The 56,754-nt window shown below is 35.6% G+C and overlaps 3 protein-coding genes and 6 pseudogenes across 3 annotated transcripts; 7 read left to right on the forward strand and 2 right to left on the reverse strand.

Moving 5' to 3' along the window:
- The first annotated feature begins 10,001 nt into the window (after positions 1-10,001).
- Positions 10,002-11,722, forward strand: LOC114713749 (PR5-like receptor kinase; annotated as a pseudogene).
- Positions 11,723-14,984: 3,262 nt separating this feature from the next.
- On the forward strand, positions 14,985-17,355 carry LOC114713750 (rust resistance kinase Lr10-like; annotated as a pseudogene).
- Positions 17,356-19,307: 1,952 nt separating this feature from the next.
- Positions 19,308-21,467, reverse strand: LOC114713751 (rust resistance kinase Lr10-like; annotated as a pseudogene).
- A 398-nt stretch (positions 21,468-21,865) lies between these two features.
- Positions 21,866-25,215, forward strand: LOC114713748 (PR5-like receptor kinase; annotated as a pseudogene).
- A 1,511-nt stretch (positions 25,216-26,726) lies between these two features.
- On the forward strand, positions 26,727-30,154 carry LOC114713746 (PR5-like receptor kinase). Its single transcript, XM_028898431.1, has 3 exons — positions 26,727-27,571; positions 27,692-27,718; positions 29,129-30,154. The coding sequence occupies exons 1-3, from the start codon at positions 26,755-26,757 to the stop codon at positions 30,148-30,150; spliced, it is 1,866 nt and encodes a 621-aa protein (XP_028754264.1). The 5' UTR covers positions 26,727-26,754; the 3' UTR covers positions 30,151-30,154.
- Positions 30,155-32,074: 1,920 nt separating this feature from the next.
- LOC114713752 (rust resistance kinase Lr10-like) lies at positions 32,075-34,463 on the reverse strand (annotated as a pseudogene).
- A 2,078-nt stretch (positions 34,464-36,541) lies between these two features.
- On the forward strand, positions 36,542-39,666 carry LOC114713753 (rust resistance kinase Lr10-like; annotated as a pseudogene).
- Positions 39,667-40,909: 1,243 nt separating this feature from the next.
- On the forward strand, positions 40,910-44,284 carry LOC114713754 (rust resistance kinase Lr10-like). Its single transcript, XM_028898433.1, has 3 exons — positions 40,910-40,944; positions 41,029-41,055; positions 43,119-44,284. The coding sequence occupies exons 1-3, from the start codon at positions 40,910-40,912 to the stop codon at positions 44,134-44,136; spliced, it is 1,080 nt and encodes a 359-aa protein (XP_028754266.1). The 3' UTR covers positions 44,137-44,284.
- A 9,766-nt stretch (positions 44,285-54,050) lies between these two features.
- On the forward strand, positions 54,051-54,913 carry LOC114713755 (plant-specific TFIIB-related protein PTF2-like). The gene is made up of 3 exons (XM_028898434.1): positions 54,051-54,231; positions 54,357-54,473; positions 54,540-54,913. The coding sequence occupies exons 1-3, from the start codon at positions 54,051-54,053 to the stop codon at positions 54,911-54,913; spliced, it is 672 nt and encodes a 223-aa protein (XP_028754267.1).
- The last annotated feature ends 1,841 nt before the right edge of the window (positions 54,914-56,754 follow it).

The raw sequence follows: 56,754 nt of genomic DNA on the forward strand, positions 1-56,754 counted from the left end.
TCTTCAGCTTTGTTATGATTGTTCAGCAAAGTAGATCGTAAAACTTGACGATCCACTTTCCACCCCAATAATGCTTCAAACGTTGGCCATTTGCATGAAATCTTTCACCTTTTTCATTTTCCAGCTCCACCGCACCATGGTTAGCAGCTTGTACCACAGTGAATGGCCCTGACCAACGTGATTTGAGTTTGCCCGGAAATAATCTCAATTTGGAATTATGAAGTAACACCTTTTGCCCCGCTTCAAAGACCTTAGGATAATTTTCTGATCATGATACTTCTTGGTCCGTTCCTTATAGAGCCTTGCACTTTCATAGGCATTAAGGCGAAATTCCTCTAACTCATTCAGTTGTAGGAGCCTTTTTGCACCAGCAGCTTGAAAGTCAAAGTTGAGCTTTTTTATGGCCCAATAAGCTCCATGTTCCAATTCTACAGGCAATGACATGCTTTTCCAAACACCAACCGATAGGGAGACATCCCAATCGGAGTTTTATATGCTGTCCTGTAGGCCCAAAGAGCATCATCCAGTTTTAATGACCAATCTTTTCTTGTTGCACCTACTACCTTCTCAAGAATGCTTTTGATCTCTCGGTTGGATATTTCTGCTTGGCCATTTGACTGAGGATGATAAGCCAAAGTTACCCTGTGCTTTACACCATATTTCTTCATCAGAGCTTGAAATTGATGATTGCAAAAGTGAGAACCGCCATCACTAATAATAGCCCGAGGTGCTCCAAATCTCGTGAAGATGTTTTTCTTTAAGAATTTGATCACCGTTTTAGCATCACTGGATACACATGCAGTAGCTTCAACCCATTTCGAGACATAATCCACAGCAACCAGAATGTACTCTTGATTGAGAGACTTTGGAAACGGGCCCATGAAGTCAATTCCCCATACATCAAAGAGTTCAACTTCCAGAATATTATTCAGAGGCATTTCATTCCTTCTTGATATGTTTCCCACTCGTTGACATCAATCACATCGAATCACAAAGGCATATGCATCTTTAAATAGTGAAGGCCAATAAAAACCACTTTGAAGGACTTTGGCAGCCGTTTTCTCTCCTCTAAAGTGCCCACCATAAGCTGAAGAGTGGCAACACTCTAGAATATCTTGCTGCTCAACTTCTGGAACACATCTTCTTATCATCTGATCGGCACATCTTTTGAACAAGTAAGGTTCTTCCCAAAAGTACATCTTTGCATCGTGAAGAAATTTCCTCTTTTGATGGGAGTTAAGGTCTAGTGGCAGAGTTCCACAAACCAGATAATTAACCAGATCTGCATACCATGGAGTAGTTGAGTTATCCACAAAGAACAAGCATTCATCGGGAAAAGCTGCATTGATCTCTTGACAATGATCATGTTGAGCTTCACTACTTAATCGAGATAGATGATCGGCCACTTGGTTCTCAGTGCCTTTCCTATCAACAATTTCCAAATCAAATTCTTGAAGCAAAAGGACCCATCGAATTAGGCGTGCCTTGGAATCTTTCTTGGTAAACAGATACTTTAGGGCAGAGTGGTCCGTATAGATAGTCACTTTGGTGCCCACAATATAAGACCGGAATTTCTCACAAGCAAACACCACTGCAAGCAATTCTTTCTTAGTAGTAGTGTAGTTAAGTTGGGCATCATCCAAAGTTTTACTAGCATAGTAGATGGGATGGAAGACCTTATGTACTTTTTGTCCTAGAACTGCTCCAACGGCAAAATCACTAGCATCTGCCATAATGATGAAGGGTAGCTCCCAATTAGGTGCCACTAAAATGGGTGCTGAGGTGAGCTTCTTCTTTAATTCTTCAAAAGAGTTCATACAAGTGTCATCAAACTTAAACTCCCTATCTTTCTCCAACAAATTGCACAAAGGCTTAGTGATTTTAGAGAAATCTTTAATGAAACGACGGTAGAATCCCGCATGACCCAAGAAACTTCTAATACCCTTAACACTTGTTGGTGGAGGCAATTGCTCAATAACAGATATCTTTGCCTTGTCAACTTCTAGGCCTTGTTTGGATACTCGATGACCAAGGACAATGCCCTCTTGCACCATGAAGTGACATTTTTCCCAATTCAGAACCAAATTAGTTTCTTCACATCTTTGCAAAACAGCCGCCAAATTATCTAAACAACAATCAAAAGAATCTCCAAAAACAGAGAAGTCATCCATGAACACTTCAATTGTTTTCTCAATCATGTCAGCAAAGATGGCCATCATGCATCTTTGAAATGTTGCTGGAGCATTGCAAAGACCAAATGGCATTCTTTTGAAAGCAAACGTGCCATATGGACAAGTAAAGGTTGTTTTCTCTTGATCTTCTGGGGCTATTACAATTTGGTTGTATCCTGAATACCCATCCAAGAAACAAAAGAATTCTTGCCCAGCAAGTTTATCCAACATCTGATCAATAAATGGCAGCGGGAAATGGTCTTTTCTGGTTGCTGTATTTAACTTTCGATAATCCATGCAAATTCTCCACCCAGTCACAGTACGAGTTGGAACTAGCTCATTTTGGTGTTAGCCACTACAGTTATACCGCCTTTTTTAGGGACGCATTGAACTGGGCTCACCCATGAACTATCAGAAATAGGGTAGACTATTCCAGCAGAAAGCCATTTAAGGATCTCTTTCTTGACTACCTCTTTCATAACCGGGTTTAATCTCCTTTGATGCTCAATAGAAGGTTTGTGACCATCCTCTAATAAAATCTTGTGCATACAAATAGAAGGGCTGATCCCTTTGATGTCAGCTATAGACCACCCAATAGCTTTCTTGTGGTGTCTCAAGACCCTTAACAGTTTCTCTTCTTGCAACGTGGACAACTGAGAAGAAACAATCACAGGTAATGTAGTAGAATTACCCAAGTAGGCATACTTGAGATGTGATGGTAAAGTCTTCAACTCCAACACTGGCGGTTCATCAACAGAAGGCTTTAGAGGAGAGCTCAAAGCACTAGTCACATCCAGAGGCTTAAAAGTCTTAGCTTTTCGATGCGGAAACGCTTCAATACTCATCATTTCTGCATAAGCTTCAACCTTGCCATCAATACTACTTGTTTCTCCAATCAACAATGCTTCTAATGAGTCTTTGGTCAAAGAGTTAATCAACTCCTCTTGCACTGTGGAATCAATCACATCGATACAATTACAGTGCACAGAATCATTTGGAAACTTCAAGGCTTGATTCATGTTGAATATCACCTTCTCATCATTTACTCACATGGTGATCTCACCCTTTTCTACGTCAATGAGGGTTCTTGCAGTAGCTAAAAATGGCCGTCCCAAAATAATGGGGATATTCTAATCTACCTCACAGTCTAACACAATAAAATCAGCTGGGAATATGAATTTGTCTACCTTCACCAAGACATCTTCTACAATCCCTTTTGGATATGAGATACTTCTGTCAGCAAAGAGCAGTGTAACTGTTGTTGGCCTTGCTTCACCCAAATTTAATCGATTAAACAGCTAGAGGCATCAAGTTAACACTTGCTCCCAAATCACATAGGGCTTTTCCATTGAAGTGTTTTCCTATGTTACAAGGAATATAAAAGCTGCCTGGATCTCTCAATTTGGGTGGGGGTTTTCGCTGCAAGATGGCACTACAATCTTCAGTCAAAGCCACCGTTTCAAATTCACCAAATCTCTTCTTTTTGGAGAGAACATCCTTAAGAAACTTAGCATATTTAGGCATCTGCTCTAATGCTTCAGCAAACGGGATGTTGATGTGTAATTGCTTAAACATGTCCACAAATTTCTTGAACTGGACATCTTCATCTTTCTTCTTGAACCTTTGAGGAAATGGAAGCGGCGGTATCTGTGTAGCAAGAGGGGGAGTTGTCTTCCTCTTTTTGTCATCAACCATTTCACCCTCTACATTCTTTCTTCGAACCACATCATTGAGATTTTCTTCTGTTTGTTTCCTTTTCTTGGTTTCTTCCTCTTCTACCACACAACCTTCTTCTGAAAGCTCATTTGTATCAAGGTCAGTCGCCATACTGTTAGTGATGTCCTTGCCGGTCTGACTAGGCTGAATGTCAAGTAATTTCTTTCCACTTCTCAAACTGATCGCTTTGCACTCTTCATTACCATCCCTTTTTGGATTGGGAATGGTATCACTTGGTAAGCTGCTTCTTGTGAGTACATTCATTTGGGAAGCCAGTTGACCCATCTGCACCTCGAGATTCTTGATGGCAGTTTCATGGAGAGAAAATGTTGCCTTATTCTCAGCCCTTGCAGATTCTTGATTTGCTAATAGTTGAGCAAACATCTTCTCAATTTTGGAATCTTCCTTTTGAGGATGCTGCTGTTGCAATTGATGTTGCTGTGGTTGACCATGAAAACCAGGAGGCCCCATTTGTTTAGCACCAGATGGTAATATTTGTGGGGAATTCAAACTTGGCCCATTTCGCCAAGAGAAATTTGGATGATTTCTCAAATTTGGATTGTAAGTTTGAGAATAAGGGTTTCCTTGTGGTCTTCTTTGCGTATTATTCATATAATTGACTGTCTCCAAGGTGTATGGGCATTGATCAGAATGATGTTCCTCATTACAATGGTCACAAGTGTATCCCGGAGCTTGAAGTGCATGAACTCCTGCAGCATTTCCTTTCTTAATATGCAATTCTAGATTGTCAAATCTCTTAGATATTGCTTCAAGTTGCGATGCAATATCCCTTGATGATGAAGAACTAGACTCCTTATATCTCCCAGAACTTTTCCTTCTTTTGTTATACTGTTGCATAGTGCTAGATGCCACCTCTTCATACAGTTCATATAGCTCATTTACCTTCATCTTTCCGATTCCTCCGTTTGAAGCAGTATTCAGCATTGTCACTGTCTGATCATTCAACCCATTCCAGAAGGCTTCCATTAGAACATATTTCTTTTGCTCATGATTTGGACAATTTCTCCACATATCCTTGAATCTTTCCCAAGCCTCGTAGAATAACTCATCCGGATGCTACTCGAAAGAAAGCAATTCACCCCTTAATGTAGCACGTTTGCCCCTTGGAATAAATCTGGCCTTGAACTTAGATACAAGCTCATCCCAAGTCTTAATGGAGTGTTCTGGTAAAGAATTCAACCACGTTTTCGCCTTGTGAGATAATGACATGGGGAACAATCTCAATCGCAATGCATCTTTAGTAACCCCAGTTTGTTTGAAGTTCTCACAAAGCTCTATGAACTTGGTCAAATGCTCATTCGGATCATCCTTAAAATTTCCTTCAAAAGTACCCATCATCCCCAGTAGTTGAATCATAACAGGCTTGATTTCAAAATTCCTGGCTTGAATGTCTGGTAACCGGATACTTGAGTGAAAAGTCTGCCCTTCTTTATCCAAATAGTCATCCAGGGTGTACACATCGTTTCATCTTCCTCCGCCATGTTTTCTTCTGATTCTGATTCTGGTGGTAGTGTGGTGGTGGTGGTAGTGGTGGAAGTAACTGAGGTTGTTGTTGAATCTCCGGTGTGTTTTCAGTTTCTCCCGACCTGGATATTTCTTCAGTAACTTCTTCCACAATAACTTCCAGTCTTCCTTGCATGCGTCATGGGTTACCTGCACATTCAAATCAAAAACAAAGTATCAAACTTATCAAGAGAAATGAACAAAATAACTACTACTACTACTACCTATATCCACTATAAATGCTAATTGAGACTTAAGCGTAAGCAATTACACAATAAGGACAATCAACCTCAAACACTCTGGCCGTTAGTCCCCGGCAACAGCGCCAAAAACTTGTTCACCAAATAACTTGACCGCAAGTGGACGGGTCGCAAGTAATATAAAAAGTATCGTTCCCTCAGAGACTAAGGCTAGATGAGTTGAAAAATCATAATTGTGTATTTGATTAGGTTAAGTGAAATAATTGTTCTAAAAGAGTTTGTGAAATGAAAGTTAAGAAAACAATGGTTTAAAGCAGTATAAAATCAAATCAACCTTGAAACAATTAATAGACTAGGGTTATTCTTCACTAAAGTACTTCATGAAACTGGATTAATTACTTCTCAAGTAGTGCTTTACAATAATTTCAGTTAGCTTGGGTTTATAGAATTGATTAAGCTTTCTTAAGTCAAAACCAAATGTTGCAAACACAATTAAAACACAGCAATCTCTTGCATTTGTTTGAAAAGGTTGCTCTTTAAAAACCAAAACCCATTTAGTCTATGCTAGGTCAACAGATACATCTCTGATCAATCGACAAACCATCTATTCACTCAAATAAATTTCTGGACTAGCATGTTTTTACCTAAGTTCACGAATTAGATTAACTTTCTCAAGTTAAACTAATCAATCAATCAATCCAAATGATGGCCAGACAAAAGGAAGCATTAAGCTCAAAGTAAAAACAACTGAATATTATCATTACACTAAAGAGATAGTAAAACCCAAGTCTCAATCCATACAATAGATCAAAATAACCCTAGAAAAACGGATTTAGCTATACATATCAAGTAAAGAACTACAACTATAAGAGTATCTAGTAGTCATAGCAGAAACAAGAAGGGAAGAAGAAGGAAACCCAGAAAATTCAAGATACAAGCTTTGAATCTCTTCTAGCTTCAAGCCCAAAAGTTCCAAGCCTCCATAACTCCAAACCCTAGCAGAGCTAGCCTCCAAAATTGCTCCAGAAGTCGAACTCTCTCTAGAAAACCTAGTGTCCACCTCTATATGCCCTAATTTTTTAAGTTAGGAAGTAAAACGCACAGCTGCGAGGGGCCAGGCGCCGTGGCGGATTCCTTCAGGCGCCACGGCGCCTATTACAGAATGGCATTGTGACTCAGGCGCCGCGGCGCACGTGGTAATCGGCCGCGGCGGATTTCACCGAACAGGTTTCTTCCGAGATAGCTTGGGCGCCGTAGCAAATTCAGTAAGGCGCCGCAGCGGATTCAGCAAGGCGCCGCGGTAGATTTCACAGAGGCGCAGTCCTCCCTTTTTGTGTGATCCGCCGCGGCATTTTCTTCCATAGGCCGCGGCGGATGGCTTCTTTTCAACTCTTCTCCATTCTTTACTCTCCTCAGACTTTGTTTCCTGCAAAATTGACTTATAAACCCAATAAAAGAATGTTAAATCAGCTTAATTCAGTAGGAATTTTGAGAGGTTATCACAGACACTTTACTTAAGTCTGTCAGCAAGGAGGAGTTGAAGGAACATATGGCTTTATGTGTCCTCAACAGGTGCATAAAATAGTCAACACTGTGGAAGCGAGGTCGATCTACATGATGACCACAATGACTCAGACGAGAAAACAAATCTATTTTGCACCTTACACGGAAGGGTAAGTATATTATTGTATTTGAGATACACAAATTGCATGTATAAGATTATAATAACATGGTTCGTATTTTGCAGTTATCATTGGCCCCTAATTGTTTGTGCCCCTTTTAATAACAAAGTCTACTGGTTCGATTCCCTCTATAGAAGTCCATCTGAAGAAACCAGAGATGTCATCGACATGTTAGTTTATATTTATATATTTATTACGTGTGAAGTTTATAAAAACATGCTCTAATATCATTAAATTTTATTGTTGATAGGGCTTTTCATAGTTTCAATATTGTGGTAAAGAAGCAAAATAGACAACCATCAACATAGATTCTTCCAAAAGTATGTTGTTTTGAGCTAAATATATATATTTTTTTAAGTCTTTTTCAATAATTAAAGTTAATGTTTATAATCAAAGTCTAATATTTAATTTTATGTTTTATTTTGTTAGTACCGTTGTCAACAAGGGAGTGTTGGATGTGGATATTATGTTATCCGCTACATGAATGACATCATTGGGACAGGGGTGACTGAGAAATTAGACGAGTTAAAAATAAGTTACATTGCATGTAATTCTTCAATTCTTTTCAACTTTTTGATTAAGTTGACTGCGTTATTTTTTATTTACAGGTATTTCAAAATGCTACGCTATGTCAAATAGATGAAATCAACTTAATGAGGGACACTTTATCAACAACATTGCTACAAAGTTTTGAAATTTGAAACAGTTAGGTCATTCCTCAAAAAATTCATTGTTAGATTTTTTTTCTCTTATTAGTTTTCCCCTATACATGTTCCTTAGTTCTATTGTGCAGACAGAATTCACTTAGCTTGTTACTATTCTTTGAATTATGCCTTTACTTGTTGTTAGGAGAAGTAGCTTTAGGAATATTGGTTTCTATCCTGCTTAGACATTTCAATGCTTGCTGCACTGTATGTATATATATTGACTAGCTAGTTGATTATTTCTTCATAATTTATTTTGAACTATAAACTACAGGGAGGTAAAAAGAAATTCACTTAGTAGTATTAAAAAAAATTAAATTTTTAATGGCGGTTATTTAAATAATCACCGTTAAAAAAAATTACCACGGTGGTTATGTTAATTGCCGTCGTGGAAATTTGATTTTCCATGACAGTTTTTAACATAACAGCTGTGAAAAGTCTATTTTCCATGGCCCTTTTTAACTGCCATGTTTTATTCACCTTTTAACGTCGACTATATCCACTGTGCCTCCAAAACCGCCGTGAAAAACCCTTAATAATTGCCATTAAACGTTTTTTTTTCTAGTAGTGTATCTTTAAACAAATTTCAAATTCTTTTGGTGATAAATATTTCGGATAGGTACTTCTCACTAATATTTCCTAGAAACCATTGCAAATGTAGTTTTCTTATAATTAATAATTATTAGATTATATAAATTCAATTTTTTGTTTCTATTAATGTATATTCGTTTTAACTATATATGTGTGTGCGCTGCAATGAAGCAAAATTCCTCTTGTCATCTTCATGTTCTTCATCTTCGTTGAAAATTCTTGTGGCATTTATTAACGGGTGTTGGTGGTGAAGGATTTGCTCAAGGCATTGACTCCAAATCAACTGTTATTAATAATATCTTTAATCATCAACGACTGACTGGCAGAACACAAAATCTGTCCTGGTCAAGCCTTACATAAATGATACAGAATTGAGGATCAGGATAAGGCATTGACTCCAAGTCAACCATCATTGATTTTTGTAATTATCAATGGCACTATTCACCAAACTTATGAGTCAGGGTCAACCCACTTGGGTATTGTATTGAGTTGAGCGAACTTTCAAAACCCGGATTCACTCTGCCTTTTTTTTTTCCAAAAAAAAAATCATATAAATGTCTTATAAAATTCAGGGAGACTTAGAAAAATAAAACAAATTCTCAGAACTTGGACTAAAGCTCTTATTTTGTAATTATTTTTTATTATACAATTCTTGCGAACTTCTTATCTACATTTTTACTTGAACTTCACGCAAGGGAAATCGATATCATTAGTGCTTTTTTTTTTTTTTTAGCCATGATATCATTGGCAGTTATCGTCATAGGCATCCATCACTTGTTTTGTTTTAAAGATAGGGGATGTATGGATCAAGCTAGCTAGCACCTCCGCTTGTAAAGTAGCTTGCTTAGCTTCTTCCTTCTCTGACATTACTTCACAATGATAAATGAAGCAGCCTTCACAATTATCTTCCTTGCAGTCCTTGCTCTATTTACATATTTGTTTTTGGGAGTTTCCGATACCGGACATTCATTTAGTGAATCCTGCGGACAAGTGTTCAACGTCCCAAATACATATTTTGATACGCGCAATTGCAGCGATCCAAGTTACGAACTAGTGTGTGAGAATAACCGAAGTGTGTTGTCGGTAAACTACGGGAGGCATTTAGTAGAGGCCATTTATGCCTCTAACTCCACCACAACTCTCCAATCCATTACCGCTGGACTTCACATCAACAATTGCCCAGCGATCTCTCGTCATTCCCTCACATAGAATAACTTCAGCCAAGCTTTCACAGCCAAAGAGACAGAACTAGACTCCAAGAATTACCGCTTCAATTATCATGTGGGAAGATTAGTGTTTGTCAGCTGCCAAAATCCGTTCTCTCCTGATCTCTATCCGGATATAGTGGCGCTTTGTATTAACGAAGCGCCCGAAACGCTTCATCCTTTTGTGCTGAAGCGGTATTCCTCAAGGATGTCTGATGTGCCGGAGTCATGCAGAATAGATTTGATGGTGAAGGTTTTGCCATGGGGACCAATGACGTGTAATGAGAGTTGTTCATATCCGAAAGTTCAGAGGCAAGAGGTAAATGGGATTGAGATCAGATGGCGCCCAAATTTTTGTGGAGTGTGGGACGGAAGGCTGCGACCTGACTGTAGGTTTGAAAATGCCACTAATATGGTTCTTTGTCCTGATGAATCTAGTTCTCCTTTGTTCATTATTGCCGGTGAGCTTCATGGATATAGTTCTCATGGAATATAGTTAATCTATGAAAGAAAATAAAATGACGAGGATATTTCCTCTCAGGTGATTTGATAGAAACTAATTATGTTTGGAATTTTTGATAATGCAGGCTTCTTCTTTAGGATGATAGTTATAGGTAAGCGAACCAGAGTTTCTCACTGCGTATAGGAAAATGCTTCAACACTTCATTTCATTATCCGTGATGATTATTGTTGAAATCTTAATGGGAAGTCCATGTGTGTTCGGAATACCAACAAGGAATTCAATGTTTATAATGTAAGTCTGCATTATGTAGGAAGAACTGATTCAATACTGATTATTATTGTTGAAATCTTGCGTACAGCAATTCTCTGGTCTGCAGCTAAATTTGTACTGGGTGGCCCTTGTGCTTTAATATTCTTGATTATCCGATGGAGAAGAAGGCATCAATCTTATTATGACAATGTTGAGGACTTCCTCCGAAATAATAGTAACCTGATGCCCATCAAGTACTCTTACTCAGAGATCAAGAAAATGACCAATGGCTTCAAGCACAAGTTGGGTGAAGGAGGCTATGGTTATGTGTATAAAGGTAAGCTTCGAAGCAATCGCGATGTAGCCATCAAGTTACTGACAAAGTCCAAAGCCAATAATGCACAAGATTTCATTAGTGAAGTTGCCACTATTGGCAGGATTCATCATGTCAATGTGGTGCACTGATTGGATTCTGCACTGAAAGAAATAAGCGAGCTCTTGTTTATGAATTTATGCCTAATGGATCACTTGACAAGTACATATTCTTGGAGAGACAAAGCAACACGCCCATCAATTACAAGAAAATATTTCACATTTCTCTTGGGATTGCTCAAGGAATTGAGTATTTACATCGAGGATGTGATATGCAAATTCTACACTTTGATATCAAACCTCACAATATCCTTCTTGATGAAAATTTTAATCCAAAGCTTTCGGATTTCGGATTGGCTAAGTTGTATCCATTAGATGATAGTATTGTGTCTCTGACAAATGCAAGAGGAACATTTGGATCCATGGCTCCTGAATTCTTGTACAAGAACATTGGAGGAATATAACATAAAGCTGATGTTTATAGTTTTGGGATGCTACTGATGGAAATGGCTGGCAGAAGGAAGAACTCGAATGTCATTGAGCATTCCTGGCAGACCTATTTTGCTAAATGGGTTTATGATCAATTTGAGGAATCAATAGAGGGGAGCAATATCTCAGATGAGGAAAGAGGAATTGCAAAGAAGATGATTATAATAGCTTCACATTGCATACAGATGTATCCTAATGATCGACCCTCAATGAAGAATGTGTTAGAGATGCTTGAGGGAGAAATGGAGCTTCAAGATGCTCTTCCTCCCTAAATTTATGCAACTTGGTGAGAGATTTTAGAAGAAAATGTTGCTGTTACTGACAATTCGTGTTTCTATTAAGCTACTTGCAAATAAGTAAAACTAGCATTATGGTTAGTATCTTCAATGTTTTCTAAAGTACTCTGATTTACTGGACTATATGTAGGTTATTGTTGGAAGAAGGTTGTTATCCTAGCAAATAATGAAATTTTTATGTTGCCACGTTTTTACATGCTCTCTTATGACGTAGCTATTTCTTCAGTATATGGAAATTTAAATTAATGAGTTTTCTCTACAGTTATGCATTTTTAAAAAGAATTTGCTGCTTAGCGGAACTCTAATTCATAGTTTGTACAACTTGCATGATGATGTAAGGAATCCAGTAGATTTGAATTGAAAAAAAAAACGAGTTAGGAAGGATAAAACTAAGTTTCAAATTTAATACTCCCTCCGTTCCTTATTATAAGAGACAAATAACCGAAGTACGTTGATCAAAAAAACAGTTAAAGTTAGTTAAGAACAATTAATGTATAAAAAGTATAATTTTTTTCCAAAAATGCCCTCATTAATAAGGAGAGAGAGCATGAGAGAGAACAATTAAATTATTAAAAGAAAGAGAAGTGGGAGGGAGAGAGAGTGTGAGTTGGAGATAATAAATATGGGTAAAATAGTAAATCAACACAAAAAAGTAGAGACAACTTGTAAGTGTCTCTTATATATAGGAACATGGCATAAGCATCAAGTGTCTCTTATAATAAGGAACGGAGGGAGTATTATTTTCTATCCGGGTTCCCATTCGGTGCTCATCAGGTGATGAGCACCCAATGCTCATCACCTGATGAGCAATCTGGACCGTCCAGATCTAATCTGGACGGTCCAGATTTAATATTATTAAATAATTATTTTAAAATAGAAAAAGTTATATTTTTAAAGAATGATAGTTAAGAGATTATCTTTATTTTTTATCCTATACCTATTAAAATAACTATTTTTAAAAAATAGAAGTAAAAATAAAAATAAATCTGGACCGTCCAGATCAGACCTGGAGGGTCCAGATTTGATGAGCATTGGGTGCTCATCAAAACTGATGAGCACCCAATGCAAATCCGGGTTCCCCATATATAATCACCGTCACTCTTTCCTAGAAGCTGCTCGGTCCATCTTTCTTATCACTTTGTTTTCAGTTTGTCGCCAATAATGAATCCAGTGGTAGTAAAGCACATCAATTGTGGTTGACCTGGAGTCAATATAATTTGGCTTTTTTAAAAAAATAATTTCCATCTCCTTATGGTTCCATCCAATCAATCGTTACCGAAACATCAATTCTTGCCAATAATATGTACCACTCTGTTTCTTATTATAGGCCACTTGTACCCTAAAAGTTTGTTTCAAAATATAAGTCACTTGTAGTATAATTAATAATATTTTTCCAATTTTACCCCTATTAATTTAATAAAAAAATTAATTAATCTCTCTCTCCATCTCTCTCTCAACTTTTCATTTCCTATGCAATCCATCCCCTTCCCCCCCTTCTCTCTCAACTTTTAATAAGGGTAAATATAGAAATAAAAACTGGTTAATTTAATGTATTTCTTGGTTTGCGGGTTTGGGATACAAGTGACTTATAATAAGGAACAGAGTGGTAAAATAGTATAATCTGAATAAAAAAATTCAGAAGTATAAAATATATATATTTTCCTTTTAATAAATATGAGAAATTAAATAGAAGCAAGCAAAATTTGCTGAAAAGTTACTTATTTGAGAAGATTTTGATTAAAATGGCTTGAATTCAGTAGGCGCAACTCATCTTCAACATATGAGTGTAATTTTTCTTCAGCTATATGCAATACGTATTTCTTTTAGTACTTATTAAAAGAGTTGTAATGAGTTGCACCTATATCTTTAAATAAATTTCAAATACTTTTGGTGATAAATATTTTACTGCTCACCAATTTTTCCTAGAAACCATTGCAAATGTAGTTTTCTTGTAATTAATATTGATTGGATTATATAAATTCAATTTTTTGTTTCTATGTAATTCATATTCCCTTAATTATATAGAGTTCTAGAATGAAGCAAAATTCCTCATATCATCATCATGTTCTTCATCTTCGTTGAAAATTCTCGCGGCATTTATTAATGGGTGATGGTTGTGGATTATATAAAAATGATAAGATCAATTCAAAAATTTGGAAATACAGGAGGGAGTAGTATTTAATAATTTTTTACTTCAATTAATTCAATTTAGGTATTTGTTTCGATTTAATCTATGCATTTTATGGAGCTGGAATGAATTAAAAATCGTCATATCATAAAGGGGTGGTGCTGGTGGTGGTGGACTGGAGAACTGTGTTAAGGCATTGACTCCGAGTCAACCGCTATCGATTTCTTTAATTATCAACGGCGCAGAATGGCTCACAAGTTACCTAGAAGTCGGGTCAAGCCACTTGGATACTGTATTAAATTGGACAAATTTTCAAAACTCAGATTCAACCTACTAAATCAGTTCTCTAGTCCTGTTTATAAGATATTTCTAGTATGTTTTATATAAACTAAAAAAAATACCTTAAATTATATTAATTTTCATTTAAAATATATTTCTCTGGTCTTATTTATAAAGCAGTGAGATAAAATTTTTATATAGATATACAATTTTATTCTTTATTTATTATTATGTTGACTTTATTTACATGAGGTATAATATATATTAAATAGGAATAAACTTTAAAAATTGTTGAATTTTAATTAAAAGTTAATGAAACTTAAGGTTTTCCGTAATCCATGTAAAACATGTTAGAAGTTATTGATAAATAGGATCAGAGGACTAACAATTTTTTAATTTTACTCATATTTAATATATAGAATTTTTGAAAAAATAACTATCCACATTATTCCTTCTATTCCTTATTATAAGGGACAATTATAAAGTATATCATATTCTTTTTTATGTACGTACATGTTGTTTCAAATTTTGTTTGTTGATTTTCATCTTACCTCAATTTAATTACTCATATTACTCATATCATTGCATTTAATTCCCGCATATTATACCGCTTCTACATAAATGAGTGTATTTTTGGCAAAAAATTACATTTTTTTACTCACTTATTTTCGTCAACTCATTTTAATTAACATTTTGAGCAACATAATTTGGTTAATTGTATCTTATAAAAAGGAATGGAGGGAGTACAATAAATGTAGACCATAAAAAATTTTATATATATTCATGTTAAAAATTAAATAAGCTGGCTTATAAATAATATTAAAAAAAAAATCTTCTCTATCTGGTCTGAGCTTGTGTGGATCCATTACGTCCGCTTGGAAAGTAGCTTGTTTCTTCCTTCTCTGATCATTCATAATGTTAAAAGAAACCTTCATAATCATCTTCCTTGCCGCCCTTGCTGCATATTCATTCAATCCTTATTCTGGTGTAAAATCATCATTTAGTGAATCCTGCGGACATGTCTTCAACATCCCCACAAATACAAATAAATACGGCGACTGCTACGATCCCAGCTACACAGTAAGCTGCGAGAACAACAGAAGTGTGTTGTCTGTAAACTATGGAAGGCGCTTGGTGCAGGCCGTTTATGCCACTAACTCCACAAATCTCCAATCCATTACCTCTGGACTTGACATCAACAATTGCTACGCGATCTCTCGTCATTCTCTCACATACAGCAACTTCTCCAACCACAATTATTTCAAAGCCAAAGAGAGGAAACCAAGCAACAAAAAATACCATTATCATGTGGGCCGATTAGTGTTTGTCAGCTGCCAAAATCCAGTTCACTCTTCTTCGTATGCTGAAATTGTGGCTCCTTGTTCTAGTGAAGCACCAAAAACTCGTTATTCTTATGTGCTGACGGGGGATCTAAGTGTATCTGATGTGGAAGAGTCGTGCAAAATAGATTTGTTGGTGAAGGTTTTGCCATGGGGGCCAATGAGATGTAATAAGAATTGTTCATATCCAAAAGTTCAGAGGGAAGAGGTAAAGGAGATTCACATCAAATGGATTGCTGATCGTTGTGGAGTGTGGGATGGAGGGCAACCAAACTGCTGGTTTGAAAATGCCACTAATATGGTTCTTTGTCATCGTCCACTTGATCTTGCACTGGCTTCAGGTGAACTTTTGCAGTTAGTTATATATCATGGTATTCTTGAGAACAAAAGAATATTGGAACCAATTATTTTCATGATGATCTAATCGAAACTTCTGTTTTGAATTTTTACAACGCAGCTTTTACTATTGCGAGAGCGATCGTTATAGGTGAGTGAAGCAAGTTTGTTTTTTTTTTTTTTTTTTCCTTTTTCATGTTTCTACAATTTCATTTCTCACACTTCATTAAATTTATTAATTAGACGTGTTATTTTCATCCCAAAACCAACAACAGTTGCATAAATAAAAGCATCCGTTAGATATTTTGGCTATTCTCTACTCACTGGAACTGTCTTCATTGAGGAATTCATGTAAGATTAGAGCATAGCTTCAAGTACCAAACTATCATGATACATGTAAGAACTGAAAATATACAGGCCATACTATGAAAAACTGCTTTTCACACAAACATTCAGCCTGGTTATATTCCATGTGTTAAACATATACATATGACCATATATATGTAAGTCTATATTTCATAGGAAGAATTGATTTAATGCTGATTACTTTTGAAATCTTGTGCACAGTGACTTACTGGTCTGCAGCTAAATTTGTATTGGGTACACCTTTTGTTTTAATATTCTTGATTCTTCGATGGAGAAGAAGGCATCAATCTTATTATGACAATGTCGAGGACTTCCTCCGAAATAATAGTAACCTGATGCCCATCAACTACTCTTACTCAGAGATCAAGAAAATGACCAACGGCTTCAAACACAAGTTAGGTGAAGGAGGCTACGGCTATGTGTATAAAGGTAAGCTTCGAAGCAATCGCGATGTAGCCATCAAGTTACTGGCGAAGTCCAAAGCCAATAATGCACAAGATTTCATAAGCGAAGTTGCCACTATTGGCAGGATTCATCATGTCAATGTGGTGCAGCTGATTGGATTCTGCACTGAAAGAAATAAGCGAGCTCTTGTTTATGAATTTATGCCTAATGGATCTCTCGACAAGTACATATTCTTGGAGAGACAAGGGAATGTGCCCATCAATCATGACAAAATATTTAACATTTCTCTTGGAGTTGCCCGAGGAATTGAATATTTACATCGAGGATGTGACGTGCAAATTTTACACTTTGATATCAAACCTCACAATATCCTTCTTGATGAAAATTTTAATCCAAAGATTTCGGATTTCGGATTGGCTAAGTTGTACCCATTAGATAATAGTATCGTGTCTCTGACAAATGCAAGAGGAACATTTGGATACATGGCTCCTGAATTCTTGTACAAGAACATTGGAGGAATATCACACAAAGCTGATGTTTATAGTTTTGGGATGCTACTAATGGAAATTGCTGGCAGAAGGAAGAACTCGAATGTCATTGAGCATTCCTGGCAGACCTATTTTGCTAAATGGGTTTATGATCAATTTGAGGAATCAATAGAGGGGAGCAATATCTCAGATGAGGAAAGAGGAATTGCAAAGAAGATGATTATAATAGCTTCACATTGCATACAGATGTATCCTAATGATCGACCCTCCATGAAGAATGTGTTAGAGATGCTTGAAGGAGAAATGGAGCTTCAAGAGGCTCTTCCTCCCTAAATTTTTGTAACTTGGTGAGAGATTTCAGAAGAAAATGTTGCTGCTACTGACAATTTGTATTTCGACTAAACTACTGTCAAATAAGTAAAAGTAGCATTATGGTTAGTATCTTTAATGTTTTCTGAAGTACTCTGATTTACTAGACTATATGTAGGTTATTGTTGGAAGAAGGTTGTTATCCTAGTAGATAATGAAATTTTTATGTTGCCACATTTTTACACGCTCTCTTATGACGTAGCTATTTCTTCAGTATATGGAAATTTAAATTAACAAGTTTTCTCTACAGTTATGCATTTTTAAAAAAGAATTTGCTGCTTGCCGGAACTCTAATTCATAGTTTATACAACTTGCATGATGATATGAGGAATCCAGTAGATTTGCAGGAAAAAAAATGAGTTAGGAAAGATAAAACTAAGTTTCAAATTTAATATTACTTCCCATCCTAATTAAAAAATCTAGTTTGTATTACAATGCTACAAATTAGATTTTATAGTCATGGCAGAGTATTATACCTTTTTTTGTGGTGGTAATATGGTGGCGTTTCCCATATATAATCACTGTCACTCTTTCCTAGAAACTGCTTGGTCCATCTTTCTTATCACTTTGAAGGTTTGTCGCCAATAATGAATTCAAGCACATCAATTGTGGTTGACCTGGAGTCAATATAATTTGGCTTTTTAAAAAAAAATAATTTCCATCTTCTTATGGTTCCATCCAATCAATCGCTACCGAAACATCAATTCTTGCCGACAATATGTAGAATAGTATAATCTGACTAAACAAATTTCAGAAGTATAATATATATATATATATATTTCATTTTAATAAAAATGAGAAATTAAATAGAAGCAAGCAAAATTTGCTGAAAAGTTACTTATTTGAGAAGATTTTGATTAAAATGGCTTGAATTCAGTAGGCATAACTCATCTTCAACATATGACTGTAATTTTTCTTCAGCTATATGCAATACCTATTTCTTTTAGTACTTATTAAAAGAGTTGTAATGAGTTGCACCTATATCTTTAAATAAATTTCAAATACTTTTGGTGATAAATATTTTACTTCTCACCAATTTTTCCTAGAAACCATTGCAAATGTAGTTTTCTTGTAATTATTTTATTGGATTATATAAATTCAATTTTTTGTTTCTATTTAATTTATATTCCTTTAATTATATATATAGTTCTAGAATGAAGCAAAACATGTTCTTCATCTTCGTTGAAAATTCTCGCGGCATTTATTAATGCGTGATGGGAGTGGAATTGCACAAGGCATTGACTCCAAGTCAACTGTTATTAATAATATCTTTAATCATCAATGACTGACTTGCAGCCACTCAAAATCTGTCCTAGTCAAGCTTTATATAAATTATATAGAATTGAATTAGGCAAATTTTCAAAAGTTGGAAAGCGACTATATTCTTTCTTAAAAGTTTTTTACAATAAAACTCTCATAAAGTCCATGAAGACTTCAAAAAATCGATTTTTTATTGGCCACTGCACACACAAAGTTCCATTGACTCTATTTTTTAAAAATTCTTTACTGTAAAATTCTAATACAAATTCATAAAAAAGTAAAAGTGAATCTCATTTCTATTTTTATTGTGTTATTCTTACCATTGTCTCCCACATCTCAACAACCCTTTCTGTAGAGATTTAAAATATTAAGCTTTCTTTGTGGTTATACACTTCGAGAAGAATTTCGGTTATATTTGACATAATTTGAGTTCCTCAACATAGATAGTCCAAGCTTCAAAAAATGAGTTCGTGAAGAGTGAGCCAAGCTTCAGAATAGGGAAGCCATTCGCATATATGTAGGCCTTTGCAGTAGTTTCTCTTCTAACCATTTCATTCAAAAGGATATAATTCTTTAAAGAACTTAGATTATGATATATAGCTTCAGTGAACCATGTGTTAGGAAATACTGACAACAATTTTTTCAAGTTGGTTATAGCCACTGGCAAAAACGTAGAACTTACATATTTATAATTGTTTAGAAATTTTTCATGGATAACTATCTGTGATCCTATTTTGAACTTTATACCACAAGAAGGAAAGACTACCAACCTAAACACAAATTTATATCTAACACAGCTCATTATAACCATCTCAACTTCACTCTATTTCTGAAATGGTAGATAACTCTGGTTGCAATCGCCTTACTCCATTAGCAGCTCTTGTTCTAATTGCATGTGAAGAACCAAAAGGATTAGGAGGCATGATTAGCTTTTCATCGTCCCCTTCCAGCATTTGAACCACATTTTTCATGGTTGGACGGTTTGCTGGATGCCACTGAATGCACCAAAGTCCAATAATGGATAGCTTCCTTGCAATTTTAGTGTCCTCCTCTCCTTCCACATGGATTTGTATGTCTTCATTGTTCTCTAGAAGATTATAAATCCATTGTGGGTAGTAAACTTGCTCGCCATTTTCTTCTGTGACATCTGTGATTTTCCTTCCTCCAACCATTTCAAGCAGTAACATTCCATAGCTATAAACATCTGATTTATAAGACACATTGCCAAAGTTCCGAGAAAATATTTCCGGTGCAATATAGCCCAAAGTGCCCCTAGCTGTTGTCATTGACACAATGCTTTGATCCTTAGAACAGAGTTTGGCCAAACCGAAATCAGATATTTTTGGAGTGAATTTGTCATCTAACAGAATGTTGTGAGGTTTGATATCAAAGTGGAGGATCCGTTTGTCACAATCTTCATGAAGGTACTCATTCCTTTGGCTATGCCAAGAGCAATATCATGAAGCTTTCCCCAACCCAGGAAAAGGTCCTTCCTATCAGCTGAAGTTATGAATTTCTGCAATGAACTATTGGGTAAAAATTCATAAACCAAAGCTCGTTTGAAACCATCCGCACAGTAGCCAACCAAGCGAGCCACATTGACATGGTGAATTTGACACATGGTCTCCATTTCATTGATGAACTCTTGTCCATTCCCAGTTGAAGTGTTGAGAAGCTTCACAGCCACCTGAATCTCATTAGATAGCTTCCCTTTAAAGACAGTTCCGTAAGCTCCTTGTCCAAGTTCATCCTTGAACTGATTAGTGATCCTCTTTAAATCTGCATACGAGTATCTAGCAGGCCTAAGTGCTTTGTAATCCTCCAAAAACAGTTTAATTTTTTTGTAACCCTGCCTCTCTAGGCTAGCTGCACAGACCCAATAAGCAACAAACCCAACAAATATGAGCAGAAAACGGGCCTAGGATTTCACCTGCAAATACAGCGGCATATAAATATGTATTAAATTGATTTGGGAACTTTTGTGTTAATTTATATGTGAAATGATGAACCGTTGGCTGAAGAATCCTTACCAGTGAGTACTATCTTTTTTGATGGACCTGCTAAAATAAACTTTATATTAGCTTCACATACATAGATTTTATACTCTGTTTATGAAGGTATTATAATCGGAGAAAAAATTATACCTGTATGAGGGTTTTGGAAACATTCAGGTTCACTTTCAACTTTGTTTTCTGTCAATTTACACTGCCCTCCATCTTCTCACACTTTCTGCAATCTGGTTCGAGCCAAGATAGATATACAAGCTCATCGTAATTGTAAAATGAATTGGGCACTGATGCATAACCAGGAATTCTTGTGCATGATAGAAGAGGATAGTCCATGATATTCTCTATATATGGTATAGCTAAAACTTCATAGCCAGCGACATCGAGGCAGGAAAAGTTTCCCCATTGTTGAAATTGATTTGAATCTCTACGAGACGTCCCTGAGCAATTGAATAAAGCATTTCGGCTTGATTCATAATAATCACTTGAACGAAAAGGAGATGCAGATAAATTTAGACGAGCAAGGCATCCATCAGGGTCAGACGCAGTAAAGAATTGTTTTCTATAGCGTATGTCTCGGACGATAACCTTTACAGAGAAAGGCAGCTCGAGCACTGTCTGGTTTGTCTCAGTACAGTAAAGATCAAAGCCAGAACTATATGCACACCATTCTGGCTGTTTTCCTTTCAGCCTAAAGGGGAACCGGACGTCTGGTCCATCAACACTGCACCTTGTTACTTTGCATGGATCATGGATGTTTGGTTCGGCAAAAATAGTTAAGACGCAGAAGAATAAGAACAGAATTGCGAATCGGCTGGGCTGTTTCATTGTTCACGATGCTAATACTGGAAAGCTAAGATGCAGTTCTGTGTGAGTTTGAACAATAAAAATGGGAAGCAAACAGCCCTCTTGGTATTTTGGAGGAACCATCGTTCCGATTTACTGGAAATTTCCACGAAAAATGGGAATGAAGCCAAATTTCAAACTTTTCATCGTCTTTACTTCCTCAGTATAGGCCCACACATGCGTTCCATTTATTTCTCTGAAGGCACCCATAAGTTTTGTCGTTATGTCAAGCTGTCTCGTGTTTGAATGGGTTAAGGCGTCCTAAATTATTTTGTGCTTCATCTAAATGTTATTTTCTTTTTATTCAAGCATTGACTCACCCCTCCGACTCAATGTTATTTTCTTTAAGTCAAGCCGCCTGAATGTTTCAAAACTTGGAATAAATATGTGTTTCTCTCGATCCATCACCTCTGCTCGTATACTAGCTTGTTCCTTCCTTCTCTGATCCTTCACAATGATAAACCAAATCTTCATAATCTTCTTTGCCTTCGTTTTGGTAGGTACATACCTTACTAGTTTACCATTCTTTGTCGGGACAGTTAGTGAATCCTGCGGATATGTGTTCAGCGTCTCCACAAATACATATATTTATGACAGCAATTGCAGCGATCCGAGTTACGAACTAGTCTGCGAGAACAACAGAACAGTGTTATATTTGAACTACGGGAGGCATTTAGTAGAGGCCACTTATGCCACTAACTCCACCACCACTCTCCGATCCATCACCGCTGGAATCGACAACAACAAATGCCCAGCGATCTCTCGTCATTCTTCTCTCACATACAGCAACTTCAGCCATGCTTTCACAGCCAAAAAGGCAGAACTAAGCGCCCAAAAATACGATTACGATGAGGGTGGATTAGTGTTTGTCAGCTGCCAAAATCCACTCTCACCTGATCTGTACTGGGATATTATAGCGTCTTGTATTCGTACAAATGAAGCTCCGAAAACGCTTCATTCTTATGTGCTGACACAGGATTCAAATGATGTGCCAGAGTCTTGCAAAGTAGATTTGATGGTGAAGATGGTGCCATGGGGACCAATGACATGCAATGAGAACTGTTCATATCCACAAGTTCAGAGCCAAGAGGTAGAGGGGATTCACATCAAATGGCGTCCAAATCGTTGTGGGCAGTGGGAAGGAGAGAAAGGTGTGTGTTGGTTTGAAAATGCCACTAATATGGTCCTTTGCCATAGCCAGGCCGCCGATACAAAAGTTTCTCCTTCAGACTTGTTTTATGGTGAGCTTCATAGATATAGTTGTCATGAAATTGATCTAAGAAAGAAAAGGAAATAAAGAGGATATTTATTCTCATGCTGATCTGATAGGAACTAATTATGTTTGGAATTTTTGACAACGCAGGCTTCTTTCGGTGCGGGTTGATCGGTAAGCCGACAAAAGTTTTCTTCTTGCGCATAGGAAAATGCTTAGTCCTTCGTTTTCATTATTCATGCTTTGATTTCTCATACTTGCAAGGTTCATGCCAAACACATCCATCGATTTTTCCTATTCTCCATTTCGTGAAAGTAGTAGTAAATCTTTTGAGGACTTAGGATAGGTATGGAACAAATTTTCAACTTTACCTTTTCAGTGTACAATTCTATCAAAATTTGCAGACCTTTTCTGTTCCTTATGATAGGATAGACAAGCTCTAATTATAAGTTAGGTCGTCTCATACTAACTGTTGCTTGAATATGGTGCGTCTTTGTAATTCTGACATGAGAGAGAGAGGCAAAGAGAGGGAAGAAGAGAGAGTTGAGATAAAAACATAAAGATATCTGGAGGGCAAGATAATAGGAAACAGAGCAATTTTGAAGTGTCATTTATTAGATAGATGTTTACAAATCATAATCTAAATACTACCTCCGGTCCTTAATATAAGACTCTATTTGACTTTTATTTTGATCCTAAATATAAGACATCAATCCACTTTGTCTCTCATATTTATATATTTTTTTTCCAAAGTAGCCCTTCTAATAATGATAGTTCTAGTCAATACACTTGATTAGTAAGGATATTTTAAAAAAGACAACACCTATTTAGGATAAATAACTAACTCAACTTACTTCCTTAATCTCCTCAAATTAGTCAACTGGCTCTTATAATTAGTACAGGAGGTAGTATAAGGTAAGTCTAGATTATAGTTATAGGCTCAACACCTCTCAACTAACTCTAACAGTCATTTTCCTAACTAACTATATCTGGCTCCTATTCCCATCGCGCCGCCTAATTACAATTGCGTAACAAACTATCCCTTTTGAGAACCCCAACTATTCATAGCCTATATACGAGAATCAGTAGGAATTGCCCAATTTAGGATTCCCAATAAGTAATCTATAGTTAATTTAAATCCAATTTACTGATATCATATGTCAAATATGCAATTATTAATAGAACCCAGCCACAACATAAAAAATTTAATGTTAAATCCTTATTTTGGGAATCCCAACAAATAATTCAATATTTATAATGTAAATCTATATTATATTTGGGAGAATTGACTTAATGCTGATTATTCTTGAAATCTTGTGTACAGTAATTCTCTGGTTTGGAGCTAAATTTGTACTGGGTGCCCCTTGTGCTTTAATATTCTTGATTCTTCGATGGAGAAGAAGCCATCAATCTTATTATGACAATGTCGAGGACTTCCTCCGGAATAATAGTAACTTGATGCCCATCAACTACTCTTACTCAGAGATCAAGAAAATGACTAATGGCTTCAAACACAAGTTGGGTGAAGGAGGCTATGGTTATGTGTATAAAGGTAAGCTTCGAAGCAACCGTGATGTAGCCATTAAGTTACTGGCAAAGTCCAAAGCCAATAATGCACAAGATTTCATAAGCGAAGTTGCACGATTGGTAGGATTCATCATGTCAATGTGGTCCAGCTGATTGGATTCTGCGCTGAAAGAAATAAGCGAGCTTTTGTTTATGAATTTCTGCCTAATGGATCACTTGACAAGTACATATTCTTGGAGAGACAAAGCAACACGCCCATCAATTACGAGAAAATATTTAACATTTCTCTGGGATTGCTCGAGGAATTGAGTATTTACATTGAGGATGTGATATGCAAATTCTACACTTTGATATCAAACCTCACAATATCCTTCTTGATGAAAATTTTAATCCAAAGATTTCGGATTTCGGATTGGCTAAGTTGTATCCATTAGATAATAGTATTGTGTCTCTGACAAATGCAAGAGGAACATTTGGATACATGGCTCCTGAATTCTTGTACAAGAACATTGGAGGATTATCACACAAAGCTGATGTTTATAGTTTTGGGATGCTACTAATGGAAATGGCTGGCAGAAGGAAGAACTCGAATGTCATTGAGCATTCCTGGCAGACCTATTTTGCTAAATGGGTTTATGATCAATTTGAGGAATCAATAGAGGGGAGCAATATCTCAGATGAGGAAAGAGGAATTGCAAAGAAGATGATTATAATAGCTTCACATTGCATACAGATGTATCCTAATGATTGACCTTCCATGAAGAATGTGTTAGAGATGCTTGAGGGAGAAATGGAGCTTCAAGAGGCTCTTCCTCCCTAAATTTATGTAACTTGGTGACAGATTTCAGAAGAAAATGTTGCTGTTATTGACAATTCGTATTTCTATTAAGCTACTTGCAATATAGTAAAACTAGCATTATAGTCAGTATCTTTAATGTTTTCTGAAATACTCTGATTTACTGGATTACATGTAGGTTAGTGTTGGAAGAAGGTTGTTGTCCTGATAAATAATGAAATTTTTATGTTGCCACGTTTTTACATGCTCTTTTATGACATAGCTATTTCTTCCGTATATGGAAATTTAAATTAACAAGTTTTCTCTACACTTATTCATTTTTAAAAAGAATTTGCTGCTTGGTTGAATTCTAATTCGTAGTTTATACAACTTGCATGATGATATAAGGAATCCAGTGGATTTGAACGGAAAAAACGAGTTAGGAAAGATAAAACTAAGTTTCAAATTTAATATTACATATATAATCACTGTCACTCTTTCCTAGGAACTGCTTGGTCCATCTTTCGTATCACTTTGTTGAAAGTTTGTCGCCAAGAATGAATTCAGTGGCAGTAAAGCACATCAATTGTGGTTGACTTGGAGTCAATATAATTTGGCTTTTTTAAAAAATTAATTTCCATCGTCTTATGGTTCCATCCAGTCAATTGTTACTGAAACATCAATTCTTGCCGACAATATGTAGAATAGTATAATCTGACTAAAAAATTTCAGATTTAATAAAAATGAGAAATTAAATAGAAGCAAGCAAAATTTGCTGAAAAGTTACTTATTTGAGAAGATTTTGATTAAAATGGCTTGAATTCAGTAGGCGTAACTCATCTTCAACACGAGTGTGATTTTTCTTTAGCTATATGCAATACGTATTTCTTTTGGGACTTATTAAAAGAGTTGTACCTATATCTTTAAATAAATTTCAAATAATTTTGGTGATAAATATTTTACTTCTCACCGATTTTTCCTAGAAACCATTGCAAATGTGGTTTTCTTGTAATTAATATTTATTGGATTATGTAAATTCAATTTTTTGTTTCTATTTAATTTATAGTCCTTTAATTATATATATAGTTCTAGGGTGAAGCAAAATTCCTCATATCATCATGATGTTCTTCATCTTCGTTGAAAATTCTCGCGGCATTTATTAATGGGTGATGGTAGTGGAATTGCACAGGCATTGACTTCAAGTCAACCGTATTAATAATATCTTTAACCACCAATGACTAACTGGCAGCGGCCCAAAATCTGTCCTAGTCAAGCTTTATATAATTATACAGATTTGAATTAGGCAAATTTTCAAAAGTTGGAAAGCAACCATATATTTTAAAAAAAGTTTTTTACAATAAAACTCTCATATAATTTTCATGAGCCTCACTGCTCAACCAAGCAACAAAACACCTCAGATAAAATCTCCTGTCCCTTTGTAACAAAATGGGGTGGTAGCGAAAAGTTAGTCTCTACAAGATAAGTGTGCCTTAAAAAAAAAAAAAAAAAAGCGTCCTGTCGCTTTCCTTGAAAATTCTTGTCGCCTTCATAACGAGTGGTGCTTGGGGATTGGTACGCAGCATTGACTCTTCAACTGACTGTTAATTTTTTATTTCAGTGAAGCCACGTGAACGTTGAATTGAGTTAGGCGAATATTCAAACAGTACATTTATGTGGATGCATGGATCTATCCATCGCCTGGCAGCTTGTAAAGTAGCTAGTTTCTTTCTTTCTTTCTCGTCTGATCCCTCAAAATGATGAACGAAACCCTCGTAATCGTCTTCGTTGCCGTCTTTGCTCTCCTTATATACTACGGTCCATACGACATTCCATCTCAACTTCCACCCTCCCATATCGTCCAAACATTTACTGAATCCTGCGGACATGTGTTCAACGTCCCAACAAATGGATTCGTTTATTCCTCCAATTGCAGCGATCCCACATACCAACTAGTCTGTGAGAATAGCAGAAGTGTGTTGCATTTAAACTATGGGAGGCACTTAGTAGAAGCCATTTATGCCACTAACTCTACAACTACTCTCCAATCCGTTACCGCTGGACTTGACTTCAACAACTGCTCTGCAATCACTCGTCATTCCCTCTCATACAACAACTTCAGCCAAGCTTTCACAGCCAAAACGACAGAACTAGACTCCAAAAATTACCACTTCAGTTATTATGTGGGAGGATTAGTGTTTGTCAGCTGCCAAAATCCACTCTCTCTTGATCTGAATCCGGATATTGTGGCGCTTTGTGCTAATGAAGCGCTAGAAACAGTTCATTCTTATGTGCTGAAGGGGTATAAATCAAGTGATGTGCCAGAGTCATGCAAAATAGATTTGATGGTGAAGATAGTGCCATGGGGACCAATGACATGTAAGGAGAACTGTTCATATCCACAAGTGCAGAGCCAAGAGGTAAAGGGGATTCACATCAAATGGCACCCAAAACGTTGTGGGGTGTGGGAAGCATCAGGGCAACCTAGCTGCTGGTTTGAAAATGCCACTAATATGGTTCTTTGCCATCACCAGGTTGAGGACATAGCATCTTTTTACTGGGGCTGGTTTGCCGGTGAGCTTCATAGATAGTTGTCATGAAATTAATCTAAGAAAGAAAACAAAATAACGAGGGTATTCATTCTCGTGTTCATCTAATAGAAACTAATTATTTTTGGAATTTTTGACCTTGCAGCCTTCGTTTGGAGCGGGATAATTATAGGTAAGCAAAGTAAAGTTTACTTCTTTATTTTAAGGCTTCTTTAGGTCATTATCGTTGCTTTGATTTCTCATACTCCCCAAGGTTAATGCTAAAAACATTAATCAGTTTTTCCTATTCTCCCTTTAGTGAAAGTCGAAGTAACTCCTCTTAGAACTTAATTAGGATAAGGTGGAAAATATTTGGATGGTCAAATTTTAACATTGCCTTCTCAGTCTACAATTCTAAACAATTTGCAGACCTTCTCTCTGTTCATTATGATGGAATATACAAGCTCTAATAATATGAGTTTAACTTCCGGAAGCTTTGACACTGTGGTCTCGTTTGGCATGAAACATTGAAAATGAAAGGTACGGATTGAGAGTGCGATTAAGAAAATGTATTAAAAAGTGTTTAGCATGAAAGATTACTTGTTATATGGGATTTGATAAACCTATATAAGTGGGATTGGGGAATACTATGGGAAAAGATAGTACTTTCCAATCTCACTTTTATAAGTTTATCTAAACTTTATATAATAAGTAATTACTCTTGCTAAAAACTTTTTTTAATAATTTTTCTCAATCGCAATCTTAATCCCTATCTTTTATTTTTAATATTTTGCACCAAATGGCACCTATTGGTTTCTACTCGAAGCTACCTTTAATTTTCGAAGTTGAGGAAATGTAAGATATGTGATTACTACCTAATTAGGTCTCAAAACTTCTGTTCATAATTTTACCCAATTGTTAATCAAATCCTTACAGTTTTGCCCCTTTTTATTATATTCTCGCAGTTTTCTCAATGATTGCCATAGATAATTTTTTTACTAGTTCCTTATAGCCATTGATTCTTATGATCATGCATATTCTATTAATTTAGTGTAACAGCGCTAGTGGCTGCTGAAGTCGATGACTGATTATGATTAGGCTCTAACTCAGAAATACATGCATTAAAATTGCTACATAGTCTTAAACCTTGACCAAGCTATCTCTTATAATGACCAGAATTACACATGCTTGCAAAATTTTTATCAATGTGAGAACCCTCCTATTCCTGTGTTTTTCTTCTAGCCATTTATGTCTTCCAAATTGTTTGATATCTGGCAATTCAAGATTTTATAAAATTAGACGCTCCTTAAAGAATGCAATTCATAACTTGCATATTTAAGGTTCCAAAGCAAAATTATGATTTTATTAAAGCCCAACTCAAGGTACTTCAATAAAAGACGATATCAACGGGGAATTGTGATGTGTACAGTAATTACTAACGGAAATTATCCTTTTGGCATCCCCAGAAATTACGAAAGAATTTTAATGGGAAGTCCATGTTTTAGGAATCACAACAAGGAATTCAATGTTTATAATGCAAGTCTGTATTATAAAGGAAGAATTGATTGAATGCTGATTATTATTGTTGAAATCATGGGTATAGTAACTCTCTGGTCTGGAGCTAAATTTGTACTGGGTGCCCCCTGTGCTTTAATATTCTTGATTCTTCGATGGAAAAGAAGGCATCATTTTTATGACAACGTTGAGGACTTCCTCCGAAATAATAGCAACTTGATGCCCATCAAGTACTCCTACTCAGAGATCAAGAAAATGACCAATGGCTTCAAACACAAGTTGGGTGAAGGAGGCTATGGTTATGTGTACAAAGGTAAGCTTCGAAGCAATCGCGATGTAGCCGTCAAGTTACTGGCAAAGTCCAAAGCCAATAATGCGCAAGATTTCATTAGCGAAGTTGCCACTATTGGCAGGATTCATCATGTCAATGTGGTGCAGCTGATTGGATTCTGTGCTGAAAGAAATAAGCGAGCTCTTGTTTATGAATTTCTGCCTAATGGATCACTTGACAAGTACATATTCTTGGAGAGACAAAGCAACACGCCCATCAATTACGAGAAAATATTTAACATTTCTCTGGGGATTGCTCGAGGAATTGAATATTTACATCGAGGATGTGATATGCAAATTCTACACTTTGATATCAAACCTCACAATATCCTTCTTGATGAAAATTTTAATCCAAAGATTTCGGATTTCGGATTGGCTAAGTTGTACCCATTAGATAATAGTATTGTGTCTCTGACAAATGCAAGAGGAACATTTGGATACATGGCTCCTGAATTCTTGTACAAGAACATTGGAGGAATATCGCACAAAGCTGATGTTTATAGTTTTGGGATGCTACTAATGGAAATGGCTGGCAGAAGGAAGAACTCGAATGTCATTGAGCATTCCTGGCAGACCTATTTTGCTAAATGGGTTTATGATCAATTTGAGGAATCAATAGAGAGGAGCAATATCTCAGATGAGGAAAGAGGAATTGCAAAGAAGATGATTATAATAGCTTCACATTGCATACAGATGTATCCTAATGATCGACCTTCCATGAAGAATGTGTTAGAGATGCTTGAGGGAGAAATGGAGCTTCAAGAGGCTCTTCCTCCCTAAATTTATGTAACTTGGTGACAGATTTCAGAAGAAAATGTTGCTGCTACTGACAATTCATGTTTCGACTAAACTACTTTCAAATAAGTAAAAGTAGCATTATGGTTAGTATCTTCAATGTTTTTTGAAGTACTCTGATTTACTGGACTATATATATGTAGGTCATTGTTGGAAGAAGGTTGTTATCCTAGTAAATAATGAAATTTTTATGTTGCCACGTTTTTACATGCTCTTTTATGACATAGCTATTTCTTCGGTATATGGAAATTTAAATTAACAAGTTTTCTCTACAGTTATGCATTTTAAAAAAGAATTTGCTGCTTGGCAGAACTCTAATTCATAGTTTATACAACTTGCATGATGATATGAGGAATCCAGGTAGATTTGAATGAAAAAAACGAGTTAGGAAAGATAAACTAAGTTTCAAACTTAATATTACTTCCTATCCTAATTATAAAATCTAGTTTGTATTACAATGCTACAAATTAGATTTTATAGCCATGGCAGAGTATTACACTTTTTTTTTTTTGGTAATATGGTGGGGTTCCCATATATAATCACTGTCACTCTTTCCTAGAAACTGCTTGGTCCATCTTTCTTATCACTTTGTTGAAGGTTTGTCGCCAATAATGAATTAAAGCACATCAATTGTGGTTGACCTGGAGTCAATATAATTTGGCTTTTTTAAAAAAAATTAATTTCCATCTTCTTATGGTTCCATCCAATCAATCGTTACCGAAACATCAATTCTTGCCGACAATATGTAGAATAGTATAATCTGACTAAACAAATTTCAGAAGTACAAAATATATATTTTTTATTTTAATAAAAATGAGAAATTAAATAGAAGCAAGCAAAATTTGCTGAAAAGTTACTTATTTGAGAAGATTTTGATTAAAATGGCTTGAATTCAGTAGGCATAACTCATCTTCAACATATGAGTGCAATTTTTCTTCAGCCATATGCAATACCTATTTCTATAGTACTTATTAAAAGAGTTGTAATGAGTTGCACCTATATCTTTAAATAAATTTCTAATACTTTTGGTGATAAATATTTTACTCCTCACCAATTTTTCCTAGAAACCATTGCAAATGTAGTTTTCTTGTAATTAATATTTATTGGATTATATAAATTCAATTTTTTGTTTCTATTTAATTTATATTCCTTTAGTTATATATATAGTTCTAGAATGAAGCAAAACATGTTCTTCATCTTCGTTGAAAATTCTTGCGGCATTTATTAATGGGTGATGGTTGTGGAATTGCACAAGGCATTGACTCCAAGTCAACTATTATTAATAATATCTTTAATCATCGATGACTGACTGGCAGCCACCCAAAATCTGTCCTAGTCAAGCTTTATATAAATTATATAGAATTGAATTAGGCAAATTTTCAAAAGCTGGAAAGCGACTATATTCTTTTCTAAAAGTTTTTTACAATAAAACTCTCATAAAGTCCATGAAGACTTCGAAAAAACGATTTTTATTGGCCACTGCACACACAAAGTTCCATTGACTCTAGTTTTTAAAAAATTCTTTACTGTAAAATTGTAATACAAATTCATAAAAAAGTAAAAGTGAATCTCATTTCTATTTTTATTGTGTTACTCTTACCATTCTCTCCCACATCTCAACAACCCTTTCTGTAGAGATTTAAAATATTAAGCTTTCTTTGTGGTTATACACTTCGAGAAGAATTTCGGTTATATTTGACATAATTTGAGTTCCTCAACATAGATAGTCCAAGCTTCCAAAAATGAGTTCGTGAAGAGTGAGCCAAGCTTCAGAGTAGGGAAGCCGTTCGCTTATATGTAGGCCTTTGCAGTAGTTTCTCTTCTATCCATTTTATTCAAAAGGATATAATTGTTTAAAGAACTTAGATCATGATATATAGCTTCAGTGAACCATGTAGTTAAGAAATACTGGACAACAATTTTTTCAAGTTGGTTATAGCCACAGGCAAAAACGTAGAACTTACATATTTATAATTGTTTAGAAATTCTTTCATGGATAACTATCTGTGATCCTATTTTGAACTTTATACACAAGAAGGAAAGACTACCAACCAAAACACAAATTTATATCTAACACAGCTCATTATAACCATCTCAACTTCACTCTATTTCTGAAATGGTAGATAACTCTGGTTGCAATCGCCTTACTCCATTAGCAGCTCTTGTTCTAATTGCATGTGAAGAACCAAAAGGATTAGGAGGCATGATTAGCTTTTCATCGTCCCCTTCCAGCATTTGAACCACATTTTTCATGGTTGGACGGTTTGCTGGATGCCACTGAATGCACCAAAGTCCAATAATGGATAGCTTCCTTGCAATTTTAGTGTCCTCCTCTCCTTCTATATGGATTTGTATGTCTTCATTGTTCTCTAGAAGATTATAAATCCATTGTGGGTAGTAAACCTGCTCGTCATTTTCTTCTGTGACATCTGTGATTTTCCTACCTCCAACCATCTCAAGCAGTAACATTCCATAGCTATAAACATCTGATTTATAAGACACATTGCCAAAGTTCCGAGAAAATATTTCCGGTGCAATATAGCCCAAGGTGCCCCTAGCTGTTGTCATTGACACAATGCTTTGATCCTTAGAACAGAGTTTGGCCAAACCGAAATCAGATATTTTTGGAGTGAATTTGTCATCTAACAGAATGTTGTGAGGTTTGATATCAAAGTGGAGGATCCGTTTGTCACAATCTTCATGAAGATACTCAATTCCTTTGGCTATGCCCAAAGCAATATCTTGAAGCTTTTCCCAACCCAGGAAATATCCTTTCTATCAGCTGAAGTTATGAATTTCTGCAATGAACATTGGGTAAAAATTCATAAACCAAAGCTCGTTTGAATCCATCCGCACAGTAGCCAACCAAGCGAGCCACATTGACATGGTGAATTTGACACATGGTCTCCATTTCATTGATGAACTCTTGTCCATTCCCAGTTGAAGTGTTGAGAAGCTTCACAGCCACCTGAATCTCATTAGATAGCTTCCCTTTAAAGACAGTTCCGTAAGCTCCTTGTCCAAGTTCATCCTTGAACTGATTAGTGATCCTCTTTATATCTGCATACGAGTATCTAGCAGGCCTAAGTGCTTTGTAATCCTCCAAAAACAGTTTAATTTTTTTGTAACCCTGCCTCTCTAGGCTAGCTGCAGTAACCCAATAAACAACAAACCCAACAAACATGAGCAGGAACGGGCCTAGGATTTCACCTGCAAATATAGCGACATATACAATATGTATTAAATTCATTTGGGAACTTTTATGTTCAATTTTTATGTGAAATGATGAATTGTTGGCTGAAGAATCCTTACCAGTGAGTACTATTTGTTTTGATGGACCTGCTAAAATAAACTTTATATCAGCTTCACATACAAATAGATTTTATACTCTGTTTATGAAGGTATTATAATCGGAGAAAAAATTATACCTGTATGAGGGTTTTGGAAACATTCAGGTTCACGTTCAACTTTGTTTTCTGTCAATCTACACTGCCCTCCATGGTCCTCACACTTTCTGCAATCTGGTTCGAGCCAAGATAGATATATAAGCTCATTGTGATAGAAAAATGAATCGGGGACTGATGCATAACCAGGAATTCTCGTGCATGATAGAAGAGGATAGTCTATGATATCCGCAAAGTATGGTACAGCTAAAACCTCATAGCCGGCAACATCGAGACAAGAGAAGTTTCCCAATTTTGGAAATTGATTTGAATCTCTACGAGACGTCCCTGAGCAATTGAATATCGCATTTCGGCTGGAGTCATAATAATCATTTGACCGAAAAGGCGACGCAGATAAATTGAGATGAGCAAGGCATCCATCAGGGTCAGACACAGCAAAGAATTGTTTTTTATAGTCAATGTCGCGTACGATAACCTTGACAGAGAAGGGCAACTCGAGCACCGTGTGGTTTGTTTCATTACAGTAAAGATCAAAGCCAGGATTATATGCACACCATTCTGGCTGTTTTCCTTTGAGCCTAAAGGGGAATCGAATGGCAGGTCCATCAACCCCGCAACTTGTTACCGTGCATGGATCAGGAAGTGTGGTTGAGTGAATGTAGTCAAGACGCAGAAGAAAAAGAATAGGATGGCCAATCGGCTATGCCGTTTCATTGTTCAGAACAATGTTTAGGTACGATGCTAATATTCGAAATCTAAGACACAATTTGCGTGAGTTTGAACGATAGAAATGGGAAGCAACCACCCTCTTGATATTTTGGAGGAACCATTGCTCCTATTTACTGGAAAATTTCCACCAAAAATGGGAATGGAACCAAATTTCAAAGCTTTCATTGTCTGTTTCCTCGGTATAGGTCCACTGGCATTTCATTGGTTGGTCGTTTGGTAGTTATCTTTGACTATGAAGGCACCCATGAATTTTATCTTTATGTCAAGCTGCCTCATAATTTTTTTCGGATTAGCCACCTAACTCCTTTTAATAAGTTGTCTCATAACTGGATTGCTTACACAAATTCTCAAGACTTTTTGTATTGCTTACTTCCAAACCTTCACTTCATGAATTGTAATTTATTATATTCTGTTCCCTCTGCTCTTTAGCTGCTTCCTCCTCTAATTTAAGACAAAAGTACACGAAAAAAAAATTACGTTAGGTTATTATAAAATTTTTTTATAGTGTTGGATGTATCAACCTTTTGAAAGTTAATGACAAAAATAAAATAACTCCTAAAAAATACTTTAAAGGCAAAATTGAATGATAAAATACTTCAAGCACTTGGGGGAAAAAATACTGTATAATGTTGGATGAATTAAAAAGAGCATCATCAATTGAAGATAAAAATAACAAAATTATGTAGATTAGAAAATTACTTAAAATTGGTGAAAAGCACTAAAACCTTAGGCACAATGGAGGGAGAGAGTGAAGAGAGAATAAATAGGAAGAGAACTTACTCCTCTATTGTCTTTAATATAAGATCTACTTAATTAATTTATGTAAGTTGAGAAAGTTAGATAGATTAGTTAATTATAACAAGTGTGACATAATCTCTTTAAAATATCCTTATTTAATATTAAATTATGTATTAGTTTATAAATTAGATAAATTAATTTGAAGAAATCAAAAATGATAAATATGATAAACACAGTAAGCAAAAATTTCAGACATCCTTTTAAGTATATCTTATAAATGATATCATGTCAATTCACTAATCACCAGTGTATTTTAATGGAAAATTTTAAATTTTAAGACATGATTATAAGAATAACCTAACTTTCTTAAACTGTCCGAGTTGATTGAAATTATATTTGAAGATGGAAGGAGTATACTAGAATTAACTTCCAAGAAATTGATCAATTCATGAACGCAATCAATGCGAGTTAGACTTTTCAAGGTTGTTAGAAAAGGGGCAAAAAGAAACTACTGCTTGTTCACACGTCCTTAAATTGTTGATTGGCAGATGGCATTGACTCCAAAGTCATCTATCATCGAAGTGTTATCTATGCTTTTGAGAACTATCACCGCCTTGTAAACACCTTTCCCAGATCCTTCACAATGATAACGCAAACCGTCATCTTCCTTATCCCTTCTTATTCCTTTTATTGGCTAGTGTTTGGTTTCTCATCAAAACCAGATTTTGATGATATGCAACTACTTATGCATAGATATTCCTATAATCGCAATGGCAAAGTGATCAGCAATCCGAGTTACGAACTAGTCTGTGAGAAGAACAAGAGCGTGTTATATCTGAACTATGGGAGGCAACTGGTAGAGGCCATTTATGCCACTAACTCTACCACCACTCTCCAATCCATTACTGCTGGAAATGACATCAACAACTGCTCCGCCATCACTCGTACATACAACAACTTCACCCACGTTTTCTCATCAGCAAAAGAGATGGAACTGAGACATACAAATTATCGTTTTTCTGTGGGTGAATTAGTGTTTGTCAGCTGCAAAAATCCAGTTCTCTCTCCTCTGAATGAGAATATTGTGGCGCTTTGCTCTGCTGAAGAGCCAGAAGCGCAACATTCTTATATGCTGAAGCGGTATCCAAGTGCGTCTGATGTGGGAGAGTCCTGCAAAATAGATTTGATGGTGAAAATGGTGCCATGGGGACCGATGACATGTAATGAGAAATGCTCATATCAGAAACTTGAGAGCGAAGTGGTAAAGGGGATTCACATCAAATGGCGTGCTGATCGTTGTGGAGTGGCGAACGGAGTGGAACCTAATTGCGGCTAGAAAATGCCACTAATATGATTCTCTGTCATCAGGATGCAGGACATCCTATTTCTGCAATGTTAATGAGTGAGTTTCGCGGATAGTTATCTCCGTATTCTAATGAAGAAAAGTAATTATTGTCATGGTTGTCATACTGAAATTAATTATATTTTTAATCTGAATTTTGACAATGCAGAATTCTCTTTGCGTTACTCGGCTACAGGTATGTGCCAATCAAAGTTTTCTCCTTGCCAGAGAATTTTCTAGTTCTTTTTCTTTTTTCCCCCCATTTGTTTAGGCAATTTAACGCACACCTCTCTCTGTCATAGGAGAGGGAACCACACACCCATCGCATCTATCCCTTTTAACAACATGTAATATAGAACCCATAACCTCCTTTATGAGAGGAGGTGGGGAGGTACTTGTGAGTTAGGCTTCGATAGATGGTCGAAACTTTGTGAACCGACCAATTGTGTTGTGGATAAAAAAAGTTTTCCTTTCTGGTAAAACAAACAGAGAATGTTTAAGCTCTTATATTAGGAACAAAAAGGAGTAAGTAACTACTTTAAGATCCAAGAAACAAATTTTTAAGGTGCTAATCTTACAAGGACATTAAAAAGACAAGTCTTGTCAGTTAGACATATAAATATAAACGTATGAATCTAGTTTATTTAGGATGCAATGCATTCTTACTCTTATGCTGTGATCACTACCTAATTCAGGTCTCAGTCATTCTATTTATAAATCTTTTAGTTTTAAATTAACCCCTCAATCCATGTAATCTCACCAATTTCCAGTAAGTCCATGTAGTTTCCCCTTTCTATCAGGAACTCATAATTTCCTCAGTTACAGCTATAGCATTTTCCTCTCCTTTTTATTATATCCCTATTGTCATTGATCCTGTGGACTGTGGTATTAATTTAGATTGTAATAACGTTACTGGCTGTTGAGATGGTTGACAGATTATGATCAGGCTCTGACTCCGCATGTACTTGTATTAAAATTGCCATATAGTCTAAACCCCTGACCAAAGCTTTCTCTTATAATTAATGACCAAAAATTCACATGCCTGCAAAATTTTTATCAATGTAAGATCTCTTTATTCCTTAAGTTTTTCTTCTGACCATTTATCTATTCCAAATTGTTTGATACCAGATAGAGAATGCAATTCATCACTTGCATTTAACATTCAAAAGTAAATTATGGTTTTACTAAAGCACAACTGCAGGTATATAAATGGGGAACTGACGAGACTTTGCAACTCTAACAGGAGAAAGGAGGAAAGAGAGGGAAGGAGAGAGAGTTGAGAGACGAACAGAAACAAATGGAGAGGGAAAGTAATAGCGAACAGAGAAACTGAGAGATGCACTCTGAGTAACTTCACTGATGTTTACAAATCATAATATGAATACAAAGTAGGCATATATCCTATTTATAAACTCAGTATCTCTCAATTAACACGCAATCATCTTTCTAGCTAATTTTTTCACTCCTATTTACACTACCTACGTAATAGCAATTGCACAGCAAATTATCCCTTTTGAGAATCTCAACTGTACATTCGCATACGAATCAATAGGAATTGCCCATTTTTTCACGTGGTTATTTGACCGGGTCAGATTAGAGTACTGTCAAGCTCAATCAAGAGTAGCTCATCCAAAGACCTTTTTTAACTTACATGGATTTGAACTCAAGATTTCTTGCTTAAGCGACCACAGATCCCCTTTCTGCTGGGAACGAATCCTATTGATAGGTAGGAATTGCCCCATTTTAGGATTGCCAATAAGTGATCTATGGCTTAAATCCAATTCTATCTAACATGCAGTTAGTAATAGAAATTATCCTTTGGCACCCCCAGCCACAGCATAAAAAATTTAATGGGAAGTCCTCATTTTAGGGACCCCCACAAAGAGTTCCATGCATATACCAACTTCAAGGTACCTAAACAAAGTATATCGACGAGAACTACTTCTTTAGGAAACCCCAACCATATTCAAGATATAACTTCAATTATGATGGATGTAGTTACTCAGCCAGACGTTAACAACCAAAAAGTAAAAGACACACAAGAATAAAGAAAAACGAGTTAGGGATCAGAAAGTGCCTAACCCTTCATGAAATTGTTTAAACATTTACTACCATTAGTAAGAAATTTCCCTTTCAATGTTTGGGAGGGGAAAGCATTGGACAACGCTGACATTTATGCAAGTGAAATTAATTGAAATTCTCTGGAAATTGTGTTTTATGTTGCGTCATTTTCTGTTCATTTAATTTTTTTTTCTTTTTTTGCCCGCAGTTGTCTTGTGGTTTGCAGCAAAATTTGCTTTTGGATTCCCAATTTTTGTGGGGTTTCTAATATATAAAATGAGAAGGAGGCATTTATCTGAGTACGATGACATTGAGGACTTCCTACGAAGTCACAGCAATTTAGTGCCTATCAAATACTCTTACTCTGACATGAGAAGAATGACCAAAAATTTCAAGCATAAGTTAGGAGAAGGGGGTTATGGTTCTGTATATAAAGGAAAGCTTCGAAGCAAGCGTGATGTGGCTGTTAAGCTATTAGGCAAGTCAACAACAGATGGGCATGATTTCATCAATGAAGTTTCCACCATTGGAACTATTCGTCATGTAAATGTGGTGCAATTGATAGGATTTTGTGCAGAGAGAAGAAAGCAAGCTCTTGTTTATGAGTTCATGCCAAACGGATCTTTAGATAGATACATACTTTCTCAGCATGAAAAATCATCAATAAATTATGAGAAGATCAATGAGATTTCTTTAGGGGTGGCTCGTGGGATTGAGTACCTACATCAAGGTTGCGACAAGTAAATCCTACACTTTGATATCAAACCTCACAATATTCTTCTTGATGAGAATTTTTCTCCCAAGATTTCAGACTTTGGATTGGCAAAACTATATCCAACAGATAAAAGTATTGTGTCTCTAACTGCAGCTAGAGGCACAATGGGATACATGGCTCCTGAATTGTTGTACAAAAACATTGGAGGCATCTCACACAAGGCTGATGTTTATAGTTTTGGGATGATGCTGATGGAAATGGCAGGAAGAAGAAAGAACTATGATGTTGTGCAGAATTCATGGCAGACTTACTTTGCGAAATGGGTTCATGATCAGTTTGAAGAAACAATATTTAAAAGCAATGCCACAGAAGAAGAGAAGAAGATAGCCCAGAAAATGATTACAGTTGCTTTTACTTGCATACAGCTGAGCCCAAGTGATCGCCCCTCAATGGACAGAGTAGTGGAGATGCTTCAAGGACATGTTGACACCTCAGAGATCTTCATAGCATAGTACGAGAGACAGTTCGATTTTAGCGTAAGATGTATCAAAATGAAATAATATTTGTTAGAAACAAGCATGATCTATCATGAATTTACATTGACCGATCGACCTGCCATGTACATGAAGTAGTGCATCATCACCAGTGTATTTTAATCACCAGTGTATTTTAATGGAAAATTTTAAATTTTAAGACATGATTATAAGAATAACCTAACTTTCTTAAACTGTCTGAGTTGATTGAAATTATATTTGAAGATGGAAGGAGTATACTAGAATTAACTTCCAAGAAATTGATCAATTCATGAACGCAATCAATGAGAGTCGGACTTTTCAAGGTTATTAGAAAAGGGGCAAGAAGAAACTACTAGTTGTTCACACGTCTTTAAATTGTTGATTGGCACATAGCATTGACTCCAAAGTCATCTATCATCGAAGTGTTATCTATTATCATACATGCTTTTGAGAACTATCACCGCCCTGTAAACACCTTTCCCAGATCCTTCACAATGATAACGCAAACCGTCATCTTCCTTACCCTTCTTATTCCTTGTTATTGGCTAGTGTTTGGTTTCTCATCAAAACCATATTTTGAAGATATGCAATTTCTTATGTATAGATATTCCTATAATCGCAATCCCCAAGTGATCAGCGATCCCAGTTACGAACTAGTCTGTGAGAAGAACAAGAGCGTGTTATATCTGAACTATGGGAGGCAACTAGTAGAGGCCATTTATGCCACTAACTCTACCACCACTCTCCAATCCATCACTGCTGGAAATGACATCAACAACTGCTCCGCTATCACTCGTACATACAACAACTTCACCCACGTTTTCTCATCAGCAAAAGAGATGGAACTGAGAGACAAAAATTATCGTACTTTTGTGGGTGAATTAGTGTTTGTCAGCTGCAAAAATCCAGTTCTCTCTCATCTGCCTGAGAATATTGTGGCGCTTTGTTCTACTGAAGAGCCAGAAGCGCAATATTCTTATATGCTGCAGTATCCAAGTCCATCTGATGTGGGAGAGTCCTGCAAAATAGATTTGATGGTGAAAATGGTGCCATGGGGACCGATGACATGTAATGAGAAATGTTCATATCAGAAACATGAGAGTGAAGTGGTAAAGGGGATTCACATCAAATGGCGTGCTGATCGTTGTGGAGTGGCGAACGGAGGGGAACCTAGTTGCTGGTTTGAAAATGCCACTAATATGATTCTCTGTCATCGGGATGCAGAAAATCCTATTCTGCAATGTTCATTGGTGAGCTTCGTGGATTTTTATCTCGGTATTCTAATGAAGAAAAGCAATTATTGTCATGATTAACATACTGAAATTAATTATATTTTTAATCTGAATTTTGACAATGCAGACTTCTCTTGGAGGTACTTGGATACAGGTATGTGCCAATCAAGGTTTTCTCCTTGCCAGAAAATTTTCTAGTTCTTTTTTTCCCCCATTTGTTTAGACAATTTAACGCACACCTCTCTCTCTCATAGGGGAGGGAACCAGACACCCATCGCATCTATCCCTATTTTAACAACATGTAACATAGAACCCACAACCTCCTTTATGAGAGAGATGGGAGGTACTTGTGAGTTAGGCTTCGGTAGATGGCCGAAACTTTGTGAACCGACCAATTGTGGTGTGGATAAAAAAAAGTTTTCCTTTCTGGTAAAACAAATAAAACATGTTTAAGCTCTTATATTAGGATCGAGAAGGAGTAAGTAACCACTTTAAGATCCAAGAAACAAATTTTTAAAGTGTTCATCTTACAAGGACATTAAAAAGACAAGTCTTATCAGTTTAGACATATAAATATAAACGTGTGAATCTAGTTTACTTAGGATGCAATGAATTCTTACTCTCATGCTGTGATCACTACGTAATTCAGGTCTCAGTCATTCTATTTAGCTATTGATATATACTTTCTCTCAATTTTCATTTAGTACCTAACTAAATCTTAATGCTCTATCATCATATCCTTATGTAGACTATATCAAGTTAGCTAATGTTGCTAGATGTTTAATTCACTAGGTACCATTAAGTATAGGTACCTCCATATAGTTTCCCTTCTATTTATAAATCTTTTAGTTTTAAATTAACCCCTCAATCCATGTATCTCACCAATTTCCAGTAAGTCCATGTAGTTTCCCCTTTTTATCAGGTACTCATAATTTCCTCAGTTACAGCTATAGCATTTCCCCTCCTTTTGTTACATCCCTATTGTTATTGATCCTATGGACTGTGGTATTAGTTTTTCTTCTGACCATTTATCTATTCCAAATTGTTTGATGTCAGATAAAGAATGCAATTCATCACTTGCATTTAACATTCAAAAGTAAATTATGGTTTTATTAAAGCCCAACTCCAGGTATATAAATGAGGAACTGACGAGACTTTGTAACTCTAACAGGAGAAAGGAGGAAAGAGAGGGAAGGAGAGAGAGTTGAGAGACGAACAGAAACAAATGGAGAGGCGAAAGTAATAGCAAACAGAGAAACTGAGAGATGCACTGAGTTACTTCACTGATGTTTACAAATCATAATATGAATACAAAGTAGGCATATATCCTATTTATAAACTCAGTATCTCTCAATTAACACACAATCATCTTTCTAGCTAACTTTATCACTCCTATTTACACTACCTACGTAATAGCAATTACACAGCAAATTATCCCTTTTGAGAATCTCAACTGTACATTCGCATAAGAATCAATAGGAATCGTCCATTTTTTCACGTGGTTATTTGACCGGGTCAGATTAGGGTATTATCAAGCTCAATCAAGAGTAGCTCACCCAAAGGCGTTTCTTACTTTTACATGGACTTGAACTCAAGAGTTCTTGCTTAAGCGACCACAAATCTCCTTTCTACCAGGAACGAATCCTATTGATATGTGGGAATTGCCCCATTTAGGATTGCCAATAAGGGATCTATAGCTTAAATCCAATTCTATCTAATATCTATCATATATCGAACATGCAGTTAGTAATGGAAATTATCCTTTGGCACCCCCAGCCACAGCATAAAAAATTTAATGGGAAGTCCTCATTTTGGGGACCCCAACACAGAGTTCCATGCATATACCAACTTCAAGGTACCTAAACAAAGTATATCGACGAGAACTACTTCTTTAGGAAACCCCAACCATATTCAAGATATAACTTCAATTATGATGGATGCAGTTACTCAGCCAGACGTTAACAACCAAAAAGTTAAAAATGCACAAGAATAAAGAAAAACAAGTTGGGGATCAGAAAGTGCCTAACCCTTCATGAAATTGTTTAAACATTTACTACCATCAGTAAGAAATTTCCCTTTCAACGTTTGGGAGGGGAAAACATTCGACAACGCTGACATTTATGCAAGTGAAATTAATTGAAATTCTCTGGAAATTTTGTTTTATGTTGCTTCATTTTCTTCTCAGTTATTTTTTTTCCCCTCTTTTTTTGCCCGCAGTTGCCTATTGGTTTGCAGCAAAATTTGCTTTGGGATTCCCAATTTTGTGGGGTTTCTAATATATAAAATGAGAAGGAGGCATTTATCTGAGTATGATGACATTGAGGACTTCCTACGAAGTCACAGCAATTTAGTGCCCATCAAATACTCTTACTCTGACATAAGAAGAATGACAAAAAATTTCAAGCATAAGTTAGGAGAAGGGGGTTATGGTTCTGTATATAAAGGAAAGCTTCGAAGCAAGCGTGATGCGGCTGTTAAGCTATTAGGCAAGTCAACAACGGATGGGCATGATTTCATCAATGAAGTTTCCACCATTGGAACTATTCGTCATGTAAATGTGGTGCAACTGATAGGATTTTGTGCAGAGAGAAGAAAGCAAGCTCTTGTTTATGAGTTCATGCCAAACGGATCTTTAGATAAATACATACTTTCTGAGCATGAAAAATCATCAATAAATTATGAGAAGATCAATGAGATTTCTTTAGGGGTGGCTCGTGGGATTGAGTACCTACATCAAGGTTGCGACAAGCAAATCCTACACTTTGATATCAAACCTCACAATATTCTTCTTGATGAGAATTTTTCTCCCAAGATTTCAGACTTTGGATTGGCAAAACTATATCCAACAGATAAAAGTATTGTGTCTCTAACTGCAGCTAGAGGCACAATGGGATACATGGCTCCTGAATTGCTGTATAAAAACATTGGAGGCATCTCACACAAGGCTGATGTTTATAGTTTTGGGATGATGCTGATGGAAATGGCAGGAAGAAGAAAGAACTATGATGTTGTGCAGAATTCGTGGCAGACTTACTTTGCGAAATGGGTTCATGATCAGTTTGAAGAAACAATATTTAAAAGCAATGCCACAGAAGAAGAGAAGAAGATAGCCCAGAAAATGATTACAGTTGCTTTTACTTGCATACAGCTGAGCCCAAGTGATCGCCCCTCAATGAGCAGAGTAGTGGAGATGCTTCAAGGAGATGTTGATGTCTCAGAGATCTTCAGAGCATAGTACGAGAGACAGTTCGATTTTAACATAAGATGTGTAAACAAGTTCTTATAATTAGAATCAGAGGTAGTATATATCAATCTAAGAAATATTGTAAACCTAACTCTAGATCATTTTCTTATGGTTTGAAAATTTTCACGCATTAGTTTTGCAGTGTACGATTCAAAAATAAAGGAATCACCCCCAACCCACCAGGTTATGGATCAATGCATTACACATATTTCTTAATTTGCGGCATTATGAAATGTTCCCAAATCCTTTCACAGTAAAAATCAAAATCAGCTCTATGGAAATGAATAAAGTAATCAGCAAAAACGCTCACCTGTTCCAGGGCGTTGATGGCAAACTGGGCAATGTACAGCTGTTCGATTCGTAGCTAGGGTTTAATCAGGTTCTTCCAAGTTGGCAATCGCTTGAAATGACCTGGTAAAAAGAGCATTGTCCCAAATCCTTTTTCCCGCCACTTCATGGAAGCAATGCTCTTTCCTCCGTATGCTAGAACGAAGACCCCAACGACAAAGGAAAACTGGTGCGACGTTTCCCAAAAAGGGGGGGAAAAAGGCTAATGCGAAGGGAGGCTCTTTATGCATACTGACTAATTGGGCTTCCTTTTCTAGCCCCAAATCAAAGATCCAAACGTGCACATGAGTACCTGTCATTTGTGGTCAGCCTAATCAAAGAACCTCACGGGCCTTGCACAGAGAACTGTAAATATATGAATTCCGAGAAGCTTCATGTTCCAGACTAAAACATACAGGATACCGGGCATTCGCGTGGCATCGGCGGTGTTCACAACTGGGGATTGAGCTGCTGCTGGTCATTTTCTTCTTCTTTTTAATCGTCTTGTCTTTGTTTAGAAACTTCTGCGTTCTGCTATGAAATTAAGCTGGGGATTGCTAATAACATGAAACTAAGCATTCGCGGGAAAAAAAAATTCGAAGGAGGCAATAATGTTTATGTGTTATTCTGGTTTTCTGAGTATAATTTACGTAGGAAACAATGTTAGGGCAACAAACATAGTTGAACAATACAATTTTACGAGTCCTGATTGACCCTATGCATAATGCGTTCATATTGATTTCTTGTTGCCTCGTGTAAAATTAACTTCTTGTTGGCTTGTCTGGAATTTTCTCTCAAGGGTCATGTATTAGCTAAATAAGCCCTTTGTATGTAACTTGTGCTTTCCAGCGGATCTATTGGTTGATTCCGATAGAAATATATGTGAACCAAGTTCAGTTAGAGTCCTAGGATTCCCATCCCTATTCATCATCTTCTATTCCAATGTAAGATAATTTACCACGAAGAATTCATCTCTTTTGTTTTTTTGGGGGGGGGGTTGTAAAACTGGTGAGTAACTACCATTAGATTTGTTCAACTTAGAGCTTGTATGTGTGTAATATGAAGAATGAGAATGCTCATATGTCTTTGTATTTGTTTGGACTCGTAGCTTGTGAGAGAGAAGGGGGTAGAAGATGAGATGACAGGCCTGTTCATGAAAGGCGAAACTACAGTGACAATCTGAATGAACATTCTACCTTGGGGGCATCAGTCTCCCCTGCATGGCACCATGTTTTAGGTGTACTTGATTTCAGGTAACTAGTACTCCCTGTTTCAGTCTGATGGAGAAAGCTTCTGTTTTGGAGAAAAGGGAAAATTCCATCAAAGAATGAAATTGCAAAGGGCATGCGAACCAAAAAACGTGGGCATCATCGGCTAATTACAACAAAAGAAAATATGAGTAAGTTAGAGACATCAGAAGAAGTTCAATATGTCAATAGCCCCTCTAGTGGGATCGGATGGTTCTCTAACAAAGCATATGATCTCAAATGATGAAGATGTGATGCTACTATAACCACGTTGGTTTCGAGAACCCCACGTTGCTAATTCAACAGATGTAAGAATTCTGGTAGAGAGAGCACGTGTGGTGTGTGTGTTTTTTTTTTTTTTTAATTTGCTTTGGTTGCTGAAATGAACATTCATTGTCTCTGCAACTTTCTATATTGTCACGCCTAGTTCACATCTGCTGTCACTTGTGTCTAAAGTGACAATGATTGGCTGATCAATGTGCGTGTGTGCTAATTCTTGTTACTGGCATCATCCTGAATGCTGATTACATCCTTGTTAATTGAAGTAAAGGCATTTTTGCCATGGGCGTAAAATTAAAACATAATGAACTACGGTTACTCAAGAAGTTTAACTTTCAAGTGCGCAGAACTTCGTATTATTAATGGGTATGGTCTTGTCTTAATAACAAGTAGCATAAACATGTTGATACACTAGAACTTGTCATTATGCATGCTACTCATTTGTTGTAGGACTTTTTGTTAATTACATTCCTTTCTTATGGTCTCATAGTGAGTTTTTCTATTATTAATGGGCATGAACCAAGAAGGAACCACCATCTTTATATCCTGAGAAATTTTTGTGTGACACTACATGTTAACTTGTTGTGTGTGTTCTTTCACCTCTTATTTCCTTTCAACTTCATTTATTTAACCAAGCCTGGATGAATGGCTATTGGACAATTATATTAGGTTCCATGTCTTCTCATATGCTTTTAAACTTGCAGAATATTAAACATTTACATCATTACATCATTGATCAGTGAATCCAAATGGCTGGAACTGCTAGCTCTGAGTCGAAGACCACATTATAGGCTCACCTTATTTACCGGTGTAAGAAATGCCGAAGAATTGTAGCTTCAGATGAGAATATTGTTTCCCGTAAGCGTGGAAAAGGAGAAGCAAGTTTCAAATGGAGGAAGAGAAATGAGAACACAGAAAAGCAACCAGTGGACTGTACCTCAGTACTTGTCCAACCCATGAAGTGGATGCAAACAGGTTTTTGGGTTACTTCAACTGGGCAGGTATGCAGTGTAGCTGCGGAGCGTGGGTGAATCCTGCATTTCAGCTGCATAAATGTCGTTTAGATGAGTGCTATATATGACTCAATCACTTCTCAGCTTCCCCACAATCCACATCTGAGGCTTGGAAAAACTTGATAGTAGTAATACCTGAACATCAGTAAAGAGCTTTTCCTTATGGTTTATGGGAACTTTAGCATATGGAGTTTTGTACAGATTTGGTCTCCTGCACCACCATAATAGAAAAAAGTTAGTGCACATTTTTTTGAGCAATTGAAATCTAATTTAGACATTCAAAAGTTATTATTACTATTTTATTTTAGAATATAGCATAAGTTTCCCGGCATGCCTTTTTCTTTTTTTGGGTGAATCGGCATGCTTATTATTCATGAATTCTGTGTCTTTTGCTGTATTTTTCAACCTTGAGAAAACCATTTTGCAGATGCCTCTGTTTTCCTTCAATATTCAATTTGGTACCCTGTTTTCTCTAAAAAAAAGTATTGAAAAATATATAATATAATATAATTAATAATTTAAAAAAAAAAAAAGAAAAGGTCCAACTTTCCACCGATATTTTGGTGGAAAGTTGAAGGGGGGGGTGAAAATTGGGGAGGGGTGGAAAACGTGGGGTTTGGGTTTGAAAAACCCCTCCCCCAATAATTGTGTGGGGGTGTTAAATACCCCCCACAATTCATTTTTCCTCCCACGGCAAACGCAAGAAGAAAGAGAGAAAGAGAAGAAGAAAAAAAGAGAGAGAGAGCCCAAAGAGTGTGTGAGAGAGAGGAGCATACCGGTGAAGCAGAGGGCAAGCTTTGAAGATATTTTAGGTACATAAACTACTTCTTTTTATCAAACTTTCTTTATAAATATTTCCTGTATATTTTAAGCTTCCTATTTATGTTATTACTATAGTGATTGGAGAAAATTTTGAGACTTGTATATGATTTAACTATTGAGTTTTGACAAAAGATGACTATAGAAATTTAGAAGTAAATGAGTTGTTAATTTTAATCGGTTTAGATTTCTCTATTTGTTGGTTTTTAGTATTTAAATAAATTTTTCTAATTGAAAATCTGTTATATATGATTTATATTATATTTTTACCGATTAAATTTAAGTTAAATAATTTATTTGGATTGTTTGATATATTATTGAGATTTTAATCGGTTTGGATTGGTCCATTTTTGGATGGTCCATTTGTTGGTTTTAGTGCTTAAATGGATTTTCTAGTTGAAAAATATGTGATATATGATTTTATATCATATTTTACCGATTAAAATTAAGTTGAATAATTTAATTGAGGTTTTAACCCTATTATTAAGATTTAATCGGTTTATTTTTATTTATTGGGTGACTGGAGGTTTTAAAATAATTATTGTAGCTAAAAAGTTTATTATTTATGGAAATATATATATGGTAGTTATACCATTAAAGTTTTGATTAGATTATTTATTTATAAATATTTGAAATATTATTGAATTTTTGATAGTTTGATTTTGAGGTTTAAACTTAATGAGATTTTTTAGAGTTTTATAATATGATAATTTATATTTAGAAATTGTTGAAAATCCTTTTTATTAAGGTAAATAATTTGGAGGTGGTAAATAAATAATTTGGGGTTGTTAGAATTTTAAATTGTTGCTAAAATACTTAATAATTTTTGGTTTATGAGAGTTGCGGGAATTTAGAGTAAAAATTTAAATAATATGAGAAGTTTAATTAATTAATTAATTAGTTTATATTAATATGTGGTATATTAATTGTGTAGATTAATTATTGGTTGAGCAAAGGATTGACCTTGTGGTAATCCTTAGTATTGCTTTGGCGAGAGGTAACCACTTTCACACTTGTTATATGTGCTAATATGTTGTTTGTGAGTATTTTGCTGTTTTCAAATAATATTTGATATTTGGAACTTGAGTAGATATGTTATATCTTTTGAGCTTTGAAAATTGTCTTGTGGGATTTTTGGAATGGTGATTGAGAAGTTTGGAAAAGATATATGATTTATATCTTATGGATTATACTGAGAAAAGATTGAGGCATTTTTATTATATTGTGAATGATTGGTTGTTATTTTGGATTTTAAAATGAGTCCTATCCTCCTACCACGTGGTAAGGCCGCCATTGGTGCACATTGGTTGGCTTCTTCTTTCGTCCCCCATAGTGAGGGATAGGCCTTTGTGGCTTCTTATTCGTCCCCCAAAGTGAGGGATAGGCCCATATGGTTGATTGATCCCCCAGAGTGAGGGATAGACTTATGTGGCTTGTGTGTTGGCCCCCATAGTGAGGGTTTGATGATTGAAATTATATTTCTATGGATATATCTATAGTTCTCGAGAATTTATAACTGTCCCACTTGACACCTCACGAGCACGTGTTAGTATGTATGAGAGTTGGAAAGTTGGTTACTGAGGCATTTGTCTCACCCCGTGGTTTAACATTTTCAGGCGATAGTTCAGGTGGTGGCCCATCAGGGAAGGCTCCGGAGGCATAGTGTGCTGTTATAGCTTGTATGCCTCCCTGCTTTTGTTCTATGTGTTGACTTGTTATATATTGCCACATAGGGCTCATCTACCATCATGATGTAAAAATAATACTTTTAATTACTACTATCTGGTATGATAGGGCCGTGAGGAGGTCCGAGACATTTTAGACTTTGCGTATTACACTGATTTGATAATGTTGATTTTTCACTAATGGGCTCTATGACTTATATTAAAATGTTTTATCAGTTCGTATGTTTGAAGTGTAAGTTTGGTTTGGGCTAACGGTTGAATGATATTTTTCTGGACTTTGAAAGTCCAAGGCCCAAGTGAACGATTAATGTGGCTCGTATAAGTTTATTTCTTTTAACCATGATAGCAATTTTAAAAATTTTTAAGTTTTCTTTCTTTTCTATCATGGTTATCATTCAAATAAATTGTTTTGGATTTAATCTAAATGGTTTTGAAAGAGCGGTTGTCCACAGTACCCATGTTTTTCCTTCTCGTTTTATTAATCATTCAATTTTGCTTTATTAGTACTGTTAACGAAGCTATAAAACTTAACGCGTTTTAACGGAACAAAATTAAATGATTTAATAAAAAAGAGGAAAAAAAGGCATTTGTATTAAATTTAAAAAAAGTATAAATACTTGCAGAAATATTTTCTTCTATCAACCTCTCCAACTGCTTCAAGAGTCCGTCCAAATCACATTTACACCCTTGAATTTTATTAAAATCATTTCTTTTCTTCTAAATATGAACTTAGATTTAATCTTAAGTTTTTACCATAAGTCTGCAGCATATTATACAAAAGTAAGAAAATAATGAAACATATACAGATATGTCTATCGATTAAAAATTTGAAATCAAACTAATTTGAAATGTAACTTTTAATTTCATGATTTTAAAATTAAATTTGTAACTATAGTAAGGAATTGCAAAAAAAAACGACCAAAATCTAAAAAAAAAAAATTTAAGTATGTCCCCTTAACTAAATAGGGATATTTTTTAAAAGATTATTTGTTTTTTGTTTTGAAAGGTTTTAAAAAATATCATGAAATTCTGAAAAAATTTCCATCTCACACGCATATCATATTCCGTTACAAGCAATATTTTAAAAACCAAACCAGATGTCAAACTGAAAAGATAACGGGTCATGATTCAAACTGTTAGATCGGTTAGACCGTTTGATCGGACTGTTAATATAATAATTAGATAAAAATAATATTACATAAATATGTAATGATGTATATAAGAATAAAACATCAAATTTTCAAAAAACACTATAATCTTTGAAATAATGACAAATTAAATTATAAAGTGATAAAGTGATTTTTTATGATTTTAGATACAGGTATGATTAGTAATAAAAAAATCAAAAGAATGAAATTAAATATATAAAAATTAATTTTAAAAATACAGTAAATTTTTAAGATGTATCCTGCAGATATGATGTGATCTCACAATTAATTCAATGAGCTCTCTTCAAAGTTAATATTAAAAAATAAAAAAAATAAAATTATAAGTGGCAAAAACAAATCGATTGGATATATTATATCCACGTTTAACTCATCCACCTCACTTCAAAAAGATAACATTGAAAAAAGAGATGATATTAGTAGCCTTCAAAATTGGTTTCTCTTCAGAAATTTTTTAACGGATTTTTTTAATAAAAAGATTTTTTTAAAACAAAATACTCCCTCCACCTATATTATAAAGCTAATTGACTAATTTGAGAAATTGAGAAAAAAAATTAAGTTAGTTATTTGTAATAAATACATGTTGTCTTTTCTAAATATATTTACTAATTAAGTATATTGGCTATAACTATCATTGTTAGAAGACTATCTTAAAAAAAATGTATAAATATGAGAGACAAATGGATTGGAGGTCTTATATTTAGGATCAAAAAAAAATCAAACAAGACCTTGTATTAAAAAGCAAGTATAATATTTATTAGTAATCAATTAATTTCAATTTACCAAGAAGTGTTTCATACGATATATAATAATAATAATTAATATGTATAATATTTATAGATATAAGATTAAATATATTTATAAAAAAATATATTTATAAAAAACAACAAGATACATATCTGATATGTTTTCACACTCTCTTTTTTTTTCAAAAACGCAAAATTTTTTTTTTTTTTTCAAAACCATGATTTTTAAACTAAAACCATGTTTTGACTTAAAACCATGGTTTTTGGTTTTTTTTAAAGGGTGTTACACCCCCCCTACGAGGGCGTGCTCTCTCTCCCTCTCCGGTGGCTGCTTCTTCATCTTTTGTTTCTCTCCGTTCGACTCTCTTAATTTCCAGCGACGAAGAACGGCCCTGAGATCGGAGGAGGAGACAACGGTTCTTCTTTCATCTCAAGAGAAGAATCGATTTTACAGATAAGAGTTTCACCCCTCTTCCTTCTTCAATGAATATATCCCCCTATTTCAATCTTCATCTTCTATCCTCGACTTCTTCTTCATCCTCCTTCTTTGATCTTCATCCCCGTTCTGTATGAGACTCAATACCCCGTTCTGTAATTTCGCTCCTGCGAAGTTCGACTTCCACGTTCTCCCCGATCTCTGCGCCTCTGCCTCTGGACGGTAGCCGTCGTTGGCGGCTGTATCTGCATCTCTGCCTCTCGTTGTTGCGTCCTTTTTATGGCTCCAGATTCTCGCCGTCGAACGTATCAGATCTCAACCTGAGTTCGGTGCCCTGCGCCCTCGCCTCTCCCAGTTAGCCTTCTCTTTTTGTTCTTCGTGAGTTTGTGTGCTTTTGGGCTTTGGCTTTAGGTTCGTCTTCTCTCCAGACTCCAATTTTAAATTCACTTTATGATTTTTGTTGAATATTGAATGTGTTTGTGTTTTAAATTGAGTACTGACTAATCCTAAGTGCTTGTGTGTTCGTGAGAAGATTAGTTAAATGCGCTCTGTATATGCTTATTTCAATTTTCAACAGTAAATATTTAGCTGCTGGACTGACTATTGGGTCGTAGAGTGGACTATTTCTGGTATGTGGTAATTGAAGAACCTTCTTTTGAAATTCAGAATCACATTGAAGAGTCTTATAATTATACTCAATTGTTGAACCATTGTTATTTCTTTGTGTGTTAAAGATGACTTTGGAAAGCTTACTGTTTCATGCATGTTGACAGCATGAGGAGGTGAATTGATTAAATAGAACTCTTGTGATGGTGAAATAAAGGCTAATTATATATTTAAGCCTAATCTTTAATGATTTCTTTTTTCCTTTTTAGTCACATCGATGGATTTTGCTTTCAATGTTTGATAGCACTCAAAACTACCCTTCTAGACTTGGCATTTGTCATAATGACGACATGTCCTATAAAATTTGCTGTTCCTATGCTGGCAGCACAATAATATTAAGTGTTTGTATGTGGTTGAGTTTTTAGAGCCTTTTAAAACACAACGTTAAACAATTTCTCCCAGGCCCTTTCAACTACATTCAGGTTAGGTTTGGGAGATTGCAAGACAATGACCGTGGTAAAGAAGTCCTAAAGCCAAATTAGACTTGATTCCAAGTAGAGTAAACATTTATCATGTCATAAGTCTGTACATGAATTGGGCATCTTTAGCTGTGGTCTACTTATAGTTACGTAATCTTGGCCACCTCTTTCATGTTATCGTTTGAGGCTCTTCGAGCATCTTGGAAGAAGCAATTGGAATGAGGTGTTGAGACTTAAGACTTTCAAAATGAATGGAAATATGCATTACCTTAGGCATGCCTAACTAGCTAGCTTCACTGTCATTTACCAACTTAATTACCATTGTTGTTTTCAAATGAATTTTCAATTGATGTTGCTTGAGCAATGAAAACGTCTTCTAACCAAGCATAAAGCTGAGCAGACTAAAAAAGGAAGGGAAAATCATGAAAGTTCCCCCCATGATTCCAAGTGGAACTTGAAGTGAAATTAGAGATCATGGCAATTCAATCCACCAGCAATTAAGCAAACTAACAACCATCAGTGAGACGGAAGCAATGACCCTTAAAAATTCAACGCTACTAATAGATTTCTTATTTTTGGGGGTGGGGATGGTGGGAATGCTGTTCTATAACAACCATCAGTGGGGTATGATAAATTACCTGATAAACACGGAATTTTTCAAGTAAATCTTCTACTTAGAAAAAAATTATTTTTTTCTGGTATGTGTGCGGTATGTTTAGGATTCTCGTTTTATATGCACAACTAAGATTTATGATTTTACACATAGGATTTTAGATCTTAAGGAATGCTGTTCTATAATTCTATAAATAAGTTTGTTCAACTAGTTGTGGATGGGCTAAGCAAATTTCATAAGAAGATTAACATGAATGTAATGTTTTCGAATCATATTACTGTATTAACCTATTATTTGTTTGACTAAATGCAGTGCTGCTATCTCCATGCTAGTCTCCCAGTGAATTACGTGGAGTCTTGCGTAAAAAAGTGTAGCTTCCCTGCTTGTTCAGTATCCTCTCTCAAGTTAGAACTTGACTTCGCTCACCAAACAGTTCCTTGGAAGCAATACGTTTGAAAACAATTCCCCTTTTGAAATTTGTGGTACACTATGGCAAGCACACGTTCCTGCAAAAGTTGTAGGAAAACTTCTCTTGTTAGGGATGATGTGTCTGGGGATTTGATATGTTCCTTGTGTGGTGTTGTTCAAGAATATGATCAGTTTGAAGCCCATATTGGTGGCATCAATGGTCCACAAGGAACATTCATCCGTGTTGGAACTTCTGGTGCAGGTACTATATATAGTTACAAAGAAAGGAATTCTTTCAAGCCCAAAGTTTGATAGATGAATTAACTTCTAGATTAGGTATATCTTCAAAAATGAGTGATATTAAAGCGATGATTTCTACCATCACAGAGGGTGAATTTGGGCAAGGTGATTGGTTTCAGGTTTTAATTGGTGCATGTGTGTATATAGTGATGCGAAAGGATAATCGCCCAATGTCTATGGCTGAAGTGGCATGGGCAGCCGGATGTGATTTTACGAATTGGGTAGGATGATTAAAACGAGTTATTGATTTTATGGATTTGAAAAAATCAGATTTTCCAGAGTTTGATGTCGTGCATTCATTGGAAAGGGTCCTTAAGATTTCACCATCTTTTGCTAGAATTGACAGAAGCAAAGTAGACAGAATGCGCAAGCAGGGGATATTTTTGTTACAGTGTGCAATGAAGTGGTTTTTGAGTACCGGACGTAAGCCACTTCCATTGGTAGTTGCTGTTTTAGTTCTGGTCGCTGAATTGAATCAAGTTGAAATTGGAATTAGCGAGTTGGCCAAGGAAGTTCATGCTGTTGTTTCCACTTGTAAAACACGATACAAAGAGCTTTTAGAGAAACTTGTAGAAGTGGCACAAGTTTTGCCTTGGGAAGAGATATCACCACTAGAAACATTGTCAAACATGCACCATCTGTAATTAAGTATTTGGAGACAAAGGCTATGTTGAAACCTGTTGATAAAAGGAAAGACCTAGATCGTCCTGAGGCTAATTTGGCAGAGATGGTTAGTGAATGTTTAAGAAAACTCGATGAAAATGGACACAAGACTGATTCCATAAACCTCCCAAGTGATTCTCATTGTAGCATATCACAAAACAATATTCACTCTACAAGACCAAGTGCTAGGGATGCAAACAAACTGCTTTATTCACCTGAATGTTTGTCCATGTTGTATGAGCAATCTTCCGAGAGGGTCGATCTTCAGGATTGTAGTGAGTGGTGGAATGGAAAATCAGAATTGAGCAAAAAGCTTGTGCTCAAACAGTTACTCGAGAAGGATGTCGGATTCGAATCCATGCCACCTTCTTTTATTTCAAACTGCTTGAAATGTGAGATGAGAAGAGAGAAGATCAATGCTGCTAAGGTGCGTATAGATAGAATAATGCATCCATGGAATTCTGATTTGGGTGCTGATTGTTCTGAGAAAAAGTTCAAGAGAAGAAGAAAGCTTGTTGATGGAGTTGATTGGGAAGACCTGATTATTGAGACCTTACTTCTTCATCAAGTAAAGGAGGAGGAAATTGAGAAGGGATACTACGGTACGTTGCTGGATTTGCATGTGTTTAACTCTGGCATTGTATGAGATTTTCCTAATTTTCTGGCTTTGTAATTAGCTCCTGCTTGGAGTTTCTCATCAGTCCGTATAGCGTTTTTGCTTTTCTTGTTATCTTCATTTTTTTTTTCTGGCGAATTATCCACAGGTATCTCCATTATTAATATTTGTTGTTGATAGAAGATAAAATTTTATTCAACTAAATTTATATGAATTCGTGAGTCTGTTCCCTTTTCTAAAGTATATGAAAGTTTAATCATTTGAGTTGTTTTATACAGATAAAAAGAATATGCAAGTACATAAATTAGGCCATTTTTGCATACATAACTTTAATGATATTTTGAAATGGAGCTGGTAAGTTAGACGCCATGCAACCCTATGCATATATGAATAAAATGTGCATAAACTTTTCACCTTGCATAAAAATGTCGAACGTTATAGCTTTTCCCACCCCTTTTTTTCAATAATTTTATCAACTTTATTTTTTATCACTTGTTTTTTAATATTTTTCTCAATTACTTTTTTCAATCATATGCATTGAAACTACTTTTTGATTAGGAGTTTCATTAATATAAGCAATCAATAGGTATTTAAATAAAAATTATATAGTTGGGAGATAAAGTGAATTAAAATCTTATAGTTATGATTTAAAATGAACTATTTGTCTAGCTCTTGTCTACAGCATGAGAGGTAGTATATTTTTTTTATCTTATTTATAAGATACTTCCAACATATTTTACACAGGCCAAGAAAAATCTTAAAATGTATTAACTCTCTATTAAAACATAACAACTTTTCAAACTTACTCCTATTTAACATATACATCTTCAAAAAAAAAACTATATATACTATAATAAATGAAGAACGAAATAATATATTTATGTTAAAAATTTAATGAAATAACTTATAAATAGGATTAGTAAAATCTTTTCTCTCTATCCTATAAATAAGATTATAAAAATATTATATAAAAGCGAGTCGTAAAGTAGTTTCCTCAATTGCGTGCACCACGCGCACCATTGAACTTACAGCGACAATTTTCATACATATAAACAAATGATCCCACGCCACGCGGTGCCTACCGTTAATTCTAAGAGGTCAAGCTCGAAAGATTTTGTTGGAAGATTCCACATGATTAATTGACGATCGGTAACTTAATTAATTAATCAAGCCCTAATTATAAAATAATAATCTGGTGATGTGACT

This window comes from Neltuma alba, unplaced genomic scaffold (assembly GCF_004799145.2).
Source record: "Neltuma alba isolate B1F8T4 unplaced genomic scaffold, ASM479914v2 tig00011459_pilon, whole genome shotgun sequence".
In the NCBI taxonomy this organism is placed as follows: domain Eukaryota; kingdom Viridiplantae; phylum Streptophyta; class Magnoliopsida; order Fabales; family Fabaceae; genus Neltuma; species Neltuma alba.

Coding starts and splice junctions, on each gene's coding strand:
- LOC114713746 (XM_028898431.1), top strand. CDS start 26,755: ATGATGAACGAAACCCTCGTAATCGTCTTCGTTGCCGTCTTTGCTCTC. Junction 27,572..27,691: donor TTACTGGGGCTGGTTTGCCG/GTGAGCTTCATA, acceptor TTGACCTTGCAG/CCTTCGTTTGGAGCGGGATA. Junction 27,719..29,128: donor TTGGAGCGGGATAATTATAG/GTAAGCAAAGTA, acceptor TCATGGGTATAG/TAACTCTCTGGTCTGGAGCT.
- LOC114713755 (XM_028898434.1), top strand. CDS start 54,051: ATGGCAAGCACACGTTCCTGCAAAAGTTGTAGGAAAACTTCTCTTGTT. Junction 54,232..54,356: donor TGTTGGAACTTCTGGTGCAG/GTACTATATATA, acceptor CTACCATCACAG/AGGGTGAATTTGGGCAAGGT. Junction 54,474..54,539: donor AGTGGCATGGGCAGCCGGAT/GTGATTTTACGA, acceptor TGAAAAAATCAG/ATTTTCCAGAGTTTGATGTC.
- LOC114713754 (XM_028898433.1), top strand. CDS start 40,910: ATGTTCATTGGTGAGCTTCGTGGATTTTTATCTCG. Junction 40,945..41,028: donor CTTCGTGGATTTTTATCTCG/GTATTCTAATGA, acceptor TTGACAATGCAG/ACTTCTCTTGGAGGTACTTG. Junction 41,056..43,118: donor TTGGAGGTACTTGGATACAG/GTATGTGCCAAT, acceptor TTTTGCCCGCAG/TTGCCTATTGGTTTGCAGCA.